This window comes from Pollicipes pollicipes, unplaced genomic scaffold, assembly GCF_011947565.3.
Source record: "Pollicipes pollicipes isolate AB1234 unplaced genomic scaffold, Ppol_2.1 Scaffold_4881;HRSCAF=5763_pilon_pilon_pilon, whole genome shotgun sequence".
NCBI lineage: Eukaryota > Metazoa > Arthropoda > Thecostraca > Pollicipedomorpha > Pollicipedidae > Pollicipes > Pollicipes pollicipes.
This window is the reverse complement of record NW_023596576.1, coordinates 32,329,513-32,400,386: the sequence shown is the minus strand read 5'-3', so window position 1 is coordinate 32,400,386 and position 70,874 is coordinate 32,329,513. Positions and strand designations below refer to the sequence as shown.

Here is a 70,874-nt window from a genome sequence, read left to right as displayed (position 1 = left end):
TTGGTCGTGAGTTGAGGAACAAGTTCCCGGCTGAGTGCCCTAGCTGAAGACCAGATGTTGAGGACTGGACTGAGAGCTTAAGATTGAGGGTGATGCTGGGGATGGGTCGTGAGTTGAGGACCAGGCTCCCGACAGAGTCCTCTAGCTGAAGACCAGACGTTAAGCTGAGAATCGCAGCTCGCCGCTGATAACCCACAGAATTGTGGGGGCACCGGGAGCAGACCATCGGCTAGAAACTTCTATTGTCTGCTTGGCTGCTTTACCTCTGTTTCTTTTTCTATGTGACCGTTGAGTGATGTTCAAAGCATATGTTGAGTTATAATCTGATTCTTTGACTTACCACCTGATAGCGGGAGCTGCATATCTGCCGTGTACTCTTGATTCGGTACTGCTGAAGTGTACACGAATTACGTGAGGTTTGACGGTCTGTGCAAGTCGGTAATGCATTTACTTCTCAGTGGTCTATACCCGCTCGCCGTCCTTGTCATTACATCGTGATCAGACACGCATGTGTCGCTGCAGGGTGGTGCTGGCAGCATCCTGATTTTTTTCCCGGTATTAGGAAACAGCAAGAGCTCGCTCATCTGCTGTTCGGACCAAACGCTAATATCATGGTCGCTTGCAAGAGTCCATTTCACATACGCCCACGGAAATTTTGCAGACAGTGCCGCGCCTGTTCTTGGTGGTGGCAGTCTGCTACTGCTACCTTTTTATTAGTTATATTGATCAAATATTGTAGTCAGTGCAAGCACAAAATAGGTTTCCTGATCACTAGATTATTGGATTATAATCAATAGCGTCAAGGTGAAAAACTGCGTTCAATGCTGAGGGGAAACGCCCAGGCCACACATCTCACCAACGTGTTACATCCCCGCACCATAAATTACTTGGTGTGGATGAGAGCGGGCAGGGGCACAGCCAGGGCCCTTGGCAACGGGGGGGGGGGGGGGGCACAGGGTTATCAAAAGGCCCTGATGGTGATAGACCTCTCCTGCCCCGAAGAAAAGCTGCTAGATACGTTCAACTTAGTGGTGAGAGTTACTGTTTTTTGCTTTGTTTAATTATTATTTGTTACCTTCTTTAACTGGATTAGGAGCCAGAAGCCACCGCGATATGGATTCTGTTGTAATTTTTAAGTCATTGCACTGAAATGGGGCGCTAAAGAATTACATGAAATCAGTCCGCTGGCGCCCGCCATTTTACAATGGTTCTGTGGACTTCTAACCCGATATAACTCGAGCTTTGCCGGAATTTTGATCTGGGCTCTACACAGATATTGATGAACCGTGAACGTTGATTGTAGGTCGAAATAGGTCACAATTTGTTGCATCAACATGGCCAATCCATGTTTGCCTGTGAACGTTCAACAGTCAGCCGGAATCGATTTGCGATAGATGGTGCGATATCATTTTGAACATACTTGCAAATCTTCCACAAGAATCTCGACGTCCAGCGTTGCAGTTTCCGTGACGTGGCGTTTAGCGTCGGTCCCGGTGCGAGCACCAAGAGGTGACAAGCGGCGAATGAAAATGACGACGCATCTGAAAGAAGCGCCTTTGAACACTTAAGGATATTAATGAGTGTGTTTAAAAAATATTCCGGGTGTTTGATCTGTACCATTTTATATTAAAATCAGGAACGGATCAGAAGTTACAACATCGCGAAGTAGGGCTGTAGTCTGCTAGCAAAACTGGAAGAGTAAAAGTAGACTATTTTTCATGTTGTAACTCATCCTCAAAATCCGCAAATTATCCCAAAAAAGATATGCCAAGCATGACTTTTGAACGGTGTGAGTTAATTTTCAAAGGTATTCGGAGCCATTATTTTACGACAGTTGTTCCCGCGCGCATGGCGACCGCCGCCTGGTGTTACTTGCAGTGGCCAGCGCCGTTCAGTTTTACGAAAACGGCAACCCCGGTCATCGCCGGTCTTGCTCCTGACATCGCGAGCGCCCAAGAGGAAGAACAGCGGTTAACGGCGGTCGGCTCCACGGAAACTGCAATTCTAACCATCCTAACCTAACCATCGATGCCCTGTTTCTGAGATTGCGAGCGCGCACGCTCAAACTTTTTGATGTACTTTATTTCACTAATCGATTCTGCAAGAGGATGAACATTCTCAGGCAAAGCTTGGAATGGCCTCTTTAATTCTTGACCCCGTTTCGAGCCGCGCTATTCCACACTGGTGAGACCCCTTATTTTTCCGGGCAAGGGGTCCCATGAGCAGAACACCAGAGGGCATATTATCGTTCCCTGTCGAGGGCTGAGGGGTTATTCCGTCCCAGCGCGAGATGCCCTTCGGCTGTCATTCTGGCGACACGGGGGTGGGATTCCCTCGCGTCTTCAGAGTCCCTTAAAGGTATGCATCATATCATATTGGTCCCCTTCCTGATCCGGGAGGCCTTCTGACCCGCGCAATTGGTCCGGATCGACGCAGGAACTCAATGACATGACAAGATCCCTGATCGCCGCATGTCGTCCCCACGATGAGCATGCAGGGCGCGAAGCGACGTCTGACGTGATGTTTGATCCGTTATGGAACGTGAGCCTGCTGGTCCCATCCGTGACGTGTCAGGTACGATAGCAGGACTGCTTTGACCTTTTCACTACGGAAGAGGTGCTTGATGAAGAAGGAAGCCCGACGTGCTCCATGTAGCACAAACGTCAAAAGCCCTTCATGAAATTCATGATTCAAATAATCCCACGTATGCTCGCAGTGCACCTGTTCTTGCTCCAACAGGGTCAGTACAAGACAAGCGCACTACCACTGGATAAAGCCTGCCGCCTCACCCTGACGTACCTGGAGACTGGACGTATAGCCTGCGCGGCGTGACACATCATTCTGGTGTGGCGCACTCGGGCCACTACACGGCCCACAGTAAACACCCCTACTTGGGAGTCTGGTATGAGCATAGTCACCCAGAGTCGAACCCGTCCATGCGTGCCGCGCCAACAGTTACGAAGCATACATATTGTTTTTGAGCTGGCCAGTCGCTGACCTGGTGCCGACCTGAACGCCAGTACTTAAAGGAGTCCGAGAGAGCTTTCCTACATCTAGTCCGAACGGCCAATCGCTTTTGTTATGTTTAATTCTTCTCGTATATGCCGAATTCGAACAAAGTAATAAAGTGCAATTTTTCACCTTAGACATAGGTACGCCGGCTCCAGTTTGGCCTAACGGCCCCATGGCGGGAACCGGGTTGGGATACACGCTTGCGAAGATGCGTTGGGGGGCCCATCGTTCGGTACTGGGGCCCTGACTGATACAGCGCCCTTCCACTGTCCCAGTGTGAATTCCCATCATAAGTTTTTTGTTTCATTTCATTGCTAGAGGACTCCGACCAGTGCAGGAGGCCCCTGATATTCGGAGTCCCGTCCCCGTCTATGTGAGCCCTGGCTGCTTCCGAGCTTGTTGACACAAGACACCCTGCCAGGTACCGCGAGCCCGTGACCGACACAGTGGCCCACGCCGCTGCAGGGGCACGTGACCAACGCAGGGGACCCTACACTGCCTCAGCAACCCCGACCATTGCAAACTGTGGGCCCGACCTTGTCCCTGTTTAGCAAGTGGACCCCGAGAGCTCGGGCCGACCCGGTGACGACTGTTTGGTGTCGGTGATATCCGGCCGAAGTAGAGGAACGCACTGCACCGCGGGTCCGCAATCGGTGCAAGAGACCCTCTGGTTGACATTTTAGGTCACAATGCTACATGTGGCGGTCCTTAATGTGACCTACAGCCAGCCCTTCAGGCCCTCCAGACTTTCAATCACGCCCTTGACCTTTGGTCTCGAGACCCTCTGGTCCCTCTTCGGGTGCCTTCAACACGGCTCCTGGCCGACTCAGGGTCACTTGCCGACACAGGACCCTGGTGAGCATTGTGGACCCCGACCGACGCAGGAGCCCCTCAATGTGTCATGGACCCCGAACATTGCAAATCGCGATCCTTGGCCGTGTTTCCATTCGAGAACAAGACCGGGGACCCCAGGGCTCCGATGGACACGGAGCCGAAAGATGACGGGCCGCTATATTCCCGTTCTGTAGGTCCACGGTTGTCTGCTGCAGTGGTGTCCGATGTGTACGGGCGACACCCGTTCGAGAGGTCTGTGGAGTGCGGGCCACCGTTGGTGCCGACCACCGCTGCGCCGCCGCTGGCCTGGGCGGTTCCGCCGCGCTCACGCCAAGCGTCGGCGGGACCACCGGTCTACCCGGCGTTCGTGGGACAAGTGCCGTGGGGTTCACACGTCGTTGTGCCGGATTCCGTGGCGGGCGGCCAGGGGCGCGATGTCTGGTACTGCCGTGGGGTGGACGTCGGCACACCTGGCGCCGGGATGCTGCTGCCGGTGTCCACGGGTCAGTAGCCGCGTATGTGGCGCCGACGTACGAGTCGCCGCCGAATCTACGTCGTGCGGAGCGTGATGCCGCCCTCCGCTGCCTTCACCAGTTACATGGTCATGGCTAGGGAGATGAATGGCACTGCCACGCTCAGATACATTGAGCGCACGAACAGGCAGCCGGGCAGGTAAGGGACTGGTTGGTCTGCTTCTGATAAATGAAATAAATGGTAATGAACACTTAAGACTAGATAGCTATATACACAACAATAACTATCACAGCAGTGACAGCAATAATATCTGCGATAACAGAAATCTACGTTTCAACTAATTGTCAATGTCGTGATGCCTTGTGATCTAACGCACATTTTGGTCACCTGACAATGCAGTAAGACCAGTTTTTTTATAATCCATTTTGTAATGTGGGAATGCTCCTTGATTTAACATATTCATCAGTGGCCCGATAATGTAGCTGTGACGGATCTATCGTGCTTCAACACGTAGTCTTCACGAACCCTTCATGACGCTGACTGGTTCCCATTTACGCGCTAGCCGTCGACCAGGACTGTTGTAAGACGCTAAAGACGTCATCCGAAAAATATAAGGATTTGCGACCACTTTTCTGCGAACTGACAGCGAAACTGGGACTAGATTACGAACAATTTTAAAGCTAGCTGGTACATGACACTGATTAAACGCCACACTTAAATGCATATACTTAAACATCGCACATCAAAACAGCTATTTCTTATTACGAAACCCCGGATCACATACAACAGAAGCCTAAACAGAGGGCAGGGAACAGGCCAGACATACCCGACGATCGGAGGGATGTGGGGATTACAGGCAAAAATACCTGCTGGATACGCCACCGAACAATTGACGACAGAGTGCTGGCACTCTGCCTGCCAGTGCCGTGAGAGTGACTCTAGCCCTGCAGCAGGGCTAGTGTCATCTGAATAGCACTGATTTAGTGAATACTTGCCGGATCCCTATTCCTCTGCAGGCGTGCGGTGTGCAGCTTCGCCTGGTGACGAAGACACACGGTGACAAGTCAAGCGGCAACTAGCCTCCTGATCCGCTGGGTACGGTGGTTTTCCAAACCGTACCGAGTTTCTAAGGGGTGGTGGCCGGGATCTCACACGTCATCGGTACCGATGCGGCACACCAGCGTACTCTCCAGCATTCATCAGGGCACTGCACGATAAGCGGCATCCAGCTGCACAACGCAGCGACGGAGCTCCTCCTCAGCACCCGGGACCACCTCCTGACTGTTCCTGCGGAGAGATTCTTCAGCCCGCCGCACTTTTTCAGCGCCAGAAGGTGACATCAGGGTGTGAGGTCGGACTCCTGACGACGCATCGGTGCTTCTTGCAGGTGGCGCAGCCTTCTCTGTCCAGCGCCCTTCGGACGACGAACACGTCGACATAGCAAACAACATCGACGAGCACGAAGGACAGCCCCCGGCAGTAGTCATGATCCTCCATGATGTCGAGCACCTCGGTACCGTCGGTGTCACACGTGCCTTCGTCACCTCGCCGAGACTGCGACCATGACCCACAAACAGGATGGATGTGGGATGCAGCCCCGAAACTTCCTGCTGTGCCCCGCGCATGTGCCGGAATGCAGCGACGAACTGGCTGCCGCTTAGGTTGTTCCACACACCTGAGAAATCATGACTATGCTCTGTTTATCGTAAGAAAGAACGGAATTAGAGCTGGTCAATCAATTCGTCACGAGCATCACGCTGAAATTTTTTTTTCAAACTCAACAAAATTGGTCGGAAGGCCTGCGGGACAGCACTGCGGATCTCTCCAAGCAATAGCGGTTTTGGATGTTTGCACTGCTTGCAGCAACTTCATGTTCATATGGTTGGTCGATATATATATATATATATATATATATATATATATATATATATATATATATTGGCACTGGGGTTATTTTCGTTGGCAATTATTTTTACGTTGTAAATTTATTGCCTGCCTTTGAAGCGAGTTATGCTATACTTTCATTTGGTAATTGCTCCAAACTGGTGCTGTTTCATGAATAACATGGGAAAATCCCAAACACAGAAAGTTCATTCGCTCAGTTTTATTGAAGGTATTCAACAAAACGCCGAACGTTTAGCTGCAGATATATGTACAATACATCCAGCTCAAACACCCCACACGTAACTACATGCCACATCCACGTAAACGCTACGAAGTCAGTTGAAAAGAACGAAACGGAAACGCTTCTCATGATCGATGTGTCGTAATGTTCTCATTCATCGTTGTCGCTGCCGGAGTCGCCGCTATCATCAGTTGTTATGTCAACCGGTGGGAGATCTTCTAGCAGCCCGTCATTCGTCCAGTACTGCTGCTCCAGCCTTTTGACGTGCCCACAGCAGTTACTCCAGTCCTCTGGAGAGACAGATGCGACACCTGTCTCCACCAGCCGTTCCGCCTCCTCCGTCCGCCCCGTCAAGTTCCCCCGTCTTATCACGCGCTTCATCTGTGCCCACACTAACTCTATCGGGTTCAAGTCGCAGTGATACGGCGATAGGCGAACGATCCGATGACCATGATCTCTAGCAAGGTTGTCCAGAAAATATTCCTTCTTCCGGTTCTGGGACTAGACTAGCTTCAGCAGTTCCACCTTCCGCATGTCTTCGTCGATGGTCACACCTGCCTGCTGCAACCACTCCTGGATTTCCGCTTTACGCCAGCTAGAAGTTGGCACTTTTTGGCACAAGCGGGAATGGTATGAGGCATTATCTGTGATGATCACAGAGTGCTCTGGCACGTTCGGAAGCAGGCACTCGGTGAACCACTTCTCGTAGCAGTCGGCGTTCATCGACGCATGGTAGTCGGCGTTCTTGCCATCGGTCCTGAGGTGGAGAAGTGAGCCAGGTATAAATCCTTTTTAAGAGCCGGCATGGACTGTGATAAAACGTTTTCCTTTTCCAATGGCGTTCTTCCGTCCGTTGATTTGACTACCGTCCAGCCACGCTAAGTCCTCCACATCGTACTGATTATACCATGTCTCGTCGGTATAAATGATTTTGCTATCGGGAACTTCTCTACGCAGCCTCCTCATCTCCCGCAAGAACTGGCATCTCGTTGCTGCAATATGAGGTTTCTCGATCAGGATCTTGCGCTTGTCGATCCTTCGGTACTTAAATCCGTTCGCGAGTAGGCGTTTTCTTGCGGTGAATCCAGACATGGTGACGCCGAGCTGTTCGTGAAGAGCATCCGTGATGGTGTCCAGAGTAACATGTTTTCCGTCGATGTACATTTGACGTACCATTCTCCTCATCGCGCAAACATCAAACGGATCTAGATCCACCCTTGGTATTGCTGCAGCTGGTCGGGATCGGCTTGGCGACTTCAGTCTGGCACCATTCTGGGCTACACGTTGTATGCGGTACACTGTAGTCTTCCCAACGCCCGTTACAGCTGCTGTTCTTAATAATGGACTCTTCCGGACGGCGTCGTCGTCTCCCGCCTTCAACTTCATGTCCCGATCTTCGACAAAATGTTGATACACATTACAAACAATTTCCCTACTTTGTGCCCCAAGAATCCTTCCAAACGCTAGATTAGATTTTTCGTTCATAGGTAAGTAGGTACTAAAACATATAAAAGATGTCAAAAGACAATGAAATATACAAGTAAAACAATATAAAATATTTTCACTGCGTAAAATATTACCGCAACATCAAAGTGGTACCGGTCATGATGCCGGTAATTTTTGGGCTACAGCACACTCGAATAATGACCCACGCGCAAAAAAACGTGCAAAATCGTTGGCAGCACTTTAATTCCGTTCTTTCTTACGATAAACAGAGCATAGATGATAACGAACGCAGTAAAACCGTTAAACTCGAGGTCGGACTTAGGGATATTTTCTGGGCTTTAAGAAAGTGCTCCGCATTTCAAGATACTGAAGCAAAATTCAAATACGACGAAACGAGTTCACTGATGTCCATTCGTGTACTTTTAAGTATATCACTGATGTCCATTGGTATACTTTCAAGTATACCAATGGACATCTATGGGAAAAGACTGCTCTAGTCAACACAATTTCCCTGTTTAATGGATATGCTCCTCGATGCGTCAATGTCTGATTGCGTCATTGCACCTTACACAACATCGATTGAATGCCAATGGATGGCCATTAAATCTGTAAACCGTGCTCACAAACCCTATATATGAACGACTCGACCATCATATTGTTCTTAGCCTTGTTCTCCTCATGGCTTGCGGAATGGCGAGATTTGAATGAAGTTGTCATGACGTCGTGAATTTCGAGTTGACCTGGAAATACTCTCGCCGAAATAGATTTCGCATCTTTGAAAGCGTGTATCTCAAAAACTAGAACAGTCTAGGTCTTCAGAAAGGCAGGGCTGTGAGCCGCACCGAGCGACTGATCTTTATGATGGCTGTTTCAGTTCAAACCCCCATAGAAACGTGAAGTCCTCCTTCTAAAAGGTGGTTTTTACATTTGTGTGGGGTTTTGAACTAGAATAGCTGTCTTGAAGACCTTTCGATTAAGTTCCCGAGCATTCCCTTTCAATAACTAAAGTCCTCTAATTTCTGAGTTTAAAGGTCGTTAAGATGTGGGAGCGAAATTTGGGAGAGTATCTGAAGGTCACCTCAGTATTCGTCACATCATAATAACGCCTTAAAACCGTGCAATTTAATCAGTCATGCGGCGATCATGGCCAAGAAAAATGTAAATGTCGAGTCATTCATATGTGGCATTCGTGAGCACGATTTCCAAATGTAACGGTAGTCGAAGACTCCTAATGAAAGTTGTGCGAGGTACGATGACGTAGTCGAAGAGTGACGGTTATAGCGGTGCATTTAGTAAACAGAGAAATTGTGTTGTCTGGAGCAGTGTCTTCTACCCAAAATCATAATAACACCAGTTATATATGAAGTTGTTTCATCATACCTGATGCTTACTTCAATATCTTCCAAAGTGAAACATTGCCTGTGAGAGGAAAAGACCGTTCTATGCAACACAACTTTTCTAGTCAGCAAATATGCTCCTTAATGTTTCTTGTTTGATTGAGTCATACAACTTTTATATGACGTTCAGTTGCTACGAAACTAGCCGTGCAAAGTTGCCACCCTAGCACTCGGCGCGCAGCCGGAGCCTTGTCAGGGGAGGGGCAAAGTGTTGACAAAGGTAGTAAAAGTCTTAAAATAAATAGTAAAATAGTGATATTGGAGTAGTAAACGATACCAAATGCATATCATAGGTACACACACACACATATATATATATATATATATATATATATATATATATATATATATATATATATATATATATATATATAATATCTCTCTCTCTCCTCTCTCTCTCTCTCTCTCTCTCTCTCTCTTCTCTGCAATCTATCATCGTATCTTCATCTCGCTCTCTCTATCTACATGCTCTATCTCTCTCTATCTCTCGCTCTCTATATCTCTATCTCTGTCCTCTCTCTATCTATCTCTTCTCTCCTCTCTCTCTCTCTCTCTCTATCTCTCTCTCTCTCTATCTCTCTCTCTTCTCTCTCTCTCTCTCCCCTCTCTCTCTCTCATCTCTCTCTCTCTCTCTCACCCATGATAATAGCAGCCCCCCCCAAAAAAATCACCGAATATTTCGCATTTACCAATGAGGACATGCTTTTTATATTTTCATTTTTGCCTCTTATAACTGGAATAGAGGCCAGCATCTACAGGCGAGATCAATTCTGTCTGAGTTTTACAGCAAATGAACTGGAGAAATCATGAACAACTGCATGAAATAAATCGCCGACGCTCTTTATTTTACAATGGTCCTGCAGACTTTTTGTACACCGATGAAACTCGGAAGCTTTGCCAGAATCTTACCTGGGCTGTACAGAGATGTTAACGACCTCGCGAATGCAGATAGAAATGGATCAACAAATTGTAATAACATGGCTGTGCCATGTTTGTCTGAAAATGCTCAACATTTAGTCAGAATTGATTACAAACACAAATTCTGTAACGTGGTTTTAAGCATGCGCTCCCGTTAATCTTACCAAAAACCTTTACGCCAGGCGTTGCAGTCTGCGGAGATTGCGAAGCTTCTGCCCGATGGTTAACACTAGGTCGTGGCTAACGGGTATATACAAATGATGACACACTTGACATAAGTACCTTTGAACGCTTTAGGAGCTCAAACCGTTCGTTTAGAAGGTAGCCGGACATATATTTCGTCCGTGAGATTTTTTTTTTAAATTAAGCGGGTCTGCCTTTACAGCACAAAGTACCGCGAAGTGGGTAGAATCTCCACTTTTCGTGTTGTTATAGCTGTTAATCTGTCCAAAGGACAACCTTAAAGTTGTAGAACAATATACGCCCAGCCTAACCTTTGAACCGTACGAAATAATTTTCTAAAACATTCGGAAGCATTATTCCACAGCGGTCGCTCTCGCGCATGGCAGCCGCCACCCGGTGTCATTTGCAGTGACCGACGTCATTCGGTTTAATATAAACTGCAACTCGGGCTGTCACTGTCTCTGCTTCCGAGATCGCGGGCGAGCAAGCTCAAACCTTTCGATAATTTGTTTTATCATTACATTGTCATTAGTGAATTCTGCAAACGACTTTCCGTACTCAGGCCAACGCGGGATGGCCTCGTTCGTTTTCTAACTGGTTCCGACCCACTCCTGCACTAATGATATCCACTCAGCACTAATGATATCCCTTGTTTCCCTCCGGGAATGGGCCTCCCCTCTGAAAAGAACACTAGGGGGCGAATCATTGTTCCCGGTCAAGGCCTGAAGGGCCGGTCCGCGCCACCGCAGGGTGTCTTTCGGCATCCATCTTGGCAGCACGGGGCGGGATCCCCTGGCCGATCCGGGAGCATATACTTTTTCATACATGCGTTTCTAGACAACCCATGTACACAACGTGAGGAATAATGCTGACCGATTCCGGTTGGTTCGTCATATTTCACCAAATTTCCGGCGCACAAGCGACGTATTGAAAACGCGTTGTTATAACCTAGGTTGGACTTTGGCATCACAGTATTACTATGGGGCGCGGTGGATGTCTGCATTTTGTGTGGGTCTTTCTTTGGTTTTAGTTGTGCTGCTATTGACTTATCATCCCTGCGTGGAGCAGGCCTTGCAGTCTTATCATGCTCACAGAGTAAGTTTTGGGTGTAATTGGCTAGATTGGGTCTGGTTTTAAACAGTATTGCGCTAAACTATGAGCTCTTGGATTTAGAGGGTGTGTGCTGAAATTGTTCCCAAGAAGTTACTGCTTTGCTGCACATAACCAACCCTTACCTCAGACATGTCAAATGTTGTGTGTTGTACAATCTGGGTTTACATTGATGTTATCATCTGTTACATTTAAATAACTTCCTCTCACAAATAAATAGTTGGGTACATGTGCAATAAGACAAAACATAACATGACTATTCTCCAACATCTATATTTTTCAAGAAGCATAGTGCATTGAATTTCTGCTGATGGTTTTAAGTGGGCACAAGCAGTGATGACGTCTATATTTCATAATTTTGACCTATGTGCTTGAATAATCAAATATCACTGACTGCTATGAAATAGTGTTCCGGCCTTGGTTGACAACAACTCAAGTTTAACATGCTCACGGCTCCAGCATGCTTTTAACATGCTTTCGAATGAATACTTGTGGTCTCACATGCCTACTTACAACTAAGATGTAACCATTGACTCGTGGACAGTAAAATAGGACACTTCCCAAATCTGTGCAGACCCTGACAATAGACACCAAAAATAAACAATCATTCCAGCTCCCACATTGTAATGCCTGATGCCTGGTACTAAAGGTTATGGCTACAGGAGATACAGATGGCCAAGCCAATAGATCTTGATGACCACAACCAAACATGGGGTTAGAAATCCACGTCCCAGGAGCACCAGTATGGTAGCACATCTCGCTACTACATCCTAGCACCGGATACCCCGTGCGTGGAAAGGGTTGCCCAAAATATGGCGGCTAGGATGAAAGGTTTTGAAGTTCTGTGCCGAGTGTAAGGTTTCAAGGTGATTTGCTACAGGACATCAGTACTCTGGTCATTGTTCCACCGTCCGTGTGCCTCACATAAGCCACACTACGTTTTGCAAAGAATACTTGCAGCGGGTGTTTATGATAGGTCAAAACATGTTGAGAAACGGTGGGAGACTTAAACGTTTTCAGGGCGTTGAATTAAAAGAATGGCGTAGCTTACAAACAGGATCACGCTGAAATAGTTGGTCAGACACCCAGTCAGCCATGATAAAGTCAGTCGTCTCTGTAGAATGCACATAATTTTGGGAGGGCCCGCATCACCTTCTTCTTATGAAATCAGCCGATTCTCAAAGGATAATTGGGCTGTTTATTCTTGGCAGGACGACGTGATACACCATCTGGATGGCTTGCCACCCTGAGAGCGGAGGCCATCCCCGCCATGGAGCCGACGCCAGGACCATCCAGGAAGGCCGCCGATACGGCAGCCCCTCGGCCCTTCACGGAGAACCCAAGGGACCGAGTCTATGACGACAGCGATGGCGATGACTTTGTGGATTCCCCGTCACGTCAGACCGTTTGACCTGTCGGCGCCTGCGGTGGTCTGCAGCCCCCCCCCCCCCCCCGCCCTACTGCCTGTGGTTAACACAACGGCCGGTGCGCACAACACCATGCCGGATCTCCTAGACAAGATGCAGAAGTCCATTCTTCAAGATCTGGCCGATCACCCTAAGCGTGACTCGACATGGGACAAGGCGCTGTCGGCATTCATGACTGACTGGTGCGCCGCACAGTCCGCAGGACCACATCGAGCAAAATTGAGTGCTGGGTCGCGGAACATGTCATGTCAAGTTGAGGTCATGGAACGGCAAGTTGGGTACTTAAACAGACAACACACCATAGAAATGTTCTCATGCAGACTATTTTCTCTCAGTTCAGTGTTATATTATTGCATGTTCATCAGACGCCTTGTCGTGGAATATCTCGGCCTCTCGATAAATGCCTGTAGCTACAAGCTCAGGCTTAGCGGGGCTTTACTATCTGAGGCCTTTCTAGTCGTTCCAAGTACAGAATTTGAGGTGATGGCACGCATTTAAGCCTAAATGTGCTTGGGGAAGCATGCAAGATATCTGGTGTGTGCATTTATTGAAGAACAGACGTGGTGCGCTCAGGAACTTACAATGTCTGTCTTGAGGCACCCAGTCGCTCCCTGTATGCCTGTACAGGGTGCCAGCCCGGCTTGGGCTGCTGCTGTGCGTGGGGCTGGAAAGAAGTCCGGTTTAACGTTGCGTAGTCTTCGTCTTCGTTGTGACTATGAAAGCGGGGTTGGCCGGATACGATGATGTGTGACGATGGTGTGGTGTATTTGATGGTTTTACGATGACGACGTGTTCGCCTGCGGACGGGAAATTGTACGCTGTGTTTGGTGCAGTCTCCTTTTTGGCTGCATAAATCACTTGGACAGCTTGCGAATGCTGTTTTATTATGTCTGTGAGAAGTCCTTTGGACGGAATGTGTTGTGTCTGGTTGAGGCGGAATGCGTCTAAACCGTCGTCGTTTCTTGTCTGCTAAGGTGTGTTCTGTCGATCTGAATACACTTGCATGGCATGTTGAAGCTGATGATCTCGTTCATGTCACCATCCACGATTTGTAGGTCTTCGAGTGTTTAGTCGGGATTATTGTACGAGGACCACTGTATCATTGCCATAAGAAGTCAATGACGTCCGGTACAGTGCACCATCTCATTTAAAGGCTATGCCTTTAAAAGAGTACGGCAGACGGGGTTCCAAGAAATGATAGGAGGTGTCAGTTGACGTAGCGCGAGACATGCTTGCTCCAATCCGGATCCCGTGCACTGGGTTTTCTCGTGGGATCATCCGGGGTCCCGGTTCTACGTCGTCCTTTATACAAGATGTATTTAGCTATATAGTCTATACATGCTTTAAGTCTCGTTGCTTTCAGAACGGATGTCCAGGAACGTGTGCAACGACTTATAATTTTTAGTGGTTATAGATTCCCATCAGAGCTCTAGTTTTACCATATTTGTTGAGGAAAACATTGAGCACAGGATTGACCAACCTGGGGTACGGTTAACATCATGTGGTTTGAATGTACTAAATGAACGCGACTGAGTCTAAATCTGGGTATAAATGCCCGTTCCCTCCATTGTTACATTACATGCCCATTCTCTCCTCATGTGGGTACCTTAGGTACAATTATAAGAGTACATTTCGGTTCCTATGCTTTCATGCTTTCCTTTGGTATCTGAGGAGTGGGTGGCAAAAGGGATTCAGAAATTGGAAATGAGATCGAAGATATTGCATCGTTCACAATTCTTCAAGGAGGCCTGCATTCCGCGTGATTTTCATCAGCATGACGTGCTATTTTGTAAGGACCCACATCTTTACGGCAGAGTAAGGTGGAAGTGGGACAAAGAGAAGGGGGCGGGGTGTAAGATCGTTCGCTCAGCTGCGATTTGTCCGCGGCCCGAGAAGTCAAGGCTCTCAACGAAATGCGATCTTAAACCCCTGGACCACGTGGCGATCTTATGACCATCGGACGGCTCTGTTGACGTCCAAACCACTTACAAAAAAGGATGCATGGAAATAAAAGAAAGAAGCAAAAGCAAAATATTTGGGAAAGTTCGCTATGTTTCCATCGCTTTCATTCAATGTATGCTCAACAATGTCGGTTTTAGTTGCCTCAGCTTTCCTACTCCAAAACATTGTTTCTTGTTCTTGAAGGGTAGTTGTTGAGCTACAGCAAATATATGTGCATGGACAAAATGATTTTATAACTATATTTCTCGCCACCTCTGATATTTGGCAAGATAAAACATTTTGTCAGAACATCAATAGTTAGGCCATTTTGGTCAGCACTATTTCTAACACCGCTGACAACGGTTGCTAGGATACGCATGTACAAAATAATATATGCGATTCGGAGGCCCTTAGAGGGATAAATCATATCACATTGGGCCCCTCCCTGACGCGGGAGGCCTTCTGATCTGCGCAGACCGCAGCTGACCCCAGGTTGACGCAGAAACCCTCATTGCCGCAGCGACATTTCTGATCGCCAAAGGTGGTCCAATAATTGGCACACAGACCCCAGCTCGGCTTAACGGGCCTATGCTGGAGTTGGGATGGAGGGCACAAAGTTCGGTACTGGGGGCCCTAACAGGCAAAGGACCCTTTCATTACTTCAATGTGAAGAATCATAAGCTGCCATGTTCCCTTTCATTGTCAGAGGGCCCCGATCAAGGTGACAGGCTTTTGTCATTCGGATTCCCGTCCCCGTTCCTGTTGAGCACATCTTCCTCTGACCAAATCGAGGCCCATGTTGACACGGAATGCCTTGTTCGGCACTGTGGACCCCAGAACGATATTGCTACACTGGTACCTAGAAGTTCGATGGATTCATTTGGGGTAAGTTCACTGGAAGGCAGCAGTCGTGGTGCACATCATGTGGTCACCCGGAACGTACTTTGGAGGGCATTTGGTGCTTTCAAAGTAACAAATCATTCGTTAGACCGAGTGCCCCTTTGGCGTAGCACGCGCCAGATTGATTTCGAAAACTTTGGTTCTTGGGTTCGATATTACCTACTTGGTTCTTGAACTACCTTCAAAATTAGAGAAAATGGCAAAAGTTGCTCATTTCTCATACTTATCTGTATCATAATTTTCATTCTACCATCCAAACGTGTTGCAATGTATGCGATTGCTCATGTATCTTACCACGGGTGCAGACTTGTGGCATAAGAGGTGTGCCCCACATGACGTCATAAACAAATCTTTGCTGAGAAGTGCGCAGTCGTGAAGGCACCACCTGGTAAGTATAGCCTTGCTCCGAGGTGCATTCTACTTGCACAAGGCCAAGGCTACTGCTCCGCTCCGACGGCTCCGGCGATTTGCTGTGGGACGTGGGGGGTCGTGTCGCGCCGTCTGGGGAGGTGACGGCGAGGTAAGTTGACACTGTTGATAAATGGCGTTGTATCAGACTGATCACCGGCGAGTAGATGCAGTACTGTACTGTGCAGGGGAGGTTTGCTGTGTAAGGAGGAAGGAGCCTCCGCCGCTGCTGCGTTGAACCTGGTCCCTGAACTGCACTCTGAGCTCCCAGACGGGCGTTAGTTTTGAACATCAGTTTGGGGAGATGGCTGAGCTGAAAAAAGTTCAACCCATCCCTGAGATAAACACAACATTGAAATCCCCCAGATTGGACCAAATTTCTTCTCACAGTTAGGGAGACAGGCTAGAGTCCTACCAAGCTGCATAAGAAACTGCACCCTGGTCCCAAATGAGCTACATCTAGGCCAGTGGAAGCCTAGGTCAGTGCCATGTTGCCAGGGCACCTGACCACAAAGGAAGTTGGGGGAGAAGCTGAACCGTGAAAAATAATAAACCCTATTCTGAAATATGCCATCAAATAGGCCCGCATCTGAAAAAGCTATTCTTTTTAAGTGTGTAGGGGGAGCCCAAGTTGGTAGGGAGGCTAGAGATCCCCAGCTGAATAAAAAACTACACCCCTGGCACCTCCATAGCATGTCTGACACTGGTGATATTTTATGTAGTGATTGAAATCCAGCATTTTTGTTGGTCTCTTGCTGAGCATTTAAGCTGCAGGCCAAGGTCATCATGTACTACATGGCATAAGTTGCATTTTTCATCCTTGAATCAGATTTACTGGAATGAACCACACTAAACTGATCTGACCTGATGCAAGTAGTTCAACTTACAGTCTTGGACTTGCCTGCATATGAACATTATGCAGCACACACCTTTTGTGTATCTCCCTGTGATGTATGCACATGGCTCAAGTGAGATGTCATTGTGCTTTGTGATTTCCTTGACAAAATGTTGCATTGCAGTGCATAGCATTGTTTGCTGGACAGCTCTTCTATTTTTTTGATGGCCATGTACACCATTTTACCAATACCCCACCTACCCAGTAACTTCAGGCTGACTTCCACAGCATTGAGGAATCCTCAGAGACAGCATCACTTGCAAGATGGATGGGCGTCCAACATCCACCCCAACAGACGCTGCTGCTGCCGGCACCTCGTCATCCCGCACGCCCGGCACGAACTCCGTGTACTGTGTCTCGTTCAAAGACACGCACACGGATGTGTTGAATGTGACGCCGACAGCGCCACGCAGCGGTGATGGGGCGAAGCTCAGTTACCCTGACGGCCGCGGCGAGGCAGTGATAGGTGAAGACTGCTCCATGTACGGACATTCGCGAAGCCTTCTGCAAGAGGAATCTGGTGCTTCCCAGTCACCATCGAGGTAAGGTGTGGCACAAAGCAACACCTCCTGAGTATTGGGAGACTGTGCAATGATATTTCGAGACGCAACTCTTATGCTGAGGGGATGGATATTCCACCTTAGTGTGCGGCTGAAGAACCCTCACAAATGTTTCCTCTAAATCTGATGATGTGGCACGGGCCTGTTGGCTGCTGTTGTTGATTTTTCACATTTCATCAATTTTGGACATGCCATGACGTGTCTACAAAAGAGCTAGCGTAATGGCGGTGAGCACGAACGCTGGGGCCGGGCACGCGGCCAAAATTTGGCCAGGGGGAGGGATTTACCATAAGGTCTCGCACCGATGGTTGCCGTGGTGTTGCTGGAGGCCCTAAATGTTATTTATCATCACATCCTGGCCCATTTTTACATATGGTCCTCATTCCAGACAACCAGGGTCTGAGGCGCCCGAGGCACTATTGAAAACCAATCGGCCAATCAGAAAACCAATCAGCGAATAGCTCTTTCCCCGCCGCTGCATTTCAATTTTTCAGATTAAACGTCTGTGAAAGATGAATTCAGGGCTCCTTTGGGACGCCCAAGAAGAAAATGAGAGGGGCGACCCATCCTCCTGGTGAGCGCGCCGTTCACTTGGGCTATGCCGTATGACGAAATCACGGAAGATGCACCGTTTTGCAAAGCTGCTCTGAAAACAGATGAACTCTGAGCTCCTTGATGAGACTGTTGAACATCAGCGTCAATATTAGTCATCATCCTATCAGATGACACCTCCAAACTTCATGCTACGGCCATTTGTGATAAGAAAATTGGCTTTAAGGCGCCTTGTGGGGAAGATGTGTGCGACATAGAAAGCGAGCGAAGTATGATGATGCATTGGGCCAACATGCATTGAGCGAAGATGATGCATTGTAGCAAGAGGTCTGCACTTGAACAACTGCAATATAATTATTTGAACGGAGAGAAGCTATTGACAGTCCGATCGGGGGGGGGGGGGGGGGGACCAGGGTCCGACCTCTCTGCAAACGGTGGGTGTCAGTTGCGGTGTTTCGGTTCCATTGGGTCTTTCACCCTTCCGGGCACCCCCACTTCACTTGTCCTGTTATGCGGTCCGGCGCCGCACAGACAATGCCATCCGGAACTGCTTAAGATCCTAGACAGCGCTCCAGCATCCCCGCTGACGTGCGCGGCAGCTCGGTAAGCTCCCGATCGTATGGGACGTGGCTCTGGCGGACCCCTAACCCAGGACGGGAACGCCATGTTGAATGCTAGTTGGCCCTATTGCGTGACGCCATCATCATGCGATGCTCTTTCGACACACGATACCCCGTCGTCTCAGTTTCTGTGTCCTGGATGTTCAGCAGGCATTATTCCCGTCCGTTGGATACGCCCGTGTATCCGTTTATGTGGGACGTCTGTTTATGATTGCACGGATGTGACGTTTATGCTGTGGTCGGAGTTTGAGCCCCAATCTTTTTGGACATTCAGTGCTTCGGATTACAACCGATGACGCATAGTGTAAACACCAGCACGATGTGCAGAGATGACCCGTCAGAGCCGGGCCTAGACGTCGGTGACTCGGGTTCTAAGCGGTAGAAGACCAACACCGCTTTACGACGGAGAGAGCGTGCCGTCGGAATGCCAAAGCGGGTCGTTGTGCGGCATCACCAACCGGTCACCCGCCACAGAGCTAAAACCAGGGAGCGATCGGTGCACGGGCGCTGTTAAGGATCGAAGCCGAGTCGCGGCCATCAGTTTACGGCATGATCGTGGCGAATGTACCGTCCAAATATCACGATGCGAGCTTAACACTGGCCGTCCCAAGGCGGCACCGCAGGCGACCGGTATGCGGTTAACACCTTTTTGTAACGTGGTCTCGACTACAATTCGCCGTGGCCGGGGACTGTGGAGTGGATGTAAGCTATATGAGGACAAATTTACTGACCAATAACCACTCAAAATGGACGCGTTTTTGCGATATCTTCGGTACGGAAGTCCTATTATTTGATGCCGGTAACGTTGCAGATGATCAGGAAGTCGCTGATCAAGCTGCAGCCGACTTCGCGAGAGAGGCGGTGTACACAAAATGTTTGTCCAATGTAGTCAGCAATTCTCGCTCGCAGTGGTTGCCAGCCACCGGAGTGCGTCAGCGAAAAAGTGGAGAAATTGAGTGCCCGAAAGCGCGTGAAGTCCCGGAGGAGGCGCAATTTTGTTACATGTGATACCTGTTTTATAGCGAACCTCGTCCGTTTTTGGGTTGGTAATACGGCTAATCATTCTGAGGATTCCCCTCGCATGCCCTTACCTCGGACACTTGTTGAAACGATGCGTCGCGCATTGCTTGAGCTATGTACAACACAAACACGCTGTGTCGTGTCAGGTGCCCATTGGTCAGTTTTGTCGTGCACCGCGGCAATTCAGTCTTGGTGTTGTGTCTAGTGGGATGATAAGCCGATCACGATGGTGATGCCGTATGACCTCATCGGACAACTTCTGGTTCCTTCCGAGGTTATGGAGGGACGGCTTCTGCAGGCTCTTGACTTGTGCAAGTGCACATGTTGCGCCTCTCCTATGCTGGACAACTTTAAATTCTGATCATGTGATCATTTTGATGGTCTTAAGTGGCCCCCGAAATATGCCATTGACGTTTTTTCGTGTGTGTGGGGGGAGGGGGGGGAAGAGAGTGCACACAAAGCGGCTGCATGGCTGCAAATGCCCACACCGGAGTGCTCAGACCCGGCTGCTGGGCTGGCGCGTATGGCTGTCACGGGGCCTGTCACAGCCCAGACGGTACGAGTGTTTCAGAAACCGGTCGTAGTAATTGACCGAGTAAGCTGGTCGTGGCGTATTGCGGGCAACAGGCCGAAGTGTAATGGACTCCTGGTCCCGGTCGGGTACCGTGAGTGTTGTGGGCTCCTGGTCCCGGTCAGGTACCGGGAATGTTGTGGGTTCCTGGTCCCGGTCAGGCCGGTACCCGACCAGGATTGCATATGAGTAAAAAGGCGAGCGCTGGGCCAATGAAATACAGCAGGTGTCTGAACTGCTGGTACGCTAGGTATCTTAACACGCGCCCGGGTGGCCGGCTGGATACCCTTCGCTCGGGTGGAGAGGTCAGTTTGACCCCTGAGATCTCGGGAACTAAGAGAGCTAGGAACGCCAAATTTACAGGGTGTGTTGAACCGTACATTGACTTACTTGGGTCACAGTTTCAGGTTCCTAGGTCATGACCTTAGGGTCAAATGAGGTCAAACAAATTGAGATTCGAGGTTGGTCTCCAAAGTGCCCCCAGGACCTAGATAACCGTGTCTAAGCAAGAGGTCACATACTCATTTAAGGTCAGTGGCCTTACTTGACCTTTTTAAGGTCATGGTGACCAAAATCATACAAGCTGCTTTGAGTTTTGCATTTAAATAAGCGACAAAGGTTACGCTAGGCAGTATGTACCGAACAACAAAATGTTGACCTGAGTCGTCTTAGGTCAATGACCTATTCTGACCGCTAAAAAATTCATGTGAGATGTGTAATGCGGTTCCTGCTGTCAATAAATTCGAGATGAGCGCCAGAAACTACCTCATACAGGAAGCCCTTAAGTAATAAAACAGCTTGGTTTTGACCTTGGTCTGACCTTTGTACCGGACCTTAGGTCAAAATAATTTGCTCATTAAGCTGTTGTGTTGCCTTAGAAAGCATATCAGGGATGTAGGCTTTGTCTAACACTCCGTTGTTGCATCAAATGGAACGATTCCTTAGAAATTGACCGCTAAAACCATGGCCTGACTTTGACCTACCATAGGTCAGCGACTTCACGGGAAATATCTACATTTTTAGTGCCAAACGATCCGCTATTCAATTGTGTACAGCCATGACAAATTTGGCGCCGCTACGTCGCGCCGTTCGGCAACCGTTCCGGCAAAACCTTTGGGGTGGTCAATTTGACCCCCACCCGAGCGCGTGTTCATGTATCACCATCAATAGCATCATCGCGTATCATCATTATCGCTATGGTCATTCGATGCCAACTCAACAAACGAAGGGTCATTTTTGGCACTCACGTTTCGGGCTTTTAAACGAAATTTTGTCTGCACAATTTTCTTTAGCTCTGAACATGATTTTGAGAACACCAGAGTGATTAGAGCCAGTGATTTCGGGGTAGAGAAGTGTTCTTATTTTTCTTGTTAAAAAAGACAATTCTAACGATTGTATCCAGAAAAGTGGTTATCACTGACCCAATAACCAACAACGGGACGATAGACCTCAAATGCAACTACATTTTTCGTGCCATTATTCCACGGAATTATGAGAAAACGTAAAAATCTATTTACTGTTTCCAATTTTGTTTTTTAACATTGCTGACCCAGTTCATCTCACAATTACTATGACTTTTGGATTCTCCATACTTTTCTTCCTCAGCGATGGTGAACTTAAGTGCAAGTGAACTCTCGAAACAAAAATGTTTGATGGTTACGTTGCAATGCATTTCATTTGTCTTTGTGTTTGGTGCTTTATCGATATTTATAGTTAAATTGCTGCGGTTTCTGATAGATTTGGCTTTAAGTGACAATTAAGACGCTTCTAAATTTCGTCGGTAGCAGACAAGGCACTTTTTCACCCCTGCTTCTTCCTTGATACCTCACAGTGGTACGACTGGTAGTGGCAAAGATATGTTCAGAAGTGTGCTCAGCCCGCCCGTCAGCAGCGTGACAGGCCGGGACCGCTATCAGTACCGTGACCGGCCGGGTCTGTCGTTAGAAGTGTGACAGGCCGACCCTGCCGTCAGCGGTGTGACAGGCCGGCCCTACTGTCAGCGTTGTGACAGGCCGGGCCTGTCGTCAGCGGTGTGACAGGTCGGGACTGCCTTCAGTAGTGTGACAGGCCGGGCCTGCCGTCAGTACTGTGACATGGTGGGCCTGCCGTCAGCGGTGTGACAGGTCGGGACTGCCTTCAGTAGTGTGACAGACCGGCCTTGCCGTCAGTACTGTGACATGGTGGGCCTGCCGTCAGCGGTGTGACAGGCCGGGCCTGCCGTTGGTAGTGTGACAGACCGGCCCTGCCGTCAGCGGTGTGACAGGCCGAGACTGCCGTTATAAGTGTGACAGGTCGGGACTGCTGTTACAAGTGTGACAGGCCGGGCCTGCCGTCAGCGGTGTGACAGGCCGGGCCTGCCGTTGGTAGTGTGACAGACCGGCCCTGCCGTCAGCGGTGTGACAGGCCGAGACTGCCGTTATAAGTGTGACAGGTCGGGACTGCTATTACAAGTGTGACAGGCCGGGCCTGCCGTCAGCGGTGTGACAGGCCGGGCCTGCCGTCAGCGGTGTGACAGACCGGCCCCGCCGTCAGCGGTGTGACAGGCTGGGCCTGCCGTCAGCGGTGTAACAGGCCGGGCCTGCTGTCAGCGGTATGACAGGCCGGGACTGCCGTTATAAGTGTGACAGACCGGGACTGCTGTTATAAGTGTGACAGGCCAGGCCTGCCGTCAGCGATGTGACAGGCCGGGACTGCCGTTATAAGTATGACTGGTCGGGCCTGCCGTCAGCAGTGTGACAGGTCGGGCCTGCCGTCAGCGGTGTGACAGGCCGGGCCCGCCGTTAGTACTATGACGGGCCGGGCATGCCGCGCATCACTGGTGTGGCAGGCTGGGCCTGCCGGCGGAAGCTATATCATTGCCAGTTAGTTACTGCAAGGCTCGCTCGGCCTGCGGCCCCGTTCGAGGTGACGATGCGCCAATGACACAGTGACTGTGCTGACTGTGCTGCATCAACAAATCGGGGCTGCAACGAGGGCTTAGCCCGTTCAAGGACGTTCTAATTTTTTTTTATCCGGTGACGCAGGCGAGGCTGATGTGAAACTTGCACTTTTCAGGTCTGGGCGCTCAGAAGCCAGACGTGGATATGAGCGAAAAATCTTAATTACGACGGCGTAAACCGCTCGCCAGTTGGTCGTGCACTGTTCCGTGTTTGGACGGCATTTGTGCGATGGCCTCTTAGAGCGGGAGCCCTCGTCGTACGCGAGGCGGTCTGGGCCACGGGGCGCCGCCGGCAGTTTACCCCGTGCTCCGCGCGTCTCGCGGCGTGTGGTCTGGCCAGGCCTGACGGGCGCCCCACCCGCCCCGCTCATCCGGCACCATAGCCGCCTGCCGCGGTGGCGAGCGCCGGCCGGCCGCCGGCCGCCATTGGCAGCGCCGCGACGCCACTGCAAGCGAATCGGCCAACGGGGGTCAAAGGTCGTCCCAGCCCCAGCCGCCGGCCAATTCTGCACACGGCCGCGTAGTGTGCGTGGATCTGCGTGCCACACGACCCTACCGAGAACCGCGCGGCGGGGGAGGTCGGCGTCCTGCGACGGCGCTGAACCGGGCCAAGGTTCGGCGGCACTTCAGGGGTACGGAGGTCGCGGGTGGCGCCAGTTGTTTGTCGCTGTGGTGTGCCCACTATCGACGATTTCCGTCGACGGTGGGAGTTAGGAGAAGGGATGTCGGATTTCGCGACGGGCTGTCATCGAATGGTCCCCAGGTGATAGTCGCGTTTTATTCTGGTAATAGGACGTGATAAATAGGCCCTTGAATGCGTATAAGTCTGCCAGGATTCTGAGTATATTAATGCACGACTGTATGACGTGCACGATTGTACACATGGAGTTATAAACATGGAATTATTTCAGCCTTACACGTCGATAGTTACGTAACCGCGTCCCATGACTGCATGGAATTTACACAGATGATTCCTTCTTTTACATTGAGCGTATTAGAATGCAGTTTCGGGTGTTTGAGATGTGTATGGCAGAGGGGTGTATTGATGTGACAGTGTCGTCCCCGCCGAGTACTCTCGGGAGGTTCGTGGGGTGGCAGCCACTGCCCGCGTCGGTCGTGGGTCACCTTGCAGTGCTTGTAAAAAGTGTTGCTTGCAGAAATGCTAGGAAACAAAAAGTCACGTTTTTTGTGTCGAAACACGAGTGATACGTTCTCACAGTTCACCGAAAATTTGGGCGCCATTACGTGGCATGTCGAAGAGATGTTCTCAACAAATCTTGGGGGGTTCGCAACGACTCACCCCCTGTCTATTAGGACGAAGGTACTCATGTCATTTTTTTTCAAAACACGCGTTCGGGTGGGGGATAATTTACCTCCCCCGAAGTTTTTTTCGGAATGATTTCGGAACGGCGTGGTGTTGCCGCGCCAGGTCATGGATAAGTGAATAGCAGACCTTTTGGCATACAATTTTGGATGTCCTTGTAAGGTCGCTGACATGACAAATCAAATTCATCCCGTGACTCTCAGCGAAGGCAATGTCAGGGAATTGTTTGGTGTGATACGACAATGGAGTTTTAGATAAAGCCATACATCTCCGAGATAGCTTCATGGCCAATAAAAAGGTCAAAGTTTACAAAGTTTATTACAGCACATTTCTTTGGTATAGGGTCAGATTTGAAAGACACAAAGGTTAAAACAAAAGAAACCTGTTTTTTTTTTGCTTGAGAGTTTGTTTTATGGGACAGTTTCTAATATTCACTTCGTTTTTTTCATAACAGAGACGTAACAGACATTTTTCATGGACCTTGGAAGATTAAGTCAGACCACTGACCTAGAATGATCCAGGTCAACATTTTGTTTTTTGCTAGGAATGTGCCGCCTAGCGTAGTCCTCGGATCTTATTCAAATTTAAAAATCGTTAAAATGTCGTAGGGTTTTGGATACCATAATCTTCTAAAAGGCAAATGAGGCCACTGAACTTAAATGAACACCAATGACCTTTCACTTGGAGCGGGTATCTGGTTTCAACGCGGTAGCATGAGGAGGTCCAGAGGCCATTTGGATACTGACCTTGAGTTTAACCTGATATGACATTATTTGACCCGAAAGTTATGACCTAGCAACGTCAAATTTTGACAAATCAATTCACGTACAAGCCCATCCACCCTTTGAATTTGATATCGTTCTGTTGGTTTCTGAGATCTCAGGTGTCAAAATGCCCATCAGAGCGTGTGATTTGAGTACCCCACCAGGGTTGTGTGTGGTATTCGACCGGCCACCCGGGTGCTTGTTAAGGAGCTGAGTAAGCTTGAGCAAGGAACTGATTCCTGACATGATTTTCCACACGATGCGTCCTATTGGTGTAATTGAAAGGTGACTAATAAGGCGTATAAACTGATCACGCGGTCAGAGCTACAAGCGTTTCCGCACCCAGTTTTTATCGACAAAATTTGTATCGACGTGGGCCTTGCAACGACCAATATGCCCCTGATCCTCCTCGACGGCAGTATGGAACGCTAGGTGACGCGTTTTAAGGCCGCACTGGTCCTATGGACATGGCCGCCACCTGCGAAGAAGCAAATGCTGGAAGGGGACTGTCTGAATGCAGTTCTCAGGGAGAAAAATGGACTCCCGACCTATTTGAAGGATTGTTGGCCCGATGGCATTGCGAGAACCGAAGCTGCCTACAATTCAATCAGCAATGGAGCTCCCTCTTCAATGTTGCAAAATAAGTTATTATGCTGTTATTGGGACCTGAAATCCAATCTTGCTCATCTTTGCTGTTGGTCACTGGGCAGCTCTCAAGCTTTTGCGATGTTTGTGATGGTTTAAAGTGGGCTCATCGCAACTTTGAAACCATGCTGCTTAAATGCAGTTTGCGGTTTGTGATCAATTTCAGAGCGTACCTCATCGTGATGCTGGTAGTACGGCGGGTGATCAGTCATGACCGCATCAACTGTTCTACACGGCGGTGATCGGCTGTTGTGCAGGCGTGACTGCATCAACTGTTCTACACGACGGTGATCGGCTGTTGTGCAGGCATGACCACCCCAACTCTTCTACACGGCGGTGATCGGCTGTTGTGCAGGCATGACTGCATCAACTATTCTACGCGGCGGTGGTCGGCTGTTATACAGGCATGACCACATCAACTGTTCTACACGGCGGTGATTGGCTGTTGTGCATGCAGCCAAGGAGATAATGAGGACTGCATCGTACAGTGGAGACGGCAAGCATCAACTGTGCTATTCTGCGGCTCCAAAGGTTGTGATGTTCAGAAAAATTCCAGAGGGTAACTTGCATGGTGAATATCGTTGGCCGGCGTGTGCCCAGTCGATATGTGCAGCAAGTTATGCAGTAAGTTGTCCAATCGTCCGGTTTTAGACTACCCAATCGCCGTCAAGTCCTCCACCTACCATGCTTGCGTCTCTCAGGCTTTCCGAGCATAGTTAATCATAGCAGAAGGTTCTCCGACCGTAGGTCTTTCGGGCTCTCTGAGGCTCTCTGAGCTCTCTGAGCGTAGGTCTCGCGTGTGTAGGCATTCCTGGAGTGGCTTTTCGGATGACAGGTCTTCCGAGGTTAGATATTCCCAGCGGTAGGTCTTCCAAGCTTAGGTGTTCCAGGAGAAGGTCCTCTGGGCTCAGGTGTTCCCGTCGTAGGTATTTCACGTCGTGGGTCCTCTGGAAGTGGGCGTTCTGGGCTGATCCCGTGCCCGGCGGCCGCATGTTCGCGCTTGGTCCTGTTGGGCTGTGCGGTTGGATGGCGCTTTGTCGAGCTGGTGCGCTGCTTGATACGTCCCCCGGCGATGGCTGCTTCAGATATCTCCTCACACAGCCTTAATGACATACAGCCTTCCTGGAAACGCTGCTGGCGGATGGGAAACTCCTTACCGTGATGCCTCAAGAGAGGCAGCGGCCGGGCGACAGGGGAGGGGGAGGGGCGGGGGCGTCGTTGCGACGTGACGATGGTCTGGGGAAGGGGAGGGGAGGGCAGACAGCGCGGTATCAGCGCGGTCCGGCAGTGGTGGTGTGGTGCGCGACTGAGCAGGCCGCAACCTTAACAGCGTGGTGACGATGGCTCCGACGGGGCACCGCAGCCGAAACGACGTCCCGCACGCCGCTGCTGGCTGGCGAGCCGCAGCCCACCCTGCATACCGTCCGCTTCGGCGACCCCCAGAAAGTGTGGTATGGGTACGTACGCCGACCGGGGGGCACCTGTCCACACCGACAGCGCGTTTGTGCCGGAGAAGACCGGCCCTGGTAGAGAGATTGGGCCTGCCGCGAAATGGTACGCGAGTTAGAGTTGTTGAATGCGGTGTCATGCTCTAGTTCATTTGGTCCATTTGTTTTTTACTGGAGCTTGACGCTGTAATCATCCAGCGAAGTTTTGTCTTCACGGAGTCTGAATGTGAAAGTGACAATGCAAGCTGGTATGTTTGAATTTGAATATAACGCCTGTATGTTGTTTGGAGTGAAGTTTGTCTCCGATCGTTATTTAATGTGTCTGCCTTGGTTCCAAAGAAGTCAAGCAAAAAATGGCAGGATAATTTGTCTTGCCCCCCCCCCCTTCCCCGCCCCCATCATCCATACGTGACGTCGTAAGGCATATGCCTGCTTTAGTTTCAAACAAGCCAGGAAAAAGATGGGGGATAATTTTTCCTTGCCCTCCCCCCTCTCATCCACGCGTGACGTGATTTATGGATGATCCCTTATGGATGTCGATGTTCTATAGCTGTGGTTGTTGTATAAGCGCCGTTTAGCTCTGTCGTCGTTGTTGTATAACTCGGTAGCCGTTGTATGGATCGGTATCGCATGACTCGACACTGTCTTGCTGCTGGTCGTTGTCATACCAACGGCAAGCACGAGCCTGCGTCGCAAGAAAAGCAACTGCGGCGGGCAGCGAGCGGTGGCTTTAAGCAACTGAGTTATTTTGTATTTCATAGGTTTGAAAGTACACATTGGCCCTTGGCGTTTTCTTCTTCTTTTTTTTTGCTCGGAGAAACTGACAGTGTCTTAATTTCTTCCTGCCTTCATTATGGCAGTGATTTAGTTTATATAATTGGGGAGACTGCTAACGTAAAAGTGGAGGTGCTGTCACGATTTGCGACTTGAAGCTGAAGTGCTGTTTAAAACCTATGAACCTAAAAACCTAAAAACCTTAAATTTGGTCTGTCCAATCCGTCTGAGGTTTTTTTTAAAAGAAATCATGATTTCATGTGGCTACAATCCAATCGACACCGAGTCAGAAGGGAATTTTTGAACAACCATATGAGGCCTTTCAAAAAGAGGCAATAACACCCAGACGTAGCCATTCATTTCACCTGTGAGATCTGCTACAATTGGTCAGGTCCACGGCCTGCCCGAATGCGTATGGCACGATACGAAAATCAACATTAGGACATAACCAGATCTGTGTTAAGCACCTTGGAACCATTTATATATGACCGCATGCAAGGAGGTGGAAAGGGTTGGTAATGGTTTGATTTGGCGCGAATGAAGGGCGGGAAGGGGAAAAGGGGATTGGGCAGCGCAGTGTTCGCTCAGTTGTGGCTGCAAATTATACATAAGTCTTTTTAAAAGGTGTTTTGAAACATTGAAGCCGGGTACATACCCTAGCTCTCTCGGGGTCAAAGGGACCTTGCCTTTTTGGGACGTTCGCCTGAAGGAGGTGTTCCGCATTTGTATGGGGTCTTAAAATGAAATAGCCATCCTGAAGATCATTCGGTGCAGTCCACAGCCCTGCCCTTCTTAACACCTAATCATCTAGTCTTTGAGCTTCATGCATGCGAAGAGGTGCGGACTTTTTTTGCGAATTGTTACAAGGCACCCAGGCATCCATGGCGCCATAGAATGTCATTGAAACCCCGCCATTCCACTGGCCGTGAAGCGTTCAAGGCCATGAAAAATATGATTGTTGAGTCGCTCCTATCTGGCGCTCGTGAGCACGATCTCCACATATCACGACGCCAATTGGCTTTCAACTAATGTACGAGCTCTGCAACATTGTAGTGCGAACTACGTTTTGCGCCTCGTAATACAAGAAGCTTAGATAAGACAGTAGTCATAGCCTTATTCCTCGGAAAATAGCCAGGAGAATGATAAGTTTTCGTCAGGCAATTTTTGATTTATTACCGATATTCGTTTCGATAAAGGCATGTTGCCAAAATATCAGCGCGTCTATGTCTCCATCCTCCTGGTCTTTCCCCGAGGAATAAGTCTACTCCTACTGTTTTAACCGTGAATCGTGTCCCTCACTTTTGCACTTCACAATTTACATAACACGGGAAGCTTGCATTCTCCCTAATTTTACGGAAATAAGACTTGTAATCAAATAGCATATGAAAAACGCCATACCTGAACGTTTGAATGCAAGTAAGCACCTTAAACCCACGGATAAATTCGTAAGACCATCACGAGATAGGGCCAAAGTACAAGCACCTAACGATACTTAGTTCAGTGCTCATGCAGTACCGCCTTGGGCCACTTCTCGGGAGATGAAAAACCGCAAGTGAGTGCTGTCATCTAAACGCTCCATGAAGCGATCAAACAATGGTGCTTTGAGGAGCATGTTTACCAAATAGAAAAATTGCGTTGTCTAGCGCTGTCTTTGCCATAAGCAAACCAATCCGTGTAAGTTAGCTTATTTCATCATATATGATGCCTCATATATGATCTTTCATCATAGATGGTCTTCAAGCTTGAAGCATTCCGTTTAGCACAACGTATTCATTGGGATAGGTCTTCGCTGACCGTAAGAATTGTGCCACCAGGGGAGGATTTGAAAAGGGCCAAAAAGCCCAATGCAATGCACTGGGCTTTTTAATAGCATTAGAAAATAAGCATTGCTATCTTTGAACCAATACACTTATTTTTAAAACACGCACTTTCAGTTTGTCCTGTAAGATTCGGCTGCACTGTTTTCATTTTGTGTAATGCTTTTTCAACAAAATAGCCTTTTCTGTCGCTTTTAAGTCAGTAGTCGGGGTTATCGGACTTCGGAATGGACGGCTCAAATTGAAATGATGTTCAGTCAGTTTAAAAGGTCCTTTGGGAACTTGCCACCAGTACAATTCTGCCGTGCTGACTGTGCTGATGTCAACTGCCGTGTCATCCTTGCTGGCACCGGCTGCCGAACAGTCCGCGCTGACGTCAGTTGACGTGCTGGCTGTGCTGGTGCCGGCTGTTTTGCGGGCCGTGCCGCCCGTGCTGCCGTGCCGGCTGCGTTGGCCGCGCTCATATGGGCTCCTGTGCTAGTTGTACTCACACCGGCCGCCGTGCTTGCACCGGCTGCCGTGCTTGAGCCGGGTGCCGTGCCGGCCGTGCTGACATCGGCTGACATCGGCTAACGCCGCCCCGCCCCGCAGAACGGACGGCGGCTACAGCACGTTCGACCCGGCCGACGACGCCATCGACGCGCGGCGCATCGTTTACTGCCTGCACGGCGACGAGCTGACGGCCTGCGAGCAAGGATGCTCTCAGGAGCGCATCGACGAGCTCCAGCGGCTCCGGCAAGGTGAGCCCCGCGAGCCGGCGCCGAACACGGCTGCGGCGGCCTCGGCTCTCTGGAGAGTTCGGCGACGTGCGGCGGTGCGCGGTTGTGCTCAGCCGTGGGTCCTCCCTGACGGTCACGAGCCCGTCGGTGTGTGATATGTTCCAGGGTGTGTTGGTGCCGTGCTGCTCCGCATTTGAGAGGTAACGGACAGTGATAGGATTTCTTAGCTATGTAAAATATTAGCGCTAGGTGAGTGCAGGCTAGTTGAAATCGTGCTCTGCTTTGCAACGGTGCCGAATACGGCATGAAGCTTACACCTTACCATGTGTCAGCAATTGTTTTTTTCCGCAATTGCGTGGAAATACCCATTGTCCCAAATTAATCGGTCCACACGGGGGCATTTCATGCATCAGGCACAGGAACATGCCTTATGCATCGTGTATGCATGGCGCTCGACCGTATTCGTGGTCATTGATGGAATGCCCGAGAGTAACCCCTTCATGCGTCCTTAACAATATTGCCGGCATGGACATTTAGCCGTTTTAAAGTACTGCTACGTGAAATATGCTGTAACGTGGCACAATGTGTTTATTATTCACGTGTAAATATTCCGGGTTCTTATGTTACTGAAGCAATTACATTTAAAACAAAGTTGTGTCTTAACTGAGCTTTACACTGGGCGCAGTTACAGGAAACGCATGCGGACGCGTCTGAAATACGCATGAGGACGCGTTAAAAATGGCGCGTCACCACACGTTTTTGGTGCGAATGTTTTTTTTGTTTTGTTTTGTTTTGTTTGGTCCACGTTTGCATGGGTTTAGACAGTGCACGCCCGTGTTCGGGAAAGTTGGACACGGTTTTCCTTTTGAAGCGTCCAGACGCGATTGGAAGGGTCAAATGGAACTTCGGCGAATGTGGCGTGGAAAATTCAATAGCGGTGCAGCGATCTCGAAGCGTTGGTTTGGTCACGTTTTACGTGCTATTGTTAGCTGCCATGGGTGTACAATGTGGAATATGCGGCGTGCTGCTGGTCAGAACTTTAGCAGGTCCCAGAAGTATACACCTAAGGAGAGCCCGACATTCAACAGGTGGTACTGGCACTCGGTAACTTGCGTTTTGCCTGTCAGGTTTGAGGTGATCCGCGCTATCAGTTCATCAAGCCATGCATGAATCAGTCTGCCTGCTGTGGCATGGCTGCGAATCTTCACGTCGCGTTGCGCCCATGGATCTGCTCCCCATATTCGTCCCTTGTTAAAGGGAGTGTCCCACGTTTGGGATATATTTCAAGAAACACTCTAGTGAAACCTGGGGACCAATTACGTCTATAATGGCACTGGGTAGTGCCACTGCAGCACCTTCAAGACATGCATGGATATTGATTATAAATAAAGTCAGGTACAAATTACGCTTTCAACGCTCTGTAACAACACTTCACTTATTTCCTGCAGTTTTTACTATCGCCGTCGTTATGACAACCGCCGTAGCACCTCCATTGGTACGAACAAAAGAGCGCTTGTGATTGGCCCAGCGAGCGGCAAGGGCCTCTTACCGAGAAATGCATTGGTTTGAGTTTGAACCGGTGCGCGTCACTATGGGCGATGTGATGCTCCTATTGGCAAAGCGAAAGTGCGCCTCGAAAAGAGCCACTAGTAAACGCCAAGGAAAAAATAAAAGCCAGAGCATAGCGTTTCGTTGAATTCGCGAGGTAATAGCTTTATGTTTGCATATATGTTTTGTCTAAACAGTGTCTCAAACTTGCGTAGCATTTATTAAACAAACATTTTGACAAAGTGGTGTGTTGCGAACATTCAAGCATACACGCGTTAGAAAATGTTAGACATGTGAAATGTATTACTTCCATAGTGGTGAGCAGGGAGTCCAATTATATTTCTTCCTAGGCGTGGGTATTTCAAATCGACATTCAGCTATTAGAGGGACTCAAGGAAACTGGTATAACTGATCAAATCGCAGCGTCTGATCTCACAATAAGTGAAAAAACAAAATGGTAGCATACTTCCTTTGAGGGGAGTGCCTGAAATGAATGAAAGATATTGAAGCTAGCCGCAGGTTTGATTCAGTACACAAACTTATAAATATAAGTGCACTTTGAATCGGAAGGGACTGATCTAGACTACAAAATTTCTCTTTTTGGTAAATATGGTCCTCAAAACGTTATTGCTTGATTGTGTCACAAAAGCTTTGCGTGACGTTCAGGAACCGCCAAACAAGCCGTACGAAAGTGCCACTTGAAGTACTTAAAACTCGTCGAGAGATGTCAGTACGGGCTTGAAGTGTTCGCTGAACCAAATATTATTAGGTATTCGTGCTTTGGCCCATTGTCGTAGTGTCCCTGCGTATTTGTTCGTGAGTTTAAGATGCTCACGCTTATTCACATGCTCGGTTATGGTGTCGTTCTTAGTTATTCAACTTAAATATTACTTTCGTGATAACTAGCAAGTGAAGAAATCATGTTCAAATTCTAGCATTATGTGACAAAAAACTTGATTCGTGATTAAATTTGCACAGCTTGCTCAACAATGCTTGAGAGCCAAAAAAAGTTCACTTTATTTGGAAATCGGGCTCACGGACGCCAGATATGAACGACCGGACGATAATAGTCTCCCTGGTCTTGAATGCCGCCTGGCCTCTGGGTGGCGGGATTTCATTGACGTTGCTATGGCGTCATGCATGCCTGAATGATCTTGGAATAGTCCGCGCGAAAAAATCTGCATATCTTCGCGGGCGTGTAGATCAGAAGCTGGATAGTCCTAGATCTTCGGAAGGAGGGAGCTGGGAACTGCACTGAATGATCTTTAAAATGGCTACGTCAGCTCAAAACCCCATACAAAAGTGGAACACTCCTTCTTACCATTCCGCTCTGGTCCAAGCTCTTCTCGAAGCGGGCCGTCGACTTCCGAGGAAGCCAAGCATCAGAATATAGGCTCCATCCGTAGTGGTCAGTATCTGGAGAGTGGGTGTAGTAATCTTTCAGAGAGAGGCAAGGGTTAATGATGACTTAGACAAGACCTAAGATGACTTTCGCCAAGTGCAAACATGCATGACTGTCTGTGCAAGGGACACGCCAGCTTCCTGATTCTTGTGTATTATGGCAACCCGTAATACACAAGAAACCACCCTGAAAGCCTCTCTGATAAACCAAACCACTCACGCCAACCATCAGAAATAAAATCCAGAACCACGCCAGCCCAGAACTGCGCAGTACCTCCGCCGGCGGATCCTGGCCAGGCCGGAGCCAGTAATGTTCCAGAACAATTTAACAACGCTTCTCTCCGCTGGCTGGCCTATAGCCTTGGCTTGCAGCCCCGCAATCATACCGCACGACCTCACCACTCATGCTCCTCGATCCACCGCTGTTAGTGGGGACAGTTACCCGTGGTAAGCTATGGTACCGTAAATGTGAAGAAACGTGAACAAACTCCCTCCAGTAGACAACGACTGTCAAACGCCTGTCATCACTGCTACTCACACTTGCTTGAGATTGTTCACATCATATAACGACAAGCCCGGGGCGATACATGGCAAGCCATATCGGTATCGCCGTAGCGCGCGACATTCGCAACGTTGACTGCTACCTGACAAACCCGACAGCTGCGAACGGTCAACTTGCGACGCAGGCCGCGTTTGGGAAAACTCTGGTCATCTATGTTCCTGACGCAGGAGGACATGGGTCCGCACGGGTTATGTTTATGCGTAACCGCGTCCGGTGTGGAACCTGCTTTACCCGCAGGCAAAATTGCAATAAGTCACGCTGGGCAGAAACAAAATGAATTGTGAACGCTCAGGTCCCTGCAGCGTTTGGGTGCTTCACAATATTTAGCACAACTTCACATTCGTGACTAAGGACAAAATGTGGGAGCGAAAGCTCATTTGTTAAGCACTGATGGGGTGGCAATGAGGTACTGGTCCGCTGTGGTATCTGGAGGCCAGTAGCCATCATTGACAGTAATTGCCTGGTTTATTTATATTAACTGCCTCGCGGCTAGACCGCAGTAACGTCACTGTAGTGACGTCAGTCCAGCCCCGGGGTGAGTCTCTCTTGAGCTGTGTCATATCCATGACAGAAGTGGGTGCCCATATGCGAAGCAGAGGTTCCTGGTACACCCGGGATGTTCGGTTTTGTCGTATCGGGGTCCTCCGAGCGCTGTCAGACCGGAGACAGTCGCTTCAGCTGATAGGGAGCTGATAGGCCGGGCAGTTGTTTGTGAACGACAGAGATAACGGAAGCGGAGAGCAGCAGTCCCTGGCTAGCGAAAGCCAGCGCAGGGTTTTCTGACAAGAGGACAACCCGAGCAAAGATACACGGGTCCAAGCATAGTCAGTGGCTTGCGTAAGCATGCGCTGGAATACGGGAACTAAATTCAATGGTTGAGCGATAGGTAGCCGTAAACCCAGTATCTCAGTTAACTCATCCCCCAACTTCTGATTTAAATTAATTGAATTAAACCGTGTGGTTTGAATGACGCAAATAATCGTCCCGCTAGTATGCACAAGGCTGAGCGGTCCCGATATTTTCCCTGAGTTCCAACTTTCGCGGTCATGTTCCGGAACTGCCAGAACTTTTAAATTGACCGTTATTGTTTTTTTGTGAATCGCTTGGTAAATGTCAGTCGTAAAGGGAATGTTTTAACTTAAATGTCGGTAATAAAAGATCGAGGCATGACTACAGCCTACGCTGGACCCAGTCATGCTGTTGGTAGCATTACGTTTGCAGACGTGCGGGAGTTAGCACGACTTTTCAAACGAGGGAATCCGGGCTTTTTGCGTAATATTACTCATGACAGTTCATGCAGCCAGTCGCCGACCGGCAGCGGCGTTGGCGACCAGGCCGTCGCCGCTTGCTGTCGCCGCTCCTGGCCACGCACGTGTGCTACTCCAATACACACAGAACAGCACCAAAGGACTACCATGCCATGCCCCGGCGGCCACCGGCATAACGGGCGCCGTAGCTGGCGAAGCGTGGCAAACGTAACGTGGCTGCATCGTCACGGTACCTTCTGTTATCATTGCGCACCAAGATGGATAATGCAAACGAAGGAAGCAGATCACGGCGTCACAGCCAACGTCGGCTAACATCGGCTCACCCGACCGAGTTTAGTTGATAGCACTTCGGCTCCGCGGCGTACTTTTCGTACTAGCTCATGGGTTCATAAGCTGCATGCTCTGTCGTCTGAAAGATGCACCACCCACACTACGCGGGCGAGTCAACGAGAACTGGCGCCATAACCTGGTTTCTTTTGTCGCCATTCATCGAATTGCCAAGCAGTGTGTCACTAACCGACCAGAAATCCCATGGTGTACTGGGTCAACATTTCTGTGTACGTTACGCCGCGGATTTTCCGAGTCACCAGCGAGTGGGGCGGTGTCAGTAGCGCAGTTCATGACGCGTGTCGGCCGGGACCATTCGCTCATGCTTTTGAATGCCGACGGGCCGCAATCGTACGTCACGATTTCTGACGAAATATCTGCAATTTTGCGGAGATTTATCGATGTAGGCCGCGCGATGCAGTAGTTCCCTTGCGAACAGTCTCCCGTGAACATGTGCGATAGAATGCCCACCTAAACCCGAAGTATACTCACTTGAAACGGCCATGTTACGCCTTTAATTAGAAGCTGCCAAGGATCGAAGGAAACCGAACTTCTGGCACATAACTATGACTCCAGGCCATTTCTTGTATCCAATCATAGCTGTCCCACTGTATTTTATTCTAGCCGTAGTCCGTAGTTCTTGTGTGCCCGGTGCCAGGTAGTGCTCTTCAGAACCAAGTTACGCCGTGAACCCGCCGCATTTAAGGTCACGAGCAGGAGAGTTTTAGGCCCTTGTGAGGTTATGCCTGTGAACTTTTTTGAGCCTGTGATGCTCTTTCAGCTCAAAACCCTAAATGGCTATGGGAGATTTCCTTTAATGACGTCGCTCTGAAATGAGGACTGGGGCTTTGCCCTTCCCTTTTTGGAAATTGCAGTAAAATGGTCGTTGTCAGCCTGGAGATCGCTCTCGACGAGTGTGCGGCGGGGGGGGGGCGTCCAAAATCCCGGAGCCCCGGGCCGTTAGGGCCCTGGTAAGCGTAAAAGGGTCCACCCTCCCACACCTACTCCCAATTTTAGAACACCTCGGCCCAGGGTTACTTAATGTTGAGAAAGCCCCATTGATCCCGATTTTTTTCAGAAGAGAGCTTTTTGTGATGTACTAGCGCGCAGACCCTGTGGCCATTAGAAGTCTGTTGCACTTTTTGACGAGCCGAAGATACATGACATTTTGTATTAAGCTTAAGCATTTGTCGTCGTCGGGGATGATTATCTGGTGTGTCTAAACTTAGCATTTTTTGCACCTCTTTTGCGCCTTCTTGTGCACCAAACCATTTCGAACGTTATTAGGTCGTCTATTGGTATAATTCACCTTTCCAACGCGGCCCAGAGCAAAGCACCAGTATTTTTCCACGCCGAAGATACGTGAACATCTGGCCAAAAACATGTTTATCAGCAGCACCCTTCCGGAAAGCAAAATGCCGTGCAAAGTTTCCAGACCAGAGCTGAATCGTCTTCGGGTGTCATTAGCATATACAAGAAGCTCGTAGCACATCACAGTTCTGCGTGACCGTACCATTCTCCTGCTTGGACCACCTCACCCTTGCGCGTCATTATGCATTTCAGCAAGGCTCTGGTACTGCCTGACTCGCACTGGGATAACAAGACCTTGTTTGGACTTTTCCATCCAATTGGAAGTTTTTCTTCGCGATAAGCGCCCCGAAAAGAAGCCGTCTATGAGGCAATCTGGACTCACTGGACTCCCGCTTTGGATTCCCGGAGACCTCATAAAGAACTCCTCGGAATCCCAGATTCAAGGCAAATGGCCTATGATGCTTTCCGAAACCTGGGGGGGGGGGGGGGGGAGGGGGTACCTATAGGACTTCCAGCAATGCCCTAGGCGTCCAGTGGGTTTTTGAGCAGCCAGAGACAAATCAGTCGCTGGAAAGCTCCATGGTGGCCAGAATGACCCATCTACTAGAATGACCTATCATGACCCACTAGACAGGCCTCTGAGCAGGAATAAAAATATGGAGAGGGAGCCTGGGACGTTTCCTCGACCACTGGGCGTCCAGAGGGCCCCTGAGCGATGCGAGCGGCCCACGAACGGCCAGAATGTCCCATGAACATCCCGAGGAGGTGCCAAAAGCGCACATGAACAGATACAATGACCCCGAGTGTACCTGAGTAGCCAGATGAGCACTTAGGTGGGCCCTGAGTAGCCAGATGAGCACTTAGACAGCCAGAAGAGCCCCTGAGCAGTTAATTACACGTGTCCATTTGCGACCGGAGGGGCCCGGACGGTCGGTTAAGCCCCTGAACAGTCACGGGAAACACCACTGGCCGGAACCTCCGCACTGCCCAGAGGAGTCCTCTGGGGTCAGAAGTAGCTGAAACAGCCCATGAGCGACCTTGGGTACACGGAGGTCCCCAGGGGCGCAGTCAGATATTTGGTAAGGAGTGCACAGGGTTGACAAGCCCCCCCCCCCCCCGATGTTGACAAGCCCTCCAAATAAAAATCACTGCATATGGCTCACATAAATGCGAGGGGCATGATTTTCCTCGTTTCGTTATTCTCTTTACCTTTTTGACATAAACAGAAGCCAGAAGTCGCCGGAAGATGCAATACTGTTTGTATTTTGAAGCCCATTAATGGAAGGAGCCAGGTGTTAAACGACTGCGTGGAATCAAGTGCTGGTGCTGTTCACTTTGCAATGGCTCAGTGGACTTTCTAAAACGATAACACTCCGGGGCTTTGTGGTCTTTGACAGAATTTTTGTGGGTGAGTACAGATATATTTAGAACCCCGTGAGCCCCTAAACGCACTTTGTGAGTGAAAATGGAGTCAACATTTTCCGTTGATATGGTTAGCTCATGTTCGTCTGGACCTGTTCAACCCGCGATCAAAATCGAGGAGCGGAAACGTCATCTAAGATGGTTTGAACGTGCGCGCTCTTGGTATTGAGACAAAACCCGACGCCGGGCGGTGCAGTCTCCGTAGGCCGTGCGGCGTCGGCCTAGCGGCTAACACTAGGCAGCGGCTATCAGCGGCACAACAACGATGGCGTGTCTCAAAAAGGTTTCTTTGAACGTGCAAGACGTCAATTGGAACGTTCCAAAGATTCAGTTCGGGGGTATATTTCAACTGTGTGATCTTAAGGATCGATGATAGTTGCGAATTAATACTAGCAGTACCTCTAACTGGTTCTGAAGTCTGGTTGTGATAATGGAAGTGTAAATGTTGAAATGTCGTGTTTTTCTTTGGTGTTGCTGTTACTGCCAAGCTGTTAAGATGACAACCTCAAAATTTTACAGGTGAAATATACAGCGCAGTGCTATGCTTTAACATTGCAAATTGACTTTGATGAACGTTCGGAGGCATTATTTTACGACGTCGGTCTCACGCTTCCGTCAGCCGCCGCCGCCTAACGTTACCTGCAGCGGCCGATCCCGCGTCCGTCAGCCGCCGCCGCCTAACGTTACCTGCAGCGGCCGATCCCGCGTCCGTCAGCCGCCGCCTAACGTTACCTGCAGCGGCCGATCCCGTTCGGTTGGACGCAAACTGCAATCTCGACCATCAGCGTTCTAGCTCCTAAGATTACGAGCACGCTGGCTCAGAACCCTTTTATGTAAGATGTTTACCCAGTGGATTCTGTGGCAAGACGGGCGAAATCAGGCAAGCATAGGCTGGTTTGATCTTATTTCTACCCGCCCTGTCGACTGCTGAAGACATCCATTACCTTTTCCGAGGAGGGGGCATGTGGGGGGGGGGGGGGGGGGAGGAACACTAGAGCACATTATCCTTCCCGGTCAGAGGCTTATGTCCAGCGCCGGCTGCGCACCGGCTACCATTCTGACGACACGGGTAGGGGTAGCCTGGCCATCCAGATACTTCTGGAGGGGTTCCTCATACCTTGGTCCCCTCCCTGACGCTCAAGGCCCTCTAACCCAGGTAGTTTATCCCGGATCGACGCAGGGGGGCCTTCGTGGGCGCAGAAAGGTCCATTATCGCCACAGGGGTTCCATAATTGGCAAATAGGCTTCATCTCGGCGAAGGGACTTCTGGCTGAAAGGGATTGGAGGGCCCCCGCTGGGTGTGGTGGCCCCTGGCTGACGCGGCCTTTCATTTCATTTTCAGAGGACCCCGATCAACGCAGGAGTCCCCTGGCATTCTAGGTTCCGCCCATGTTCCTGTTCAGCAAATGTTCCACTGGCCGACTTGGGGCTGCCTGCAGACGCAGGAACCTCGGCTACTCACTGTGTGCTGTGACCGACGCAGGGTTTAAGGGGCTCCGAACAATGCAAATATCGGGCACTCGCCTTATCCATACTCATGGACTGGCCCACAAGACTCAGACCGACACAGAGCCGACTGTTCGGTATTGTGGTGCCTGACCGATACAGAGGCCCTTATCGACTCAGCGGGCCCTCGATCCGCGCAAGAGGCCCTCTGATTGGCATCTGAGGCCTTGGCACTGCGGACCCTGCCCCTCAACACAACCTCCAGTCAGCCCTTCGGGCCCCTCGAACACTGCCCCCGGCCAACTCGGGGCCCCAATCATCGACTCCGAAGGGTCCTTCGGACCACTCGTCGGGTCGCCTCGAACATTTCCCTTGGCGGCCACGGGGCCAGTTACCTATGCAGGGCCCCCTGTTAGACACGTTGGGCATCCGACAGACAAAGGGGCCCTCATTTAGCCAGGCGCCCCAACCAACGTAAATCGCAGGCCCCGGTCTTGTTTTTGTTTGCGAAATGGGTCCACAGGTCCAAACCGACGCGCAGCCGACTGTTCGGTGCTGGTGGTGCCTGGCCGACACAGAGGCCCTCATCGACCCAGGGGCCCCCGGTCAGTGCAAAGGGCCCTCTGACTGGCATTCCGGCCTTGTGGTCCTCAAACCTGGCCCCTTATCGCCGGGCCCCTCTTTGACCCCACTCAAACACTGTCCCTGCCCGACCCGAGACCCCCTGCCAAAACAGGATCCGCTGGGATGCGCTCCGGCCTCCTCAAACTGAGTGCCACTCATGACACTGTGTTGGCATGGCATGGGTGCCCCAGTTGTAGCCACAGTGGACCAGGCGACCAGGAAGTCCCCACTGAGCGGCCAGAGGGGGCCACAAGTGTACAAGATGGATCTTACGGGATGCCGGAGGCTGCTGTGGTATTGTCTGAACTTCTGTTCGGCAATTTGTTGCTACACGGTGCGAGCTGAAAAGAGCCCTCCTATGGGTTCCTGGTCGCCCTCCCCCCTCCCCCACAAGGCCAGACCCAGAAGATTCCTGAGTTAAGACTAGGGGACCTAATATATTTCTCGATGGGGTGGGGGGGGGGGGGGGGCTGACGGGCCTTTCCGTCCCATTTCGGGTTGCCTGTCGGCTATCGTTTTGACGACACGTGGGCCGGGGCCCATGGTCGATACGGAGGCCCTACGAGGGATACATGATAAACTGGTCTCCTCCCCGACGCTGAAGGTTCTCTGACCGAAATTGTTGACCCTGGATCGACGCAGGCGCCCCTCAGCGACGTAAAAGGTATATCGGTCCCATCCAGGTTCTTGACGTGGCGGGTTCGATAAATGGCACAGGGTTCCCAGTTCGACGTATTTGAGGCATAGATGAAACGGGCGGAGGGCCTAATACAGGCCCTTCCATTGCTTCACTGTGGCTTCTTTCGTAACTCTTTTGTTGTGAGAGGGCCCCGACCAACGCAAGATACCTTATGCCATTCAGGGTTTCATCCTTTCTCCCTCAACAGTCAGAGGAGAACCCCATTGGCCAAGGGGTCCTCTATAGCCCAAATAGCGGTAACTTAAACGGCCCATGAGCGGTCAGAGGAGCCGTTAACACACATGGCCTTGAGCAGGCCATGCGACTCCTGAGTCGCCAAAGAGCTCTTCGGGAGTCGCGAGGTCCTCTTTTAGTCTGAGGCGGCTTTAAAAAGTAGCTATACGTACGTAAAAGTCGCTACGGAGTGCCCTAAGTAGCTACAAAGGCATCGTGCCACTGGCAGCCAGAAAGAGACCACTGAATAGCGTGGGGGGGGGGGGGCAAATTACCACATAAGGTCCAGTGAGCATCAAGAGAGAGTTGTTTGTTACAGTCTGGACGTTAATTCTTTCAAAGAAGCTTTTTGAGTGTGTCTCTTAAGTACGCTCATTTTTCTGGGAGATGGGTGAGCCGGGTAGAATCCTTCAATGTGCCCTTGGAACCCCAGATTTCCGATTTTCTGCGGCCGGGGGGTCTAGCCCCTCTTCCCCCGACATTCACAGGAATTCCAGCCCTGATATTGGTGATATGTTTGTAGTGCACCAGCAGTTCTGGCACATTTTCACTGCATTTTACTGCATTTCATTGGGGCAGTATTTTGTTCATAGTATTTGTATCATATTTTATCGCATATCATATTTTTTGTTCATATGTATTTGGGCTCAAAAGAGCATCGAGAGACCTCAAGTCAGCTTTGCGGGGAGAGGGGGGGGGGGGGGCTCAGGCCCCTTAAAGTACGCAAAGTGACACCCCTGGCCTTTGGTTTTAGCTAATATTACTCTGGAGTGCCACGTTTAGCACAAGTTATCTGTCATGGCATTCGGCTCTATGAAAGGATGGAAAATGCATAGTTTTCAAACGTTAATGTCCTGTTCTTTTATAGATGCAAACCGCCCAGCAAGGAGCCTGGTCATCGGTTGTTCATCCGGAGGCAGCGGATTAGTGGGCAGGGGTAGCTCCCCCAACTTTGGGCAACGTTTAACATTAACTCTATGACGGGCCCTGGAAGGCAACAAAGTACAAATCACGCCTGCCCCACTTCCAGACGTTTCGTCGCTACTGCTTCTTTCCGGGAAAAAAATTGCACCATACAATACACCGCACAACACAACAATCGTCCCCGCGAAGAAATGGATGCCGGCTTGAGAAAGCACGACCTTGGATGTTGGATATTACTTTTACTCTTAATTGAGCCGCCCATGTCAGCCGTCGTTATGTCTGCCTCAGCGTCCCCCGCCGCCCATGTCAGCCGGTGAAACGGTTGGTGAGAGCTGCCTTAAAATGCTGAAATCCGCCGCAGTGACTACCTGATTCGCGGCTAAACCTAGATGGAAAGTTTGAGTCCCACAAAATTACAAAACGCTGAATTTGGGAATAATAGACTCAACATGCACATGACAACCCAGAGTGTTTTATTTTCATGGAAAGGGCAGATTTTAAAGATCATAAAGGTCTTGCAATCACGTAAAGAGGCAGCGGCATGCCAACGACTTGACAAATAGGTCGTGCACTGGGATTTTCAGTTGTAATCTGTCGCCTAGATGCCAGATCTTTGCTCAAGTTGTTGAAGTACATGGCCTACTCCGTATGAGCACAAACAACACTATGGAGTTACGGCATTGTCTTACCGCGCACCACTTGGACTGCACTTGAGATACCAGCACGCCTTATGTTTATATCTAGCGTAAGCGTCCGTAAGTACAGCCTTGGATCGGTGATCCAATCTGTGTGACGCCGCCGATAGCGCCTGCCAGTGAAGGCGTTTGTCGAAATGGAGTGGGTCGGCGCGTCCCGGTACTACTTCAGCCCGTATCGCGCGGGGGCAAGGCACCACTTGCCGTCTTCAAACACGCGCATGCGCGGGCGCGAAATGGGATGATGCCGCCGCCCGCGTTCGTTCCGCTGCCGTGAGGTTTCGTGCCGTGCGGTGGCAGGGCCGGATTACAGGCGCGCTCGGAAGTAGGTACGTCCTGATAAACACACTACAGATGCAATTCAAACGTCAATGATGTGGCGTGTACATGGAATCAGCATTGACTGGTACTGTTGTGTTGTCTTTCAATAACAGATTAGTATTGTTAGCACCTGTGGTGTGTTTGTCCGCAAAATGTTGCCGGAGACTGCAAATCATGACAATTTTGTAGAGCGGCGGTCTTGATTGCCGCTCTGTCCGACTCCGACAGATCCGCACTGTCACGTGTCGCGCACTGCTGGGATGAACCAGGCGGCGCGCAAGAAGCTGATCGTGGCCAGCGTACTCTGCCTCTTCTTCATGGTGGCTGAGATCGTCGGTGAGTCTCGGCTCGGTTTGAGCCGTCCGATCGCTCGCCCCCGCTCAAGTTATCACAGAACTGTCCGCTTCCACGTCCGAAAAATGCTGACTATCAATCGTTATGCTACCGTTGACACCAGACACAGACATAGAAACACTAGATTATTAGCACGGGCAGATTTCAAAGTTGCGCGCTCTATGCAGAATTGTGAAATACTTCCGAATCTTGCGGACAGGATTTCGGACGCATCTTACTAACTCCACTTGCCTCTTATCTGCGCAAGTGGATCGCCACTCAAAGCCGTAATTTAAGCGCTTAAATGTTTAGAGTGATGCAGGACGTGTGCGCACGAAAGGCTCGGAGAACTGCATCAGTATCCGGTCAGCACGCCGCGTTGTGCGTCTGCGTGCTGGCGGCGTGCCGTTGTGACTGACCGCTGGACGTGCGCCCGGACCAGGCGGCTACCTCTCCAACTCGATCGCCATCGCTACGGACGCGGCCCACCTGCTGGCCGACTTCGCCAGCTTCATGATCTCGCTGTTCTCGCTGTGGATCGCGTCGCGGCCGGCCACTTCCCGCATGAGCTTCGGCTGGCACAGGGCAGGTCAGACCCCCCCCCCGCTCGGTGGGGGCCCAGGGGGAGAGGGAGGGGGGGGGGGGCAGACGGTCTCGTCTGGTGTGGCGCTCTGCTCCACCGTTTGTCTCCCCCGAGCGGACGCTGCAGTACATGCGGCCATGAGCGGGGCAGGGCTGGCTGTGGCTTTCTGCTGCACGCCTCCGCCATCCGGCGGCCGTTGTTTGTTGACGGACTTCTGCCGACTGCGGGACTGCGTAATGTTTGTCCGGGGGAGGGGGGGGGGGAGTTGAGTGCATCCTACTGGCCGTGAACGCACTGTGCGGTGGCCATTCTGCGTGTATGTTGCTGCATGTGTTGTGTCTTGACTCGTGCCGCGTTCTCCGATTCGCACGTCTGCACTGATTGTGTTTCGTGGATTGCGTTCCGTTCAATGAAATGTTCTGCTCCTGGCGTTTGCTCAAAGTACGACCTGCCACAAACACCTCTACACCTCTACGCCACAAAATGTATGCTTTGGCTGTGTAGCGATTCTGCTTATTAGTCCCTGCAACCAGCGTTCAAAAATGCATGCAATAGGGGTGTGCAGGATGTAAATGTGAACGTTTGTTCTGATGCTCTGCGATGCCACCTCGAATCCAGACACCAGGGCCCGACTCCCCATGGACTTACGACCCATGCCCCCCCCCCTTCCCCCCCCCCCTTCTCCTATTGAGGTGGCGTCACAACTTCATGTCAATGAAGACTGCCTTTAATTTCAAATAGGGAAATATTAGAATCAGCTGATTCAATCCTATGGAAACTTATAACACGCAGGAATGGCGCACTTGAATATCATTCGAATAATAGTTATTTGAATAAGATGTAGCCGGGGTGTAATAGCATAAACAAATATCGATACTCGCTACCCACGAGACTAATTGTTGAAACACTGCCGATAAGCCACGTCCATTTCACACCCGACCTGTCCATGCCAATTTAGAAACATGACAGATACTTCACCATTATGTAACCGATGTCCTACTGAATGCCATTTGTGTTTGCCGGTCCGGTCTGTGGTGCGCAGCCTGTGTGACTGGAGCGCCGGCGGTGCGGTGTCTTGCAGAGGTGATGGGCGCTCTGGTCTCCGTGCTGCTCATCTGGGTGGTGACTGGCGTGCTGGTCTACATGGCCATCCAGCGTGTCATCTATCGCAACTTCGAACTCAATGCCGTCATCATGCTCATCACGTCCGGCCTGGGCGTCTTGGTCAACATCATGTGCGTACGCAGCGTAGGAGGGGAAGGCACAGTAGGGAGAGAGCGCGGGGCACTGTGAGAGAGCGCGGGGACACTGTGTCGGTCTGTGTGTCTGTGCAGCTGAGTTGGCAGCTACACAGCAGGCCCAAAGCGGTTGCCACCGTACTCAGCTACACAGTAGGCCCACGGCGGTTGCCACCGTACTCAGCTACACAGCGGGCCCACGGCGGCCGCCACCGTACTCAGCTACACAGTAGGCCCACGGCGGCCGCCACCGTACTCAGCTACACAGCGGGCCCACGGCGGCCGCCACCGTACTCAGCTACACAGTAGGCCGACGGCGGCCGCCACTGTACTCAGCTACACAGTAGGCCGACGGCGGCCGCCACTGTACTCAGCTACACAGTAGGCCGACGGCGGCCGCCACTGTACTCAGCTACACAGTAGGCCGACGGCGGCCGCCACCGTACTCAGCTACACAGTAGGCCGACGGCGGCCGCCACGTACTCAGCTACAGCGGGCCGACGGCGGCCGCCACCGTACTCAGCTACACAGTAGGCCGACGGCGGCCGCCACCGTACTCAGCTACACAGTAGGCCGACGGCGGCCGCCACTGTACTCAGCTACACAGTAGGCCGACGGCGGCCGCCACCGTACTCAGCTACACAGTAGGCCGACGGCGGCCGCCACTGTACTCAGCTACACAGCGGGCCCACGGCGGCCGCCACCGTACTCAGCTACACAGTAGGCCGACGGCGGCCGCCACTGTACTCAGCTACACAGTAGGCCGACGGCGGCCGCCACTGTACTCAGCTACACAGTAGGCCGACGGCGGCCGCCACTGTACTCAGCTACACAGTAGGCCGACGGCGGCCGCCACTGTACTCAGCTACACAGTAGGCCGACGGCGGCCGCCACTGTACTCAGCTACACAGTAGGCCGACGGCGGCCGCCACTGTACTCAGCTACACAGTAGGCCGACGGCGGCCGCCACTGTACTCAGCTACACAGTAGGCCGACGGCGGCCGCCACTGTACTCAGCTGCACAGGAGCGTGCGCAAAATATTATTACCTTAAAGAAAGTCAGCGTTTAAGGTGCCCCGGGTGTCCTGTGCCCGCGAATAAGGCCCAGACGCGGTGTATCGAGCCGTGGCCTGCCCGTAAGCGTGCGTTACATCAATTAGGACGGCGGGTGCTGGCGGTTCCTCTTTATTGTTATACGAGGTGGCGTGTTCTAATAGTGAGGTGCATCTCGGGGGAAAATGTGCTAAGCATCCTGTTGTAGGGCCTGTTCTCACTCCTTCGTGTCGTGTCCTGATTTCATAATTTTGAACCATTTTATTTCTCGTATTATGTCATGGAAGCACGATTTTTGCATTCTGAAATGTCAACAGGTTGTCGTATTTTTCGGCGGTTTGGTTGTGGCGTCGGTTGGGTGGGCTTTATGACAACAATTCAGTTCAGATGGTTTTCATTCTGGTCGAGTTTAGTCCGATCTAGTAAGAGCCATTCGACGCTTTCAGCCCCATGTTTTCATCTTTTGATTGTATTCAATCGTGTGCATCTGGTTTTGCAGTTTCCTGCCCGCTCTTTTCATAAAGTTGGCTTAGTTTCAATTCGAATTGATCCAATGTTAGCATTTTCGTGTGGTGCATACACGTGCACTGTTTTACTGGTTGGAGAGATTGGGCTGATCAAAAGTGAGTAATATGTATTTGTCCCAGAACAAGACAGACATTCCGAGAGAAAAAAAATGCCGCTTTCGTGCCACGTGCACAGAACTGTGGAAAAACATGCATCCATGTGTTACTTCGTCTTCATCGTTACGTTCAGTCGACCTCGTCGTAATCTCATGGCGAACACTGCCGCCATATGTAAGAGCATCACGATCATGTTACCATATCTGAGTACATGTGCCGTCCCACAAATCTTTGTGTTGAAACCAGAGTTAAACGAATCATTTCAATTCTAAGAGCGTACATCTGATAACAGAAGACATTGTCACATGAATTGGGTTAAAATGGTTCAACCTCGAGACTGGATTGTCCGCAGCGCCCGCCACTGCTGTCAGAGTGAGGGAAGGCAGGTGACGCCATACAGCCTCAGCAGCCGAGCGCGTCGTACAGCCCCAATGGCGACGAGATGGTTAAACTTTCTATGCATCTATCTAAACTGTCACGTTAATAAGCACAGTGGCATCAAGGGCGAATGGGCCCATTTTAAGTAAACAAACTCATTGGTGTCCTAGAACCAGCAGAAATATATGATTCTTCGGAGCAGTTTTTTAACTCACGAAATCCCAACACGCAAAATGTTCAGCGCTTTCGTTTCCTTTTTCATCTTAGCTTTACAGTACTGCAACAATGCTTCTGGTCAAATCGAAGATAAGAAATAGATCGGGAGAGGGGAGAGTGCCGCAACTTTCTACACATTTAACTTAACAATTTTTTGGTACGTACAATGCCTTTAAAGTTGAAGTTATTCAGTGTGCGCGCTGTTCTGATCCTGAATGTATTACGCTCCGCCCTGAGCTAAACATGCGACGTCACGCTGGGCTGTCCAAACAATCGTCGCTTCCGCCTGGAGGTGCTGCCGGGACAGGCACGACGGCCGGGGTCTCGGCCGTTCCTGAACTATGCGTGTGGTCGGGAGGCGGCCGCGATGCGCCGGCGGGCTCAGTCACCCTGCCGATGGCGTGCCTCGAAGCTCACTGAGAACACGCCACCTGGCAGGCTGCGTAGATGGAAACGCGTTACACCCCAGCCCATGCCTTGCGCGGGTGAGCGTGACGCGTACCCGAGCGGATGTCCTCTGATCTCATCATAAGACCGCTTCAGCTGTATTTCTGAGAGCCGTTTTGCCAGTAGAATACGTCAGACTACTGGCTGCTGCTGAAAGCTGGTGTTGAAATAAGCTTTCGCGTCACGAAACGCGACATAATTAAAAAATTGTCATGCGTGGAAGATATGTAATTGCTATGATCAACTTTATATGATATACCGGGTTGATTGGTGTGATTATGGATCGCCAAAGATGGATCATTGGCTATTGTGTCTAAATCAGTGCATACTCGTTCATTTTATGGCTGTCTGTCTGTTGCCGGGTACTTAGTCCATGCTAAATGCGCACAAAAATATGCAAAGGAGATAAGAGTTGGCGGGGTGGGGGACAGGACAAGATAAAAGACATAAGGCGTTAGCAGCGCTCATATTTGTTTTGAATACGGAGCCTCAAGGGAGCACGGCTCAAAGTTCAATATGGCGAGTTTTGAGCGGACCGTTTGTTGATAGCAAGCTTGCTGCAATATCCCAGTGGAGTGCACATTGAAAGACGGGTGCACCAAGTTATAGTGGCAGCGTGTGGCACACAAATATGGGTGTAGGGGAAAATGACAGCAAATGTAATCGTTCACCTATGCGACGATTATACGCATTCCAGCGTTGATTTCCACACTTGTTTCGAATCTCCTGCGTCCACTGCTGATCCGGCACACTTTTTTGTTTAATTGGAGCGCTCGATCGATTCGGAACATTTGTAATAGCTCCACTGTCTTGTCTCTGCATCAGCCACTGGTTCCAAATTTCTTGCAGACATCCGTTAAGGCCCACGAAAGCCTCAAAGAAAACTCCGAAGCCGGAGGATTTTGTGTCGCCTGCACCACGTGGAATAACCTGCGGTGGCTGTTCAAAGTCAGGACCTGCTGGAGACCCTCCTGCAAGGTCTCTTGGTAACGACTACAGGGTTGGCTTTGAACTCATTGTGCCGCAGACCACATGTAAAGCAGCGGGTGAGGCTGCCCTTAACTGCTGCGTTCCGTCAGCTGCGCCTGGACAAGCCAACTTCCCCAAGTTGTATATTCTGTTCGCGGAATGTTTCACCGGCTTGCCTTGTGCCTGGACCGCTCGGATAAGTTCAGCATAAGCCTGCAGGCGGTCCATCTTTCTTCCAAGGCGAGAAGCTAACGCTGTCTTCATCGCGGTGTATTCGAACCTAGAGTTCATTGATAAGGACACAAAAGCACCGGAAGCGTCATCTTCAAGGAGACTCAATGGTTCTTATATTCGTTTTCCTTCTCCGTCGTACTGCTGCGTCTGTGCCCCGAAGCGGGCCAATCACGTTTCCCATTTTCTGGATCCGGAAGGCTTGCGTGCTCTTCCTAAAGGCGAGATTTTTGGGCCCATTTTCGTAGAGCGCACCGCTCTAGCAAATTTAAGAAGGTGCCAATCAGTCACTCAGCTCCCCGCTCAGCTTTTCCCGACTCTACGTGGCTAAGTACGTTCCGGGAAAAGGCTTTCCTAACAGGTCCTACTGAGCGCGCCAAAATGTTGGAATTGCTCTTTATTCGCCTTTTGCAAAGATGGTTAATCCATAACTATTTATATCATGTACGTCTGAACTTGAGTAAACAAATACCTGACCTCGCTCTCCGCTTGCCACATCGTGATTCACTGACCGGGCACCAGGGCCACGATAACTGATGCCAAACGCCGTCTGCAAGTTGCAACTTGTGACGTCATAGGTAAGTGCGTCATGACAGTTCCTGCGGCTTGGAGCACAGTCGCTCGTGTATGACGTGGGCACTTGTGACGTCGTAGGTGGCAGCTCAGGTAGGTGCTTTGCTAGTGGGGTACGCAGCCCAGGTCACCCGCGCGGCCGCTGCGGGGCACAGAGTCGTGGTCTTTTCTTGCGACGGAACCGGCCGACCCGGCGCCACGCCATTACCGCGATACTGCCGGCCGGCGGCGCGGCGGCGCGGCGGCGCGTGACGCTCACCGCACCGCAGCACCAGCAGGGGCTGCGTCAGACCGAAGCGTTTGGTTGCCACCGTCTCACCTTGATGCCATTACACTCCACCTTAACCAGTCGAGTATACACCACCATCCCCGATCTGGACACAACTTGATCTGTCGGGTCCGCTCGTGCTCTGATAACGATTTTTTTTAAATTAAGACCTCTGCACCCAGCCGTGTTCCGTTGACGAGCACGTAGGAAATGGCGTAGTGGTAAAAATGCGCTAACTCAAACGCTGATAACTGTACACCCATACCACAGCTTTCTGTCGCAATACGTCACGCAAATAATACAATGTCCTAATAGGCGATATCAAACTAACTAAAATACTGTATCACTATTGGGTTACTATGCTTTTTTCAAATATATAAACGCAATTTCCCAAGTCGATGACATCTGCGAATCGTTAGGAACCTCAGTTTACGGAAATCGCCGTTGAATTTATGTCGGTTACTGTCAATAGAAATGGTAAGACTCGCTACACACTATCACAGTGAGGATGCGACTATAGCCCATGGCCGGGTGGACCGGACCGGTGCGGCGTGGCGCGACGCTGCCGGCCGGCCCCGTGTGCCACCCAGCCACTGCAGGCCGGTCGGGCCCCATGTGCCACCCAGCCACTGCAGGTCGGCCGGCCGGCCCCGTGTGCCACCCAGCCACTGCAGGTCGGTCGGCCGGCCCCGTGTGCCACCCAGCCACTGCAGGTCGGTCGGCCGGCCCCGTGTGCCACCCAGCCACTGCAGGCCGGTCGGCCGGCCCCGTGTGCCACCCAGCCACTGCAGGCCGGTCGGCCGGCCCCGTGTGCCACCCAGCCACTGCAGGCCGGTCGGCCGGCCCCGTGTGCCACCCAGCCACTGCAGGCCGGTCGGTCGGCCCCGTGTGCCACCCAGCCACTGCAGGCCGGTCGGCCGGCTCCGTGTGCCACCCAGCCACTGCAGGTCGGTCGGTCGGCCCCGTGTGCCACCCAGCCACTGCAGGTCGGTCGGCCGGCCCCGTGTGCCACCCAGCCACTGCAGGTCGGTCGGCTCGCGCTGATGCCATCAACAGTTGACGGCGCCTCCCGCTCGAATCCAGAAAAAATTTATCTGACGGTTTTAGTCGTTGTTTGAAAAATGATAGCGTCGTGGCTATCATTCGTCTGCCCCAGACCCAATGAAATCGACCGTTTCAGCTGGGGCTTACTTGGCGGGGTGAGCTTTCTCTGGATAGATAGTCTTACGCGCAGTGATTATGAGACGTTCATGCCTTTCAAAAGGGAGGGTTTGAGTTAACCTGTTGAACCTGAAGCTTAAAACGGCCAGTTTAGGGCTACGACCTGCGATCAAAAGATTTAGTGTTCGCCACTGTTTGGTTCTGGGACTTGTATCAGTCAGTGACAGTCTATGCCCAGAAGGTTGAAAACAAATTCCTGAAGAAGGATTCTGAGGTCATGGGTCTGCCTCATTCGGGCTTGTCGACCAAGCCGGATCCTTACCGGCCAGGCCCATCGAGCCTGCTCCCACAGTCGTGCACGTCAAAAGTAGAGGATCCGGTACAGCCAGAGTCCAGGCTCAGGGCCAGTCGTCGGACCTCTGAACAACCAAGAGCCGTTTCAGGAGTGAAGCTGGATCTTCATCATCGTTCACAGAACTGCCAACGACTGCAGTTGTTATTGCAGTTAATCAGGTTGCACAATTACCTGTGGTGCCTCTGGAGCCATCAGAACTCCGTCGGTCATTCGATTTTTTCTCGCTGTCCTGATTTATGTAAGTAGTGCCAAACCTGGGAGCAGTTGTATGAATTTAAACGGGAACAGGGTAAGAATCTGTGGTTAGTTCCGCACGATGTGGACGGATGGTTAAATTTTGTGCCTAAGATCTGTCGTCATTTTTTGTATTCGTAAAATTCATATATTGGCGTGGTTCCCTGTCTTCTTCCTCGAGGTCAATTCCATATGATGCTGAAGGTCGTTCCCCGCTTTTTGCTTTCGCCTACTCCATCTTGTCTCGTCCCCTTTGTATTCACTGACTCGGTTTAAGATTACATTGAAAATAACACTTGTTCAGGAAGAAACTTTAATTAAGCGTGTCCTTATTACCAGTGATGTGACATCTATCCGATTGGTATATCCGTGGGCTTTATTTTTCATGATGTTTATGCTGATATTTTGGCACGAAATTGGTGACGTGCCTGCTTTTTCCGTGGCGACAAAGATTCACCAACTTTTCAACGATGACTGTAATAGAAAAGAGCACGCGATAACATAATCAGCAGCAAATTTTTAGTCCAGGGAACAGTTCTTTTTAAAACCTCCTTATGATAGGGATGTGGAGACCAGCAGCCAGTTCATCGGTTCTGATTGGCTTATGATAGGGATTTGGAGACCAGCAGCCAGTTGACCTGTTCCGATTGGCTTATGACAGCGGTATGGAGACCAGCAGCCAGTTGACCTGTTCCGATTGGCTTATGACAGCGGTATGGAGACCAGCAGCCAGTTCACCTGTTCCGATTGGCTTATGACAGCGGTATGGAGACCAGCAGCCAGTTGACCTGTTCCGATTGGCTTATGACAGCGGTATGGGGACCAGCAGCCAGTTGACCTGTTCCGATTGGCCTATGACAGCGGTATGGGGACCAGCAGCCAGTTCACGTGTTCCGATTGGCTTCCCTACGATGGTAGTCATGATGACATTCAGATCCTTCTCGGCGATCAGACTGCTTGGAGGGTTCTTGGGTGAACTCAGCAGTTTTGTGGACGATGATGAAAATCGAGATGTGCTATGGGCTATGATCGCACCTGCACTATGCGAGTGCGCAGTGAGTCGCAGCTTTTCTATTAATTCGGTTGATGATGATTCAGCGTACCTTAATATTGTTACTCAAGGCTCTGCATTGGCAGCATAGTAGCGGTTTTCAATCGAATAATATGCTATGATTGCGGCAGTTGACAAAAATGCGCATGTTTTGCATGCGCATTTTTGTCATGCCATTTTGTGACGTCCTCACCAACGAAGAACGGCTGGGCGCAACGGTCTGAAAATTTCAAAGCCGTGATCGGAGCAGAAGATAGCTTATTTTTGTAGATCAAATCTTGTCCAGATGTGAGATAGTGTTATGCAAAATTGTACTTTTAGCAGTTGAGTTTGCGTGGAATGAGCCCAATGAGTCAAGGCTGCGTCTGACCGTGACCAGTGGTTACCATGGTCTCACCACCGGCTGCGTCTGACCGGACCAGTGGTTACCATGGTCTCACCACCGGTTGCGTCTGACCGTGACCAGTGGTTACCATGGTCTCACCACCGGCTGCGTCTGACCGTGCCCAGTGGTTACCATGGTCTCACCACCGGCTGCGTCTGACCGTGACCAGTGGTTACCATGGTCTCACCACCGGCTGCGTCTGACCGTGACCAGTGGTTACCATGGTCTCACCACCGGTTGCGTCTGACCGTGACCAGTGGTTACCATGGTCTCACCACCGGCTGCGTCTGACCGTGCCCAGTGGTTACCATGGTCTCACCACCGGCTGCGTCTGACCGTGACCAGTGGTTACCATGGTCTCACCACCGGCTGCGTCTGACCGTGACCAGTGGTTACCATGGTCTCACCACCGGTTGCGTCTGACCGTGACACGCAATGTCTGCCACCGCGCCAGCAAGGACCACGTCTGAGCGTGTATCGCTGTTGTCGCCTGCCTGCAGTATGGGCTGCACGCTGCACCAGCACGGCCACTCCCACGGCGGCGGATCGGCTCACTCGCACGGTGGCGGTGACAACATCAACGTCCGCGCCGCCTTCATCCACGTGATCGGCGACTTCCTGCAGAGCATCGGCGTCTTCATCGCCGCGCTTGTCATCTACTTCAAGGTGTGTGTGCCCGTCCTTGAGCGGAAGGTGGTGTGGGAAGACAGGCGACTTGTACCCCACCCTTATGCTCACACGCTGGGCATTGGACTAGTTCGCCCATTCGTGTCATCAGAAATGTTGTGTTCACGAGTCGTCAACTATCGGTGTCGTCGCTGCTCATTACTGTCCTATGAGCTGGCTGATATTATTAAAAGCGCGTCGGAAACGCCCGTGGTGCGTGCGGTGCCCGTGCCAGCGACGTGTCGGCGGTCGGCGGCTCAGCACCGCGTGCGGCGCCCCGCCGACCGGATGTGACCCCTCGTTTTTAGCCCGGCTGGATCCTGGTGGACCCGATCTGCACGTTTGTGTTCAGCGTGTTCGTCCTGGGCACGACGCTGACCATCCTGAAGGACACCATCAACGTGTTGATGGAAGGTGGGAGGACGGCTGCCACCTGTGGTGCTCCACGTGGGTCTGGTCTGGTGATGCCTCCGTGATGAGGTCGCTCTATAGCGATGTCATAGTGCATGTGCATCGCAACAATGTGTTGTCTGACGGTCACCTGCGCAGTCACTGCGACTGAGGTGGAGGGTGGGAAATCTGCCTCCGGGATCATGCCTCGGAAAATCATGCACGACAATCTCCGAGTCTGTACATCGCCCTACATCGCGTCCCTTTCAGAGATGACTCGTCGTCCGCAGGCATCCCGAAAGGGATAGACATAGATGACCTGCAGACCATTCTGGAGCACATCCCGGGCGTGGTGAAAGTGCACAACCTGCGCGTCTGGTCCCTCAGCATGGACAAGCCGGCCCTCTCGGCCCACATCGTCATAGGTAGGTCCGCTGTCGTCTGGTCCCTCAGCATGGACAAGCCGCCCCTCTCGGCCCACATTGTCATCGGTAAGGTCCTCTGTCGTCTGATCCCTCAGCATGGACAAGCCGGCCCTCTCGGCCCACATTGTCAGCGGTAAGGTCTGCTGTCGTCTGGTCCCTCAGCATGGACAAGCCGGCCCTCTCAGCCCACATCGTCATAGGTAGGTCCGCTGTCGTCTGGTCCCTTAGCATGGACAAGCCGGCCCTCTGGGCCCATATTGTCATCGCTCAGGTCTGCTGTCATTTGGTCCCTTAGCATGAACAATGCTAAGGGACCAAATGACAAATGCTAAGGTCTATCGGCCCACATCGTCATCGGTTGGATCTGCTGTCGCCTGCTATCGCCACTGCCTACACACATCTCCAGCTCCTTTCAGCATGCCCGATTTCTGAGATGAAACACGGCAGATCTTTAACAAAAACGTCAATACTATGGTGCGGTTTTATCTGGACTCTTCAGTATTTCATTGCTTAATCTCTCGATTCTTGGGCATCAAAAACGAATATAAAATCAGACCGAAGTCCGTAGCACGGGCACCCTCCGTGTGTTGGGACAGGAGACATTCGGAACGTTACGCGTCAAAGTGAACATGGGAATATGACTCTGGGCCGTCCCAGCAGCACAGCGGTACGCTGTCGCATCTGTGCTCTGACGGTGGGCCTGTCGGCTGTGTGGTGCTGGTGTCCGTGCTGTATCGGTGGTGTGCTGCTGCTGTTGTGTTCTGACGGTGGTTCCGTGAGCAGTGCGGTTCTGGTATCCGTGCTATATCGGTGGTGCGCTTTGGTCGTTGTGTTCTGACGGTGGTTCTGTCAGCAGCATGGTGCTGGTGTCCGTACCGTATCGCTGGTGCGCTGAAGCTGTTGTGTTCTGACGGTGGGCCTGTCGGCAGTGCGGTGCTGGTGTCCGTGCTGTGTTGGTGGTGCGCTGCAGCTGTCGTGTTCTGACAGTGGGCCTGTCGGCAGTGCAGTGCTGCGTCCGTCCACGGACGGTGCTTCGATGCAGGCGTCCGAGTTCTAAACGTGCCACGCGGCCCGTGTTCGTGTTCTGACGGTGCGCCGACGGCGGCAGGTCTGGGCGTGCAGCCGCAGGAGGTGCTGGGCCAGGCCACGCTGCTGGTGCGCGCCAAACACGACTTCTACGAAATGACGCTGCAGATCGAGGAGTACCACGAGAAGATGCAGGACTGTGACCAATGTCTGGGGCCGGCCGGCCGGCGGGCAGAGCCGTGCTGAAACAGCCGACCTCGGTTTGCCGGACCGAGCCGTGCTGGGTCATACGGAGCCGTCCTGGGCCTATCCCCGTCCTGCCGAGCTGGCCTTCGGTTCTGTGGCGCTGCGGGTGCTGCGCTGCTGTACTGTGCCTTGCGATGGGTCGGCCACCGACGGTGCCGAGCGGGGGGGGGGGGGGGGGGGGCGTGACTGCTGTAGCGCGCTCTGCCCACTACACGAATACGTACATATCGTTAGCATAACACTGGCCGAGTCTCCCAGCACGGTGCTGCCTAGAAATTCTGGCAGTTTAAAGATGTGTTGCTATGTGACGAGCGGCTGGTGTGCTGGCTTATCACGTCTTTCGTGCAAGTGATCAGTCGGATAGGAGCTTCGATCTTGGACGGTGGGATGCGCACTCTGCTTCAGCATGCACCGCGTCTTTTGCCAGCACCGCGCGCCGGGCGCGTCTGTCGGTCGCCGACATCTGGCGTAAACCATTTATACAATATCATTTGCTCTAAGTTTTGTTGGAACGTTTACGTACCGGATGGTGCTTCGCTGTGCGGACGTAAACGTGGGATGTTGAAGCGCAGGTTCGCCGTCGACATGCGCACGCGAAGACTTTGGACTAACAGTTATCTTGCCAGGGCCCGTCAAGGCAAGGGCCCGCCTTGCAGACAATATATGTATATCGACAATAGTTTAATCAATTCAACGTGCCAATGTTATTCTTCACGCCGCACATATGCAGCGTATAAAGTGGCGCTATCTGCTTATTGTGGGATCTTTTTTGCACACCTTTTTCCTTTCCTTGGAATTCGTTCGAGAAGTTTTGAGTTGAACATGGGCCGAGTACTGAATGAGTGTACTGCAGTGTTAATAATCCCTATTCCGTACTGGGGCCAAAATGTCGCAGATGAAGGGTAACGAAAGAGCGGACTGTTTGTTCAAAGAAACTTACCATAAGAATGAAAACATGTCGCGATTTTGCACACATGCGCTTTCAAAATGGTTCGGCGGTAGGTGCGGACGCTTTCAATAGAGTGTTAAGCGCCTGTAGTTCGTGTGGTCACGGTTGGTGCAATCTGGTAAAGGCATACTGCTGCGCGGAAATGAACGCGTTAGACTCGCGTTAGATTAGCGTTAGATCGCACCAGATCAGATAATCACGTCTGGCATGCAATCACAAACAGATGGCTGGTGGAGTCCATCGATTGACCTGGCATGTACTGGCTAGCTGGTGACCGATGGGTAATGCAGGGACAAGATTGGATAGTGTTCTCTGTAGAATGCACTGCCGCCGCCCTGCCTCGGCTCCAGGCTATATGTTCTGCCGTCTTTGGGAGGTGTCTTCTGTGCCTGCTGCCAGCCGCGTTTTGAGGCTGTGAGGCGCGCGTGGTTATCCGGACGAAATTCGATTAATTTTCCATTCGATGACTAGCCGGTATGTGAATCAGTGATTTCGGTCCGGTGCTGTGATGTCAACGAGCCAGGTTTGCGAGCCGTGCCACGGCCACCGCATGGCCACTGTGCGGTTACCGCGTCACGGCCACCGCATGACCGCTGTGCGGCTGCCGTACCCCGGCCACCGCATGGCCACTGTGCGGTTACCGTGTCACGGCCACCGCATGACCACTGTGCGGTTACCGTGTCACGGCCACCGCATGACCACTGTGCGGTTACCGTGTCACGGCCACCGCATGACCGCTGTGCGGCTGCCGTACCCCGGCCACCGCATGGCCACTGTGCGGTTACCGTGTCACGGCCACCGCATGACCACTGTGCGGTTACCGCGTCACGGCCACCGCATGACCGCTGTGCGGCTGCCGTACCCCGGCCACCGCATGGCCACTGTGCGGTTACCGTGCCACGGCCACCGCATGGCCACTGCGCGGCTGCCGTGTCACGGCCACCGCATGACCACTGCGCGGCCGCCGTGTCTCGGCCACCGCATGGCCATTGTGCGGCTGCCGTGTCACGGCCACCGCATGACCACTGTGCGGGCTGCCGTACCCCGGTCACCGCATGACCACTGTGCGGTTACCGTGTCACGGCCACCGCATGACCACTGTGCGGCTGCCGTACCCCCGGCCACCGCATGGCCACTGTGCGGCTGCCGTGTCACGGCCACCGCATGACCACTGTGCGGCTGCCGTGTCACGGCCACCGCATGGCCACTGTGCGGCTGCCGTGTCACGGCCACCGCATGACCACTGTGCGGCTGCCGTGTCACGGCCACCGCATGACCACTGTGCGGCTGCCGTACCCCGGCCACCGCATGACCACTGTGCGGCTGCCGTGTCACGGCTACCGCGTGGCCACTAAGCGTTTGTCATGCCACAGCCGCCGCGTGGTCACTGTACTGGTTACTCTGCGGTTGCTGCGCCCGTCGGCTGCGGTCGGTGGTGACGCCGGTTCCTTCGGACGCACGGGTGCTGATTGGCGCACGGTCACTGCTTGCCGAGTTCTTGTTAACGGATGTCGTCGGCTGTTGACGTTGCCAGTGAGCACCTTCACATTGCAACCGCCAATTGTGTGATCACGATGTGAAGACCTGTGATGGGTAACGCCGGTTGAATGCGCTCGTCGCGAGAAATTGTGATCGCGCCCGATCTTCGCGTAGGGCTCACGGGTTTTCCGGCTTTATGCGCCAGATTGTTCCACCGTGCGGTGTGCCGATGTTGTCCCGGAGTGCTGCTGACTTTGTGCCGAACTACTGGGGCTATCTGCCGCTATGCCGCTTATGTCTGGTTCCCCAAGCCATACCAAAATGCTCATGTGGGGCCATCGTGCGCTGCTGTGCTGTACCGCTTCGAATGAAACGTGTTAGCGCGGTGCGCGTGATGCCTGCTGGCTCTCGTAGAAAGTTGTGACGCAGAGTTCTTGAGTTTGTAACGTAGTTTGTTAGTTCGTAACGTGGAGTTTGTGACTGTAACGAAGAGTTTGTAAGTTTGTAACGCATAGTTTGTAAGAAGCGCTGTGCAAATAAGATGTTCGATAAAATGACCGCACTGATCCGCGCGTTTAGCGAATCTGGCGATATGGTACCAAGACCATTCAATCCGCAGAGGGGACCCTGCCTCCCACGTTAGGTTAACAACGCCACACCAATCTGTCACAAATATTGTGTATTAAAATGTTCAGCGAGTTGTTAAATGACAAACTCTTGCTGGGGAGTCCACTCCCCAATGGCATGGCGATAATCCAGTTCGTGAAGCACTTCCCAAACACCCCGTCATATACCGAGCATCGTCAAACCCAACAGGAAACGTACATACCCCTAAGCATGCACTACACATCCCTCGGACAAAATGTGTCGGCACATGCAGTTCGTACACACGAGATGTGGCATTCCTGTCACCTCAAACGACGGCCAGCCTGCGTAATGGTGTGTCATTGCAATTCACTTGAGATGACGCACGCCGTCACCTGTCCATTGGACATTTAAAAACAAGATGGAAATTAATGACAGCACATGCAAAACCCAGTGCGAATGGGGTAAAGCGTACGCACGCAAAACATGTTGCCACACCCACGGGTCCGCATCGCTGCGAGCCACATTCGATCAAAACATCGGGCAGTCTGCGGTAGTCGTTACTTGAACGCACATTGAAAGTGGAGGCCTCGTGAGTAAGGAAAGACGTGTTCTACGCACTTTCCTTCCCCTCCCATCCCCGCTTACGGCAAAGCCGATCCCATTCCTTGCGCACTTAATCCGTTCCCAGCTTGCTCCACCAGAGCGCGGCATGGGGACTCCAGATCATCTGTTCGGACCCTCGGGTGTCAAGTCATGGTCCATCATTGTCCCGCCCCTGGGCCAACTCGTGCCGGCCAGCTTCAAGAGGTCCAAAACATCATAAGGCTAACTTCATTCTTAAATTTGCGAGAGCACGGCATAATGCGTTTCATAATATTCGTTCGGATGGATGGTTGCAACGTTCCACGTAGATAGGAACCACGGGGCAGTCAGGGATAATTTCATGAAGGTTGCATTCGCAAGATGGTTTGGTCTGCTGGCACGAAAAAAAGAACTGAGCGCCCGTTATTGTGGCTCCTCTGTAAGATATTAATAATGCAGCCTCTTACGTCGACGGCGGCGTGGTGTACCGACGCGCAACGGTATCTAGTGCGCTTGACATGACGGTATCGGCATGACATGCGCATGACATGACGGTATCGGCATGACATGCGCATGACTTGACGGTATCGGCATGACATGCGCATGACTTGACGGTATCGGCATGACATGCGCATGACTTGACGGTATCGGCATGACATGCGCATGACATGACGGTATCGGCATGACATGCGCATGACTTGACGGTATCGGCATGACATGCGCATGACTTGACGGTATCCGTGACAGTACGCTTTCGTTCATCCCTCCACGAAACGTGGTGACAAGCGCGGCAAGTGACTCGATAACGTGTGAATGACGTCGCTGTAGGTCTCTTGGATGTAGGTCCTGTGAGCGCAGGTCTCCTCGGCGTAGGTCTTGTGAGCGTAGGTCTTCTAGGCGTAGGTCTTGTGAGCGTACGCTTCCTGGGAGAGAGCCTCCTAGGTTGTCACCCTACTCCACAGCATCGGACAGCCCGGTTCCACAGGCCCGTGACCAGATGTGAACAGGCTTAGCAGCTGCCAACTGACTCATACAGCCCATCACCTACGCCAAGGAACCCTGAGTGTTAGACAATTATACGTCACTTCGTTAACACGAGCCACGAGCCGCTTAATTCAGCCGAACACACATACATGAAACAATGTTGTGCATACTGGTCTACCCCTACCCCTCCCCTAGCCATCAGCGCGACAGCGGCGTCGTCAGGGCGCGTCCGCGGCCGGCTCCGGCTGAGCGATGGCCAGCACGCGCTTGTTGTGCAGGATCTGCTCGATGAGCGCCTCATCAGAGGCGCGCGTCTTTGTCTCCTCCTCCGGCGTCCACGACATGTCGTTCTCCAGACGGTAGGCGCCGATGAATGGGTGCGGACAGGCGCTGCCCCACTCCTGGCAGAGGGGCACAGATGGTATGACGGCATGCTGAGCGTAGCGACACTCCCATACACTCTCATACACTCACATACACACTCAGCGACATCGGCCTGATCCGAACTGTGCAATTAACGACAAAAAAGCTACACTTAACACTTCGCGCGAGTTCTTTCGTGGTGTAGCCGCAAGCTACAGTAGCCTCTCGAACGTACCTCTGTACTGTGCCCTCCCGAACGGCCCCACCCCTTGTGTCGTAACCTCTTGAACGTACCTCTGAACCGCAACCTCGTTAACGTACCTCTGAGCCGCAACCTCTCGAACGTACGTATGTACCGTAACCTTTCGAACATACCTGTGGTGATATAAGGGACATATAGCGCTGTCCTCCCGGGCGCTCGTACATGAAGTACATGTTTCCCGGTATCTTCTTGCAGTTGCAGGCAATGTGGTGAATGTCGTTGTCACGTTTGGCTTCGCCCAGCACCTTTTCAGCCTGTGCCTGCAGGAACCGGATCTGTTCCACGATGACTTGGAGCTTGTTGCCCACGTTCGCCCGAACGAAGGAATCCGCCTGACCAAAAGAGTAAGAACAACAGCAGTTACCTACTACCACTACTACTACCACTACGGGAAATGCGTCGTCACCGTAGCGAAACACAATGCAGGCATGACAGCAGATACAGGAGAAAATTAGGCACAAACACACGTCAGTCAATATTTGTACACCGGAAATCCAGAATCCGCAAAACACCCACCTTTTGCACTTCCTTTGCAAGATTAACAAGATCAGTAGAGAGAGCCTTTGAGGCATGTTGAGGGTCCACCAGCTGGCTTATTCCGTCTTGCTTCAGGTTCCTTAAAGCAACTGGAACAATGCCTTTTGTCAAGATAGTGATACCATATGTTGATGTGCACACTAACAAGTACCTTGTGTCTCTTTGTTCGCACTGGCCCTCCCCCATCCCATTCCCAAGGTTTGTCTCAGCCCCCTGGCTTCACTCCTTCCTTAGACAGACAGGTGGAAGGAGTTGGCTGTGGTTATTCTGGCAAACCATGGGAATGGAAGACTGAGGAGCAAAAGCTAGGAGCTACTGTGTTTATTGTGGCAAAACATGGGAAAGGAAGACTGATATTAGGCCAAGGGATTCAGCCTCATATTAAGTCAAAGGATCCAGCAAGAGCCAAGACCCAGCCAGACAATATGCTTTAAACTCCTGCAGGACCCCAGATTCAGTCTAACACAATGTCAAGAAAACCAGCAAGAACCAAGATCCAGCCACAAATTATTTTAATAGATCCAGCAAAGCCAAAACCTAGCATAAAATAACGGCAAGGGATTTAGTAAAAACCAAGATCCAACCTAGAACTGGTCAAGATCAAACAAGAACCAAGATACAGCTCATGATTCAACTGAGATCCAGCAAGCCCAGCTATAGTCTGGAATAATGTCAATATAAGCAGTGATAACTAGAATTTGTCAGAGGCCCCTGTCAGCTTTTATTTTCAAGGCTCAGTGAGGTGTTATTCAGGGCACAATCTTTCAAAAGGCTTTCAAAGGCCGAGCAGGGAAAATGGTCAGGCTGTTTTCACTTGTTTTATCAGGGGTCCAAGGTAACCCATTAAGATGAAACAACACCCTGGTATTCCATAAAATAGATGCAAATGGAAGGGAACAATGTACACCAACCATACCAGAGGGCTTCCCAAATTTCAGTTCTTGATGCAAACCTGCCACCATATGATCTCTCAAACATCCACAACACTTGCATAGCAGAATGGAACATGAAGAGTGATGCTACACAAATTTGACAATCTCATTTTTTTGGCATATATACAAAATTTTATATATGGCTCAAACACTGATTTATTGACTTGCAACATACATAAGCTTTCCTCCAAGGCTGGTTAATGGAATATCTCTACCATCCAATGGTAAAACCTGCACATGCTCCTTTTTGGCCATTTTGTGTTTGTCATGCCACTTGACCCATCTTATCATGCTAAATTAAGCTATTTAAACAGCACATTAAAAATTTAAAATGCAGTCACCTTAGGGGCTAACAGTTTGTGAAAATTTTAACCAATAGTTTAAATAACAATTCAGCTTGATAACAAGAATCATATCACACACAAAAAACACAACATGGCCAAAAATGAGCACACAGGATTTTACCTTTTGCTGGCAGATATGTAGGTCTGGGAAATTCCTGCTCTCCCATAACCCCAGATTCCATGACATTTTTGTTCATTTCCCTTATATTGTGCTCTTCAACTAAATATTTCTTACAGGCAAATGGTTATGTAGTTTGCTATTCAGTAAAGTGTCCCAGCCTTCTGCCAACTTGGACTCCAGGCCCCTCACCCTGACTTTGGCAAGAAAGTGGTCTAAATGTACAGAAAAACCTATTTCAAGGCATATTTTGAGGGGCAGGCTGATTCTTTTTTATTCCTTATCTCTCACAGTTTACCTTGGAACATATTTAGGTCAACTAATCAACTACAGAGCAAGAGACTGATAAAATAAATATTTTCTCATGCATCCAAAACTTGCATGAATACAAATATAATAAGCACATGGACATTATACACACACACACACACACACACACACACACACTATATACTACTACTACTACACTACACTACTATATATATATATATATATATACCAAACAATAAACCTGCACACATACAAATATATGCATGTAGGATATAATGTAATAATCCTCATCACAGCATCTCAAGCAGTAACAAATAATCACCTTAATGTGCCCATAGGTACCATACAGCACTGAAATGGCTGTTCACTGAAAATACCTGAAAAGCATGCATGACATGCACAGCATACACATGTCTGTGTTTTGACTTAAACACATACCTTGGTTCTCTGAAGAGGCCATAGCAAAGATCTTAATTTTTCAGAACAGCAAAACCTGGAAACATTACAGAACCATGATCAGCCCTCCCTAAATATTCAGAGCTATTTAGAAGCAGTCAGCTGGACATAGCTAAACAATGTCCATACATTGTCTGACCTCAGGCAAGCAGGACAATGAGTTTCAGGTGCATATCACACTCTACAAACCAGAGCATGGGCATGAGTGCCGGCATCTTGAGGCCTTGTCTGCATCCCAGTGGCATCCTACGCACTTTATGTAGCACGGTCGGATTGAGAAAGGGTGACATTGGTACAGCGGCTCATAGGCTTGCTTTTCCTTTAGTACCTTCATAGCCGACCAAGGAAGAGCAGCAGGGGCCTGCACCGAGGACGTCTCAGGGTACGCTCCACTGGTCCGCTTATCTAGAGGGACGATATAGGGTCTGGGGGGGATACAGGGATTAAGGGTTGGGCTGGGCAGTATAAGACGATATAAGGCCTGTGAGGGTACAAGGATATAGGGCTCGCGTCCCTCCCACAAGAAATGTAACATTAGTTAAGAGGAGCTCGGAGGGTGATTGTAACTGAGGCAACACTCGGCGGGCAAAAATCACGCGGACAATAACTCACGGTGTCTCCCCGACGACCCCCACCCTACTACACCGTCACACTACGCCTTGTGCTGCAAACTATCTAAGCTATTATATAATTATTACGGTAGAAGTGCGCAATGACAGCATGAGACCTTTTTCTTGCTGAACGCCGGAAAAACAAATGACGTCACTGTTCTAATTAGGTGGACAATGTCCTGGTTTTACTGCGACTGAACTCAACCCCACCCCACCCCATCCCAAACTTACTTCATAAAATTGTGTACCCGGCCAGGCTGCCCGGAGGTGTAGTTTTATAAAATGTGTTGAGCATACCACAGTGTAAAAATTACCCAATCCATCCCCCCAAAGATGCCCAAGTTTCCTCCCAGATCTGGCCCACTTGCTTTCCAACTTTGGAGGGACTGAAGCCCAAATTGGTGGGGGGGGGGGGCTAAAAATGGGGAGAGCCCTTAGCCCCCCTCCCCAAAAAGTGTGCGGGGTCAGTATCGCCGCTGTCGCCGGTTCGTCAGGCGGTTCAGCTGGCGCTTGGGCTGGTGTGGAATTCGCAGTCTCAGCCACCTCAGGCGGATACCCAGCCACGTCCGTTTCCTGCGCCACCGGCAGACCGCAAAATGGTGCTGTTGGTTCAACTTGTGCAGCTGTCTGCTGTCCGTCTGTGGACATCGGTACGGCCAGTGTTGGTGTGACCGCATGAGTGGGCACCTGGCGCTGCGACTGTACCGTCTGACTGCGCGGCTCCGCGGCCGGCACTGTCCGGTGTGTTGGTGTTGCCGACGGCGACCGCTGCTCTGCAGTGTCACCGTTACGCGGCGTCAACCGATTGTGGTGGACCACCAGTTTACTGCGCCTGCCGCCGCACAGCTGAATGTGGTAGCCTAAATGTGGTACCACAGCTCACCCGTTCGGGCAACCACCACCGCTGGTTTCCAGGGCCGGGCGAACTTGTGATACTCGCCTCGGGTGAGCACCTTCCGGAACAGGTACACCGCATCACCCGCCTGGTAACAGAACTTACGGCCGTACAGATCTCGGTTTGCCGCATTGGTCGCCTTTGTGCGTTGTCGCGCGAAGTTATACGCTTTCTGCAGTCCCAGGCGGAGGTGATTGACGTAGGCCGAGAACGTCTCATGTCCTGTTTCAGCGGTCGCTGGGGACCCGAAGCTAGCCTCTGTCGGCAGTCGCGACTTTCTCCCCATCATTAGGAGATACGGGCTGCAGCCTGTGCCGTCATGCACTGCACTCCGATAGCCGAGAAAGAGCAGTGGAAGATGTTCTTTCCGTCCGCGGCGGACGTCACTGAGGTACCGTAAGAGCATGTCGAGTATAATCCGACTTAATCTATTGCACGCCCCGTTTCCGGCTGGCTCGCCCGGTGACGTCTGTGTTTTGTTGATCTCCAGCGGGCGACACATTTCTTTGAACACCGTACTGCAGAAGCTTGCTACATGAGCGGAGTGAAATGACTGTAGCGCGCCCCACCGCGAGATAACTTCATGAACCAGAACAGCGACCGCCTCGACGGCCTTTTGGGTTTTCAAGGAATACACCTCCATCCACTGGGTAAAGTGATCGATAACCACTAGCAGGTGTTTGCACCCGTCCTTTGTCTCTGGCAGGTGCGTCAAGAGGTCCATTGCTACTTTTTCTGGAGGCGCTTTGGCACCCAGGTTGCCCAGGGCAGCGCGGGGTTTTGGCGTCGGCGTGCTGCGAGTGGCACACTTTTCGCACGTTTGACAGAATTTTGAGGCTGCAGCGCCCAGTCCCGGGGACCAGAACCGGTTATGAAAGGTTTTTGTGAGTTTCCGGGCGTTGAAGTGCCTACCCGTCGGACTTACCTACATTGATTCCAGAGTCCATTTCATGAGATGGTTGGGCAGGACGATTTGGAATTGCTCAGTATTTCTCACCCATGTCCTCATGGTGCGACAAAGCAGGCATTTTGATGGTTTGAAGTAATCATGTTACCTTCAGAAGGCTTTCTTCGCGGAAATTCGCCGGAGGGTCTAAGGGTTTTTCCTCGTCTTTGACCCACTGAATGGCGATAGAAATGGCCGAGTCCTTCATTCGCTCCTCCTGCAGGAAAGCAGATGGCCAGGATGTCACATTTGACGATTCTTCCCCTGGACAGTGCCTGCCGTGTTGTATGGAGATGGGCACTGCGCGGCTAGCCCAGACGCGGCCCGGTGTGTCCTTGCCGCGGCGTCGGGCGCCCGACTGTCTCGCTCTCTGACTGGGGCCGGGGCGGCGTCTCCGCGCCACCGAAGGACCCGCCATCGAGAAGGGGCGGGGCATTTTGCGTCTCCTGTGACGGCGGCGGCAGGGGTGGCGTCAATGGCATTCGCGGCCGCTTCGTCGTCAAGAGCAGACGACGTTCCTTGGAGGAACTGAGCCGCCTGGCAGGCGACCTCTCGGGTCGGCGGTAGTATACGGGGCATGCCGCCTTCATCGCCATGAGCCAGGCCGAGGGAGTGGACCACAGTAAACTGGAAGTTGCCCAGCGGTTCCAGCCACTGGGCGAGCATCCGCAGGATTTCCCTGAAGGTGAACAGCCATTGAACGCTGTTGTGGTCAGTTCGCAACACAGACTTTCGTCTCAACGGGAAATGACGGAAGTACGCTACAAACATTGCTACCGCGAGAAGCTCTCGTCTTGCCACCGACTAGTTTTTCTGGCTTTTTTGAGGGCAGCGCGTGCCTAGGCTGTCATCCTTTCTCGTTCGTGTTGCACCTGGAGAAGGCGAGGGCTTCCGAGCATCCGCGGCCGGATGCGTCTGTGTCTAGGATGATGGGCACCGCGCCTTCTTCAGATCAAAGCAGTGCCACCACTAGTGCCGAAGCCAGCGGCTCGTTCAGCTTAATGGCTGCTGCTTCAGCCTCGGGAGACCAGCGAAGTGGCGCATGTTGTGTCAGTTGCGTCAGTGGTGCAGCGACCTTGACGGAGACGGCCATACCGCGGCGAAAGTAACCAGCCAATCCCCAGAAATTAAGCAGCTTCTTTTTGGATCTGGGCACTAGCCGGTCCACTACTCTCTATCCATTTTTTTTCGATCGGGAGCGATTGCGTTTTTTTAAGACTCGGTGACGTAGGTGCGTCACCACTGGTCGGAACAGCTGGCATTTAGCCGGGTTTAGAGTAAGGCCTGCGCGGCTGAGGCGCGTGGGCATTTTCTCGAGGCGCTGCGGGACCTGACGACCAAGTCACCGTGGACAACGATGTCGTCGAATTATGCCAGACATTTATTCGGCGCTAGTACGTCCAGCACGCTGTTCAGTAGCCGGGCGAACGGGCTCGGCGCCCGACGAGACGGTAACTGCAGCGCCGCCGGGCATACAGGTCCCAGGTCAGGAGAGAGCTGCCTTGTCCTTGTCCTCCGGTGCGACCCCCATCTGATTGCACCCAGACTTCAGATCTAGACTGCAGAACATGGTGGAGCCGGTCAGAGAATTCAGAACGTCATGAACTCTGGCGACCGGGCAGGCCGCGACCTGGCTGGTACTGTTCACTTCGCGCATGTCGGCGCATATACGCAGTCCGGCCTCACCGCGTTTGCGAACCAGGGCCACTGGACTGGACCAGACGCCATCACTTTCCTCCAGGAATCTTTTTCCACCAGGTCATCGAACTGAGTTTTCGTCTCGTGTCTGAGGTGGGGCGGGATGCTTCTCGGCGCCTGATGGACAGATGGTCGTCCGTTGGAATGGTGTGCTGCACCAGCGTAGTGAGCCCCATTCATCCGTCAAAGAGATACTGATAACTTGTCAACAGTTTTGCCGCCCGGGCGCTTTCTGACTCCGCTAGCTCCATTGGAACTTCGATCGGCGGCATTTCGGGGCATTGCTGCGCTGAGACCGCGCCGCATACTTCAGCCCGATCACCTCCTCCGTGTCAAAATTGGAAGGCGGGTTCGAGCGATCCAATTTGGTGTTTTCTGTGCACGGTTGCACATTATCGTGACACATTTCTCAACAGTACCGGAAGGGGCTGACCAGGCTGAACCCGCACTTCTGCAGGTATCGTCAGCACGTCCGTAACTTTGTCACCTCCGACGAACGCTGGACCCACAAAAGCCTTGTCATCAGCATGACCTTCAATGACGCATTCCGGCCCCGGCGGCACCGACCAGTCCTGCCGTACTACCACGCGGCAGACCGACAGACCCTCCCGGCCGGCTGCATCTCCTTCTCCGCCGTCTTTGTTTGGACGGGTCGGATCTGTTTGCTCATTCCTGGCCCGCAGTCCCTGAGCCATGGAGAGCAGTGGCCCGGCCGGGGTTGTTTCGCGGAGTCAGCTGATGTGGTCTGAGTCAGCTGATGGGCCGGCGCCGACTGGGTCGGAAACGCGAGACCGGGGGCGCGACGTCAATCAAATAGCGGTGCCGTTGGAAAAGTCCCGACCCAAAATGCACTCGGTGTCTCCGATCCGATGTGGTTGCTGATGACCACTGTTAAGTGACAATATAACTCGGACAGTGCAAGCGTTACGGAGGCGGATCCTAGAAGTCTGACTGGAATTTTCGATACCGATTCGGCTGTGATGTTGTAGGGTTTGCGACAGCATTGGTCAATTTGCTGAAGATGGTGTATGATATGAGAGTGGTAGAGGAGCCGGTGTCGACGAGGCAGTGACATACATACCGTTTATCTCGCCAGCGACCGACAGACCTGCATTGAGGGGTACACCCGGCGCGGCAATCACTGCCGTCGTGTCAGGATACCCCCTGCCGCGTTTCCCGGGTTCGTCGTTTGACGGCAGGCCTGCTGGAGGTGGCCCGGTCTGTTGCAGCCGTGACAGACTGCGTTGCGGTGTCAAAAGTCGGCTCGTAGGTAAACGGTAGCACCACGCGCGTAACAACGCCGATCTTCGGCGCGGGGAGAGCACCAGCGACCGTTGCCTCGGGGACGGCGCGGCTCGTTTTGCTGCATCTCTAGCTGAGAGATGCGAGTTAGAATCTGCTGCAGGATACCGTCAGAAGCGATCCCTTGTCCATTGCTGTTGACTGCAACAACCGGCTGGGAAGGCAGAGCTTCAGCAAGCAGCAGGTGTCGCACCCTTATTACTGCCGCGTCATAATCGGCAATTCCCGTTGCAACTAGTGCGTGGCAGAATCGAGCTGGAAGGGCCTGGAGCAGATAGCTGAACAGCAGGTCTTTGCTGGGACTCTGCTGCCCCGAGAACACTTTTTGTAGGTTGTGCGATAGGCTGACCAGGAATAAATCGAAACTGGTGGCGGCCGGGTCAAATCTCATTTGGGACAGTAGGATATACTGAGCGACCGGGTGAGAGGGCACAAAGAAGTTCCCGAGGCCGTTTGGACGGATTCGAGTTTCTCACTGTTGCTTTGACAGTGAGCCGAATGCCAGCTGGGCAGCGCTGTCCATATACATAGGAAGAAATGATAGACCGGTGCGTCTATCCATGCCGGGGTTTGCGACGCCACGAAAGACTTGATGTCAGCGATGAACGCAGGCATCGTTTGTCGACACTAATGGATCGAAAAACTGGGATGTGGATGTTGAAGGATGCCATGTTGGATCGAAACAAAACAATACAGCGTTTGTTCGTGTCCGAGGCTAGACAAGTATGCACCACGTATCTATAATAAAACCGCGGCATCAGCAAAACGATCGCAATTTTTTAAAAGACCAAACGTAAGAAGCCGACATTGTATGACTAACTCATAAATGACGAGTACAAGACGTCACACTCACGACTGCTTGTGGCCGTTCCGTGCGCAGTAGAAGTGTGTGGATCTTGGAAGCTGTCGCTGGACCCTGGGCAAACGGTTGTCCCCCTGTTAGATCTGCGGCGACTGGTTTGCTGATTGTCCCTCTCTTGGAAGCAGTGAGGAGTCGGCGTCGGGAGGGCGGCGGGCAGGTCTTGGGCGGAGGCTGCCGTGTCGGTTCACTGAGACGACGGAGAAAGGTTTGCTTTCTGGTTGAGTTGGTCGCACGTCAGGACCGTCCCGCACAGTAGCGTGG

At 51.5% G+C, this 70,874-nt stretch overlaps 2 protein-coding genes across 5 annotated transcripts; one reads left to right on the top strand and one right to left on the bottom strand.

Moving 5' to 3' along the window:
* Nucleotides 1-16,197: 16,197 nt before the first annotated feature.
* On the top strand, nt 16,198-56,611 carry ZnT35C (solute carrier family 30 member 3). 2 transcript variants are annotated; one of them, XM_037223941.1, is made up of 10 exons: nt 16,198-16,287; nt 17,299-17,612; nt 30,695-30,843; nt 43,813-43,920; nt 44,360-44,506; nt 45,582-45,735; nt 54,183-54,348; nt 54,657-54,762; nt 55,029-55,163; nt 56,272-56,611. In XM_037223941.1, the coding sequence occupies exons 2-10, from the start codon at nt 17,335-17,337 to the stop codon at nt 56,433-56,435; spliced, it is 1,407 nt and encodes a 468-aa protein (XP_037079836.1). In that variant the 5' UTR covers nt 16,198-16,287; nt 17,299-17,334; the 3' UTR covers nt 56,436-56,611. The 2 variants fall into 2 exon arrangements, with proteins under 2 accessions (XP_037079836.1, XP_037079838.1); XM_037223943.1 differs by lacking the exons at nt 16,198-16,287; nt 17,299-17,612; nt 30,695-30,843 and adding an exon at nt 43,567-43,592.
* Nucleotides 56,612-59,521: 2,910 nt separating this feature from the next.
* On the bottom strand, nt 59,522-65,015 carry LOC119100804 (uncharacterized protein C1orf50 homolog). 3 transcript variants are annotated; one of them, XM_037223944.1, is made up of 5 exons: nt 64,912-65,015; nt 64,282-64,336; nt 62,159-62,268; nt 61,756-61,974; nt 59,522-61,418 (listed from the first exon to the last, which is right to left on the bottom strand). In XM_037223944.1, exons 2-5 carry the CDS (start codon nt 64,301-64,303, stop codon nt 61,236-61,238), a joined length of 534 nt encoding a protein of 177 aa, XP_037079839.1. In that variant the 5' UTR covers nt 64,304-64,336; nt 64,912-65,015; the 3' UTR covers nt 59,522-61,235. The 3 variants fall into 3 exon arrangements, with proteins under 3 accessions (XP_037079839.1, XP_037079840.1, XP_037079841.1); XM_037223945.1 differs by lacking the exon at nt 64,912-65,015 and adding an exon at nt 64,628-64,887; XM_037223946.1 differs by lacking the exon at nt 64,912-65,015 and adding an exon at nt 64,489-64,507.
* Nucleotides 65,016-70,874: the final 5,859 nt, after the last annotated feature.

Bases quoted from the DNA above. Each gene is read 5' to 3' on its own strand.
- ZnT35C (XM_037223941.1), top strand. From the start codon at position 17,335: ATGGATGGGCGTCCAACATCCACCCCAACAGACGCTGCTGCTGCCGGC. The intron at 43,921-44,359 runs GTGAGTCTCGGC...CGCCCGGACCAG, and splicing joins CATGGTGGCTGAGATCGTCG to GCGGCTACCTCTCCAACTCG. The intron at 54,349-54,656 runs GTGTGTGTGCCC...CCTCGTTTTTAG, and splicing joins CGCTTGTCATCTACTTCAAG to CCCGGCTGGATCCTGGTGGA.
- LOC119100804 (XM_037223944.1), bottom strand. From the start codon at position 64,303: ATGGCCTCTTCAGAGAACCAAG. The intron at 62,269-64,281 runs GTATGTGTTTAA...GCATTGTTCCAG, and splicing joins GGCCTCTTCAGAGAACCAAG to TTGCTTTAAGGAACCTGAAG. The intron at 61,975-62,158 runs GTGGGTGTTTTG...TCTTTTGGTCAG, and splicing joins TTGCAAAGGAAGTGCAAAAG to GCGGATTCCTTCGTTCGGGC.